Source organism: Hibiscus syriacus, unplaced genomic scaffold, assembly GCF_006381635.1.
Source record: "Hibiscus syriacus cultivar Baekdansim isolate YM2019G1 unplaced genomic scaffold, ASM638163v2 tig00110788_pilon, whole genome shotgun sequence".
Lineage (NCBI taxonomy): Eukaryota > Viridiplantae > Streptophyta > Magnoliopsida > Malvales > Malvaceae > Hibiscus > Hibiscus syriacus.
Genome location: NW_024062863.1, coordinates 2145171 through 2217016, shown reverse-complemented (window position 1 = coordinate 2217016; position 71846 = coordinate 2145171). Strand labels below are relative to the sequence as shown.

The 71846-nt window shown below is 35.9% G+C and overlaps 6 protein-coding genes, 1 non-coding gene and 2 pseudogenes across 9 annotated transcripts; 3 read left to right on the top strand and 6 right to left on the bottom strand.

Annotated features, from left to right (window-relative positions):
• The window catches only part of LOC120140620, a 2079-nt pseudogene extending 182 nt beyond the window's left edge, over positions 1-1897 (bottom strand).
• A 16940-nt stretch (positions 1898-18837) lies between these two features.
• Positions 18838-22538, bottom strand: LOC120140616 (uncharacterized protein At4g38062). 2 transcript variants are annotated; one of them, XM_039155581.1, is made up of 3 exons: positions 22420-22538; positions 19385-21902; positions 18838-19354 (listed from the first exon to the last, which is right to left on the bottom strand). In XM_039155581.1, exons 2-3 carry the CDS (start codon positions 21867-21869, stop codon positions 18903-18905), a joined length of 2937 nt encoding a protein of 978 aa, XP_039011512.1. In that variant the 5' UTR covers positions 21870-21902; positions 22420-22538; the 3' UTR covers positions 18838-18902. The 2 variants fall into 2 exon arrangements, with proteins under 2 accessions (XP_039011512.1, XP_039011511.1); XM_039155580.1 differs by having other exon boundaries at positions 18838-21902.
• Positions 22539-23983: 1445 nt separating this feature from the next.
• LOC120141012 lies at positions 23984-24092 on the bottom strand (annotated as a pseudogene).
• Positions 24093-32163: 8071 nt separating this feature from the next.
• Positions 32164-37432, top strand: LOC120140653 (nucleobase-ascorbate transporter 11-like). Its single transcript, XM_039155623.1, has 10 exons — positions 32164-33056; positions 33805-33902; positions 33993-34163; positions 34371-34471; positions 34662-34797; positions 34929-34979; positions 35466-35753; positions 35989-36223; positions 36507-36787; positions 36947-37432. The coding sequence occupies exons 1-10, from the start codon at positions 32396-32398 to the stop codon at positions 37160-37162; spliced, it is 2238 nt and encodes a 745-aa protein (XP_039011554.1). The 5' UTR covers positions 32164-32395; the 3' UTR covers positions 37163-37432.
• Positions 37433-38342: 910 nt separating this feature from the next.
• Positions 38343-39318, bottom strand: LOC120140719. The gene is made up of 2 exons (XM_039155706.1): positions 38638-39318; positions 38343-38528 (listed from the first exon to the last, which is right to left on the bottom strand). The coding sequence occupies exons 1-2, from the start codon at positions 39265-39267 to the stop codon at positions 38502-38504; spliced, it is 657 nt and encodes a 218-aa protein (XP_039011637.1). The 5' UTR covers positions 39268-39318; the 3' UTR covers positions 38343-38501.
• Positions 39319-39425: 107 nt separating this feature from the next.
• TRNAR-CCU lies at positions 39426-39498 on the top strand. Its single transcript has one exon. It is a non-coding gene; the product is annotated as a tRNA-Arg (tRNA).
• A 10478-nt stretch (positions 39499-49976) lies between these two features.
• On the bottom strand, positions 49977-51253 carry LOC120140951. Its single transcript, XM_039155931.1, has 2 exons — positions 50633-51253; positions 49977-50546 (listed from the first exon to the last, which is right to left on the bottom strand). The coding sequence occupies exons 1-2, from the start codon at positions 51251-51253 to the stop codon at positions 49977-49979; spliced, it is 1191 nt and encodes a 396-aa protein (XP_039011862.1).
• A 3172-nt stretch (positions 51254-54425) lies between these two features.
• On the top strand, positions 54426-58341 carry LOC120140610 (MADS-box transcription factor 23-like). Of its 2 annotated transcripts, none has more exons than XM_039155575.1 (7): positions 54426-54901; positions 57152-57230; positions 57557-57618; positions 57704-57803; positions 57897-57938; positions 58055-58096; positions 58219-58333. In XM_039155575.1, exons 1-7 carry the CDS (start codon positions 54720-54722, stop codon positions 58324-58326), a joined length of 615 nt encoding a protein of 204 aa, XP_039011506.1. In that variant the 5' UTR covers positions 54426-54719; the 3' UTR covers positions 58327-58333. The 2 variants fall into 2 exon arrangements, with proteins under 2 accessions (XP_039011506.1, XP_039011505.1); XM_039155574.1 differs by having other exon boundaries at positions 54433-54901; positions 58055-58138; positions 58219-58341.
• Positions 58342-61245: 2904 nt separating this feature from the next.
• On the bottom strand, positions 61246-63101 carry LOC120140950. Its single transcript, XM_039155930.1, has 2 exons — positions 62520-63101; positions 61246-62121 (listed from the first exon to the last, which is right to left on the bottom strand). Exons 1-2 carry the CDS (start codon positions 63099-63101, stop codon positions 61354-61356), a joined length of 1350 nt encoding a protein of 449 aa, XP_039011861.1. The 3' UTR covers positions 61246-61353.
• Positions 63102-71846: the final 8745 nt, after the last annotated feature.

The following is a 71846-nucleotide window of genomic DNA, read 5'->3' as shown; positions in this document are numbered from 1 at the left end:
TTTTTCACCTTGAAAATTTATTCCTACGTATATTCCAATTTTCACTCTCACTTTTCCAGCTACAGAACCAGACTAAAGTTGGACAAAACTACTAAAAAAAAAAGAGGTAATTTCAGGTGTCATGGAACTTGACATCCAGTTGAGATGATTTGTTGAGTAGCTTTCTCCTTTTAATGTCTGGTCTAGGATGACAACTACTTGTATATGACCCATGTTTTGTTTCATCACTTTTATAGCTCAAACATGTTGAGCCATCCAGTACCCCCAATGGGGCTTTGGGGTACAGATGAAGTTGCACTGCCGTTGATTAATGTCGAACCTTTCATCACCACGGTACACTTCAACACTCTTTCCTACAAAAGAAAATCGCCGAAGATCAACCAAATTTGTCATTACTGGAGTTTTATATCATTTTTTTACCTTTTGTATAAAGATGAATGATGAAATAGCTTTATCAATGGTGAATCCTAGCATTTCTCTTGAAACGTAAATGGCCACTGCAGCGGCAATTTCAGAAGGTCTGAACTCCAACAAATCAATACCTGCATTCATTCATTCCACCATCAAGCACCAATGATTCTCGATGGAAATGTAAACAAATATATACTGTGAGAAATAAACCTTTGATTATGTTCGATATTAGTTGTACTGATCTAGAGATCGAACTCGATAATGGATATTGATTGTTACAGAGTTTGCTCAAGAAGTAATCGATGAAGGAATAAGGTGTTAAAACTTGCATTCTCCACTTCAATGTGCTTAAAACCAAAAGCTCCATTCTTTGTATTGTTTTAGCTTCAAACACAAACTTCGGTTCCCCTACCTGCAAACAAAAACAATCATGGAACTCGAATCGGGAAAAGACCAAGCAATTAAAATGTATTGAAGAAGTCATTGAATCAATCTACATGTTATAATCACCTGCAATTTTACAGATGAGGGCATCACTGTCTCCTCCATTTTCGCTGCAATAGATAAACATGCAACAGCCAACAGTTGGATTGTCCATCTTTTATCTCTCTGTGAAAATTTTAAATCAGTGACTATATTATGATTGAAGAACTTAAAGAATCAAATTTTGAGGCTAATTTGAGGATACTTACAGGTAAGTTGTACATTGATAGGAACCTATCAAAGTAGTTAATGGATAGGCAAAGACTCAATGGTCCAAAGCAGAAATAAGCAGAAGCCTGTTGATCAATAATGAAAGAGTAAACAACCATTCATAACACATAAAAAGAGGGCTAATTCCAATTTCAGGATGCCATAAAAGAAATGCAGAATGTTAAGAATTTTACTGAGCAAAGGCTATGATGCTGTTGAAAAACAAAAACCCAATTAAATGGATCAAACAAGCAAAAATAAACAAACCTTACAAATCCACTCAATAGCCTCTCACCTGGCACTCAAGTCCAAATCCCCACTTCTCAGTCTCTTAAGATAATCATCTCCAGGCAAATGCATCGTCTCTTCTTCAACCATTTCCTTAATTACATCATCACTTTGCAATGCAAAACCAGGACAACCCATCAAAGAAGTTGATCTGTTGTTTATATGAAAAGGGTCATTTTGATTAAAGGTTTGTTTTTTGAAGCTTTGGTGATCAGCAGGGGGAACCCCGAACTCAAGATCGCCATCAAAGCAACAGCTTGTGTTCTCCGAACAGAGAAGATTTGAGGCTGAACAGTCGAGGTTTTCAGCCATTGTTTTTTTTAAAGAGAAAATCCCTAAAAGGTGAGGTATAACAGAACCCCAGAACAACAACAACAACAAAAAGAGATCAATTCATCATGAAGGTGAGAGCTTTGAGTCGAAAAGGGCTCATCAATGGCTTGTGGGGAAGCGCAAGTTTTTGATTATACAATAAAGTCAAAAAGTGAGAGTGAAAGGGAGTGGGTCTGAGGGGAGACTGTTGCAATAATAAGAGAAGCTTTATGTAGGGAAAGACAAGTTGAGAGTTTAGGGTAAAATGAGAAATGAAATTGAGGGATCCCCGTCGAAGGGGAGGACAGCCGCTCCATAGTGAAAAAAGAACCAAGAAAGGAAATATCATGGAAAAAAATGTTGTAATTAATGCAAAAATGGAAATGAAAAATATAATAAACTTGACCAAATTCATTTTCAAGATAAATATAAATATTTTAGTTTCACATTATCATATTGGCGTAAGCTTTCTTTGTTTCTTATATATATGATAAGCTTTCTACATTCATTTCATTTATCATTAGTTATTTAATTGATTTGAACGAAGAATGATGGTTTTTATCGTTATAAATAAATTTTACAAACTAACCTTATTGCTTATAATTGTAAATTAAAAAATGATCATTTATAATCTAATTAAATTAAAACATATTTATATGATATAATCTTTCAAAAAGTATACTTTAAGTTCATTCAAACACTAGATTAATGATCTGATTTATTGAATTTGACACGTTTAGCTCGAGATTTTGATAAAAAAAATTTTGTGTGGGTTCTATTTAATCAAAGTTAATATTTTCAAAACAAAAATAAAATTTTATTTAAATTTAACTATAATATATATATATATATATATATAATTTTATAGCAAAGCGTGTTTGATCTTAAAATAAATTTTGAACTCTAAACTAATCAACTTGATCTGAATATGAAATTTTATTGAGTTTGAAGCTAAAAAAAGGTGTAAAATTAAAAATATGTGATTATCACACATGTTATACGTGGCGTTAGATTATTAACTAGTTTAAAATTAATATTATATTAATTGATTACGACATATAAATGAAATCTATAAAATAAATAACAAATATTAATTTTATCTATTAATTAATCAATTAAACAAATAAAGAAATTTTCGTACCATATTTGGTCTTAAAATATATTCCAAAGTCTATACAAGTCAACTTGATTTAAATATGAATTTTTATCGAGTTTGAAGCTATAAAGAAAGTTTGAAGCTATAAAGAAAGTGTAGAATTGAAAATATTGTTGTGGAAGACAGCTATCGGATAGAGCAAAATCGTAACTGATAATTTGAGAAAATAAAAATGAAGATAAAATAGACATAAAATTTACGTGGAAACCCCTAAATAATATAGGGTAAAAACCACGAGAAACGGTAGAAGAATTTCACTATGAGAAAATAGAAATTACAACTTCTCTCAATCTACCAATGAGAAAACAATTATAATTCTCTCTTTATAAAAAAAGGAGAAAACAACTCTCAAGAAACTCTCTAAATTCTCTAGTATTGGGAGAAAGCTAGAATGCTTTGGGATGGTTTTGAAGCTAAATGAGCTAGGGTATTTATAGTTGAAGTTTAAGAACTAATTTGTAAATACCCTAAATTACAATGACTAAATGTAATTTCACCATTGCCCAAAAAATCAACAAAACTTTATGTGCATTTAATGCACCACCGAAAGTGATCTTGTCTTTTAACAATCTCCCACTTAAAGATTTGATTGGAAAAATCATGTTGCTTACGTTTCTGACAGACCACAAGAGGATCGACACCAAGTAAATTTATCAACATTGATCGCCTTCGTCATGAAATCTGCTATGTTGTCTTTGGTGTGGATTTTCTGCATATCTACCTTCCCTTCTTCCACCTTTTCACGAATGAAATGGTACTGAACTTGTATGTGTTTTTTCCTTGAATGAAATGTTGGATTCCTTGCTAGATGCAAGGCGCTTTGACTGTCACAAAACAGAGCGACATACTCTTGATTGTGCCCAAGCTCCTCCAATAGCATCTTCAACCAAATTGATTCTTTATTGGCTTGTATAGCTGCTACATATTATGCTTCTGTTGTTGACGTAGCCACAACTGACTGTAATTTTGAAACCCAGTTTACAACTCCATCAGCAACTTTGAACACATATCATGTAGTAGATTTGCTTTTATCTAAATCCCTTGCATAGTCAGAATCTACATACCCATTGATTAGTAAGTTTGATCCTCTATAACATAATGCAACATTTGAGGTCCCTCTGATGTATCTTAGGATCCTCTTTACTATATTTCAATGCTCTTTGCCTGGATTCGCCATGTAACGACTAATCACTCCTACTGCTTGTGCAATGTCTGGTCTTGTGCATATCATTGCGAACATTAAACTTTCCACTACTGATGCATACGGTACTCGAGACATCTCCATCCTCTACTCTTCACTGCTAGGACTTGTATTGAAGGATGATTTGAAGTTAATAGGAAGAGGGGTAGAAATTGGCTTACAATCTTGCATGTTGAATCTTGACAAGATCTTCTTCAAGTAATTCTTTTGTGAAAGCCAAATCTTCCTATTACTTCTGTCTCGGTGAATTTGCATCCCTAGAATCTTGTTTGCTGATCCCAAGTCCTTCATTTCAAATTCCCTAGCCAGTTGTGCTTTCAATTGTTCAATATGATCTTTGTTGGGTCATGCAACTAACATGTCATCCCTATACAACAACAATATAACAAAATCGTTATCACCAGACCTCTTGAAATAAGCACAAGGGTCTGCATTAAGTCTATTGTATCCAAGGCACATAATGAATGAATCAAATCTCTTATACCAACACCTCGGCGCCTGCTTTAGACCGTACAGAGATTAGTTCAACCTGCAAACCAAGTTCTTTTCTTTTTCTTTAAAACCTTCAGGCTAGAGCATGTAAATCTCTTCTTAAAGATTTCCATCCAGAAAAGCTATTTTAACATGTAGTTGCTCTAGATGTAAATTCAATGTAGCACACATTGCCAACACTACTCGAACTATTGTTAGTCGAACCACGAGATAAAATATTTCATTGAAATCAATACCTTCTTTTTGAGCATATCCTTTGACCACTAGTCTTGCACGATACCTCTCCACTTGATCGTCACCATTTCGCTTGATTTTAAAGATCCATTTGTTACCAATTAGCTTCCTTCTTTATGGTAGTGGCACAAGGTCCCATGTATTATTTTTATGAAGGGGTTCAATTTCTTCTTGCATCGCCATCATCCACAGTGAAGCATTTGAGCTATTTATTGCCTCCTGGTATGTTTATGGCTCACTTTTCTTTGTTAAAATGCATTATGCAATATTACCTTCTATAACATAATCTGAGTGTCAATTGGGACGTCTTCTCACACGATCTGATTGACGAGTTATTGGAGCTTCAGAACTCTTTGGTTCTTGTTCATCATGTGATGGTTCTGCTTCAGAAGAATCTCCTTGTTCAAACTCCTTTTCCACATGTATCTGTGTAGTCTCTGACTTTTCAACGCTATCATCGTCTTCTTTTCTTTGCAGTTTATCTTCTACAAAGATAACATCCCTGCTAATGATAACTTTACGGGCAGTGGGATCCCACAAGCGATACCCTTTTACACCATTAGCATACCCCAAGAATTTACATTTCCTGGATTTTGGATCCATCTTTGAAATTTCTTGGGAGTTGTACATCACGTACACAATACTTCCAAATACATGGAGGTTTGAATAATCAGCTGGTTTACCAGTCAACATCTCCATTGGTATCTTCAGCTCTATTGCAGTTGATGGAGCTTGATTCACCAAATAACAGGCAGTATTGACAGCTTCTGCCCAGAATGATTTTTCTAGGCCTGCATCCCTCAACATTGCTCTTGTTTTTTTCTAACAAGGTTCTGTTCATCCGCTCTGTCACTCCATTTTGTTGAGGAGTATTCGCCACTGTGAACTGTCTTTTGATGCCTTCTTTCCTTCAAAAGTCATCAAATTCTTCACTTGTGTATTCTCCTCTATTATCTATTCTGAAACATTTGATCTTATTTCCAGAATCAAGTTCCACCCACGCTTTGAAGTTTTTGAAAGTGGAAAACACATCTGACTTCTTTTTAATAGGGTACACCCAACATCTCCTGGAGTAGTCATCAATAAATGAGACAAAATATTTTGCTCCGTCTAGGGATGTAACTGGTGCTTGCCATACGTCAAAGTTAACCAATTCTAGAACACTTTTGCCTCTAGAATTTGATGTGTTAAATTTCAACTGGTACTGTTTACTTGTTATGCAATGCTCACACAAAGTAAGTGATACCTTTGTTAAGCTTGAAAGTAGCTTTTGCTCCACATGGACTTTCATTCATTATTCTGACATGTGTCCAAGTTTCTGATGCCATAGCATTACAGAATCTGAACTACATGAGGCAACAGAGGCTTCTGCTTCTAGCAAAGTTTCTCCCTTCAGCATGTACAAGTTTGCTGCTATCTTTTCACCTTTCAGCACCACAAGCGCTCCACGGAACACCTTCATGATTCATTTATGTGTTTCAATCTTGCTTGCATTATTATTCAACAATCCGTAGGATAATAAATTTTTCTTCAGGCCTTTTACGTACCGCACATCTCGAACAACTTTAATTGTTCCATCATACATCTTCAATTTGATGGTTCCAACGCCAACGATCTCTAAGGCATGATCATTGCAACTATACACAGATCCTCCTGAGACAGGTTCATAATGATGAAACCATTCTCTTCTTGAGGACATGTGATATGTTTCTCCCGAATCAATGAGCCATATATCTACAAATCGTTTTCTACCTTCCACGGTGGTTGACGCTTCACAGCATAGAGCATCTCCATCATCTGAAGTGTTTGCGGTATTGCCTTCTGGATTGGAGTTTTTATTTAGACTCCAACAATCCTTCTTCAAGTGACATTTCTTTCCACAATTGTAACACTTTAAATTCTTTTTTCTCCTTGACTTCGATCTACCATGTTTGAGACTGTTGCTTTGGTAATGTTCTGTTGATCTCCCTCTCATCGTTGTCAACGCTTCTGCTTGTTGTAGATTTACTTGTCTGTCTTCCTTGTTCTTGCGCTGATTTTCTTCTTGTAGAACAACAACTGCAATGTCATAAAAGACTAGTGTAACCCCCTATACCCGGTCTATGCGTTTCGACTAAGTCTAGTGGATCACATTCATGATTCTTAAAGACATTTTTCCGAAATAGTTATTCTATCAACGAAAAATCATATTTATAAATGACATTTATGAAATTATAATAAATTATACTATAAAAAAACCAACTCATAATTATGAGAAAAAAACAATTTAATTAAAACATGTCTTTAAAAATCCAAATTACAATAAACCAATATAAATTAGCAAAAGGAGTACTCATTATAAAATCCAATACTTTTAAAATAAGACCCATGTTATCATAATAGAGTCAACTTAAAAGATAAAACATTACAATACGATATACTTCAAGAGATATGTTGATCCTCCAAGTGTTTGATCTGAGTATCTAACCAACAGTATCTGAAAGGGGAAAATATTTTCGAAAAGTGAGCTAAGCTCAGTGTGTCCCAATAGTACAATAAAATCATAGTAGGTACAGTAATTGAGTAATAGTTCATAAATTCATCATCAAACCATAATGAAGTTTTATTTTTGAAACTCGTAATTTAAAACCCTTCTCCTGTACACCATCCACAATTCCCCAGAACTGCGTCCATAGGGCTTACCTTAAGCACACAACAGAAAGGAAGCCAACCTAAAGATAGGCTTTGAGGCCTGTATCCTTAAGTCCGTAAGTCCGTAGGGCTTACCCTAAGCACACAGCAAAGGGAGCCAACCTAATGAAGCATCTTGAGGCCCGTGGGCCTACCCAAGAGTCACATTAGGTCCATAAGGTTTACCAGCGTGATCAAAGCTGTACCTCCGTAATGCAATCCAACCCAAAATCAGTATTTCAAAAATACTATTTATGCAGTAAGCATAATTTCCATAATTTCATAATCAATATTATCATATACCAATGAAAACCAAACATATATCAGTCATATTCCATAAACCATCACCAGTAAATAGGTGGATTAATAAAACATTAAACCATAGCTTTCAATGTACCATATTTCAAAACATATAAAACAATCAAGTAGTACACAGGGAACACACCTCGACAATAGATTCAAATAGTAGATCTAGTGATTGTTGGCCTCTCTACGCTCTGCTACTGTTTTCGAACCTAATCCATAATAACACTATATTACTAATGGGTAACAAAATTAATTTTTGAAATCATAAAATTTACAGGTCTTACGGGTAAATACTGGCACACGCGGCTTAACTGATCTAAAGGAGCTGGGTCGAGCTGTCGAACGGTCAGGAGAGTCTCTTGTACCTTCAAACATTAATAATTTATCAGTCTCAAGTCTTACTCAATCATTCAAAGCTTAAACTCTTTAGTACATAAGCATTTTTCGGATTTGACTATCAATTTGAAGGCTTTCGAGTCTGAATTTGATCAAACGGAGTGCGGAATCAGAATCAGGGCGTCGAACAACATAAAGTATGATTTTTCGAAAATTCAAATTCTTGGTCAAAATCAAAGTCAACTGGTTTGACTGATGATTTGGAGGCCTTCGGGTTCGAATTTGGAAAAACGGACTTCGGAAACAGATTCGGCACGTCGAAAAATGTCAGAATAGATATACTCGAACAAAATCAAAGGTCATTTAAAGCCGATCAAAGGGGTTCAATAGTCCACATTCAAAAATTACAAAAATATCCCCTTTATTAAAAATAATTACCAAAATATCATCGTTTTACAAATAATTCCCAAAATGTCATCATTTTAAAAATAATTACCAGAATATTATTGTTTTTTTAAAAAATTCCCAAAATGTCACATTTTTCAAAATAATTCCCAAAATGTCACTGGGTCGGGTCGGGTCAACGGGTTGGGTCGGTCAACAGGTCGGGTCAGGTCAGACCGGTCAACCCGGTTCAGATCGGTTTGGACCGGTCAAGCCGGTCACAACATCACCCAACTGTTTGCATCCATCTCCACGCGCAGGGGCGGCGCGTGGGGGCGCGTGAGACCTCTTTCGGTCTCCAAAAATTCCTGCAAAAATTTCCAAAAATTATTTTAAGCGATTTTGAGTCACTTACCAACCTCAGTTCAAATTTTTGATCGGTGGAGAGTTTGATTTCAACTCGGTCGAATCTTTGACCGCTCCACATCCCTCACGCGCTGCCGTTACGGAGACAGAAAGGATACCGTCAGACTCCGAACGACACAAGGAACACGATGGTGCGGGAGGTGTCGAAAACCAATCAACGATCGGAGATAAATTTAAGATTTTCCCGGTGGTGGTGCTAAAAAAACATCGAGACTTTGACTCGAAATTCACGTCGTTTGGCAGCGTTTCGCTATAATTGGTTTACTGGGTTTTGATCACGGGTCGAAGATGAACACAATGGTGGTTTCAATTTAACGATCGGAGGTCGGACGGCGTCGGAATCGAGCTTTGAAGTAGAGTACGGGAGGAGGAATTTCACAATTGTTGTCTGTTTTGAAAACAGAAAACCATTCATACGTATATATCAAATTTCCTGCCGACACTAAAAGGAGTAATTCAGGGCTTAGTCCCTAAATTTCCTTCACTTCTAATATGGCCTTCAAAATTTTAAAACTTTTAATTTAGTCACCAAATTTCACCCAATTACTAATTAATTAATTTAATTTTTTTTCTTTAAATTTTATGGTTTGTTACAATTCTTCCCCTTTACAAGAAATTTCGTCCTCGAAATTTACCTTATGAGAATAGTTAAGGAAACTGAGCCTCCATTGACTCCAATGTCTCCCAAGTAGCTTCAGAGGGGCTTCGATTACTCCATTGAACTTTTACCATCGGAATATGTCTATTCCGATGAACTCGCTCATCACTTTCCAAGATCTGAATGGGCTCCTCCTCATATGATAAATCAGGTCTCAACTCTACCTCTTCAACATGAATGATGTGACCTGGATCTGGACGATATCGCCTCAACATTGATACATGAAAGACATCATGAATACGATTGAGCTCAAGAGGCAACTCAAACTGATATGCAATAGGTCTTATCCTCTTCAAAATACGAAATGGTCCAATAAATCTTGGGCTCAATTTACCCTTACGCTCGAATCTCAATACTTTCTTCTAGGGTGATACTTTTAAAAAGACCTGATCTCCAACTTCAAACTGAATATCTTTCCTCCTTTGATCTGCATAAGACTTCTGTCTATCAAATGCCTCTTTCAGACGGTCACGAATCAATTTGACTGTGTCTTCCGTCTCGCGTATTAACTCAGGTCCCAAAGTCTTTCGATCACGCAACTCAGTCCAACATATCGGAGTGCGACATTTACGCCCATAGAGTGCTTCGTAGGGTGCCATACGAATGCTAGTCTGATAACTGTTATTGTAAGCAAATTCAGCCAATGGCAAAAAGTTCTCCAGCTATCATGAAAATCAATTACGCAACCCCGCAACATATCCTCCAGAATATGAATCACTCTCTCAGATTGACCATCAGTTTATGGATGAAAGGATGTATTATAATCCAATTTTGTTCCCAAAGTTGTATGTAGCGCCTTCCAAAATATCGAAGTAAATCTCGGATCTCGATCAGAAATAATAGACAATGGAACACCATGCAATCTGACAATCTCCGAAATATACAATCTCGCCAGCTTGTCCAAAGTATAATTTACCCGCACAGGAATGAAGTGAGCTGACTTTGTAAGTCTATCAACAATCACCCAAATTGAATCCTTTTTCGAATGAGTCATAGGTAATCCGGTAACAAAATCCATAGTAATACGCTCCCATTTCCATTCAGGAATCTTGATAGGCTGTAACAAACCTGATGGATGTTGATGTTCTGCTTTAACTTGCTGACAAGTCAAATACCTAGCTACAAAATCTGAGATGTCCTTCTTCATGTCGACCCAATGATACCTCTCCCTCAAATTACTGTACATCTTATCTCCACCAGGGTGCATAGCATATGGATTACTGTGAGCCTCATTAAGAATAATCTGCCTCAATTCAGCATCATCAGGTACACAATATCGACTCTTAAAGCATAAAACTTCATCCTGATCAAGGCCGTAATCTGAGCTTGTCCCCTGCTCTACTTGCTCAAAGATGGAAAATAATGAGCTATCTAGAGATTGTTTAGCCTTAATCTCATCAACCAAAGTCAGTTTAACTTGCAATTCCGCTAACAGAGTGCCTTCGTCATATAAATTCATCTTGGCCATTAAAGATCTCAACTCCGACACCGCCTTTCGACTCAAAGTATCTGCCACAATGTTAGCTTTACTAGGGTGATAATCAATCACGCAATCATACTCCTTTAGAAGTTCTAATCAACGTCGTTGTCTCAAATTAAGCTCCTTCTGGGTCAGAAGATACTTTACGCTCTTATGATAAGTGAAAATGTAACACTTCTCTCCGTAAAGATAGTGTCTCCAAATCTTCAAGGCAAAAATCACAGCTGCTAACTCCAAATCATGAGTTGGATAATTACACTCATGCAGTCGCAGTTGACGGGACGCATAAGCCACCACCTTACCTTCCTGCATTAGAACACAACCAAGTCCTGAGTGTGAAGCATCACTATACACTGTAAAATCCTTCCCAGACTCTGGTTGAATCAACGTTGGTGATTGAGTCAACACTGCCTTTAATTTCTCAAAGCTCTCCTGTTGTGCCTCGTCCCAGTCAAATGACACGTTCTTCCTTAACAACTTTGTCAAAAGAGCAGCAATGATCGAGAAGCCCTCGACAAAACGTCGATAATATCCAGTCAATCCCAAGAAACTGCGGATCTCAGAGACGTTCTTGGGTTGTTTCCAATTCACAATAGCCTTGATCTTGCTTGGATCGACCTGAATACCTCGCGCAGAAATAATGTGCCCCAAAAATGACACTTCTTGAAGCCAAAACTCACACTTGCTTAGTTTGGCATATAGACGATGCTCTCTCAAGGTTCGCAGAACGATCTTCAAATGCTCGTCATGATCTGTTTCCGTCCGAGAATAAACCAGAATATCATCAATAAAGACAATGACAAATTGATCCAAATATGACCGAAACACACAATTCATCAGATTCATGAAAGCTGCGGGAGCGTCCGTCAAACCAAAAGGCATTACTAAGAATTCATAATGACCATATCTAGTGCGAATGGTTGTTTTTGCAATATTGGACCCCTTAACTTTCAATTGATAATACCCCGAACGAATATCAATCTTAGAGAATACAGTAGCTCCTCGCAACTGATCAAATAAGTCGTCAATCCTGGGTAATGGGTACTTATTCTTGACCGTCATCTTGTTCAACTTCCGATAATCAATACATAGCCTTAGCGACCCATCCTTCTTTTTTACAAATAGAACTGGAGCTCCCCAGGGTGATGTACTATGCCGAATAAATCCTCAATCGAATAATTCTTGCAATTAGACCTTCAATTCCTTAAGTTCCTTTAGAGCCATGCGATAAGGTGCCATAGAAATAGGTGAAGATCCCGGATAAGTCTCAATCTCGAACTCTACATCTCTATCAGGAGGTAACCCAGGCAACTCCTCCGGAAAAACATCAGGAAACTCTCTAACTATACGAATCTCATCGATCGTGGACAAGGAACCTTTAGTGTTCAAAATACAGGCAATGAAAGTCTCATATCCCTTCCTGATCATACGATCAATTTCCATAGCTGAAACAATATTGGAGAGATAGCCACGCCGTTCCCCAATTAACACAACAGTCCGACCATCTGAAGTCTTCAGAGTAGCTCACTTGTATTCGCAATCCAGATTTACCTTGTGTTTATTCAACCAATTCATCCCAAGAATTAGATCGAACTCCTCTAAAGGAAGTTCCATAAGATCAGCGAGAAAAAGCTCCCTGAACCTCCAGAGGATAACGCCGAAATACTTTATTCACTAATATTGCATGTCCTACTGGACTCGTAATCGTAATAGTATTATCAGTGTTCTCGATCGGAATCTGAAGATTTCGAGATACTGAACTCGATACATATGAGTGGGTGGAGCCATTGTCCACTAATGCAAAGTATGGAATAGAATATATAGTAAATGTACCTTCAATAACCTCAGGCTCATCTCTGTCATCCCGGTGTCTAGTGGCATAAACCAACACTAACTGTCTAGCCTCAGAAACTATTGGCTCTCTATTCTGCTGAGGTCGGGCTCTACTATCTGTTCTGGATGCTGATCCGGAAGGTCTTCCCTAACTACGACCTCTGGCTGGAGTCTGAACTGATGCCTGGGAACACGCAGGAGTTTGGTTAGTTGTCCTCTCAGATGAAACTAACTGTGGGCAATCCCTCCGGAAATGACCACTGGATCCACACTGGTAACAAAGTCCCATCTTCTTACGACATTCTCCTCTGTGTCGAATACCACAATACTCACATAGGGGCCCATAATAAAACGATGAGGAACCACCTCGACTGACAACTGAATGTGAAGATACTGCAGGCCTAGAACTGGTATTGCTTCTCAAAGGACTTGAAGTACGAGGCTTCTTTCCAGGACGTGCAGAGAACTCATTCGGGCCATAAAATTTCCCAGGCCGCTCTCGATCAACACGATATCTTAATGGAGCTAAGGTCTCTACCTCCTCAGCATCATTCGCTCTGCCCACCAGCACATCAAAATTTTCATCTTGATGGGTAACAACCTGCCTACGTAGCTCATATCTGATTCCGAGAGTAAATTTACGACATCGATCTCTCTCAATAGGTATCATACTGAATCCATACTTTAGCAGCTTCAAGAACTCGATCTCATACTCAGAAACGGTCATGTCTCCCTGTAACAGGTCCTGGAACTACTGTCGTCTCTGAGCTAAGTAACGCTCTCCCAAAAAACGGCTCCTAAAGCGTTCCTTAAAGAAATCCCAAGTCAGACGATCAGCCGAAACACTACTGACTACTGACTCCCGCCAGGTGTGGGCATTGCCATCTAACATCGCCACTGCACCCAGATATCTCTTAGTTGGATCCAATCCTAATTGATCCATGCGTCTTTCTGTATCCTGGAGCCAATCTTCCGCTTCAGTAGGAAGTCCACCAATCTGTCCTCCAAAAGTTCTGACTCCATTGGCAATCAGAGTCTGAGAAATAGGCACCTCGGATCCAACACCAGCAGCTCTGACCGCTCCCTGAATCAACTGTAGAAATTGTCTACCAAAATTTTCATCATGTGCAACTCTGGTAGAATCAGGCTCAATATCAGTCGCTCCTATGATCGGTGTAGTCATGCCAATACCAGCGGCAGGAGGCAAATTCGTCGGGGTCGCAGGTGCAGGATCACCTGTCGGAGGTGGGGGATCTACTCGAATCTCATCGATTGGGTCTGCAAATCTAGCCATTCGACCTCGTCCACGGCTAGTTTGACGTCCACGTCTAGCACTCATTTTGGTAGATCTCTATTTTACTACAGAAGATAAAACTTAGGTTTAGATAAGCACTTGGAGTATCTACCACGATTAAAACCGTAAAAACTTTGAGACATGGCCTTAGCAACTTATTTTGTAAAATATTTCAAAATCGTATTTTCAATTTGGACTCATACACAGTCCGAGGTTTAAAAACCAAAACTCTGATACCAATTAAATGTAACCCCCTAGACCCGACCTATGCGTTTCGACTAAGTCTAGTGGATCACATTCATGATTCTTAAAGACATTTTTCCGAAACCGTTATTCTATCAACGAAAAATCATATTTATAAATTACATTTATGAAATTATAATAAATTATACTATAAAATAACCAACTCATAATTATGAGAAAAAACAATTTAATTAAAACATGTCTTTAAAAATCCAAATTACAATAAACCAATATAAATTAGCAAAAGGAGTACTCATTATAAAATCCAATACTTTTAAAATAAGGCCCATGTTACCATAATAGAGTCAACTTAAAAGATAAAACATTACAATACGATATACTTCAAGAGATATGTTGATCCTCCAAGTGCTTGATCTGAGTATCTAACCAACAATATCTAAACGGGAAAATATTTTCGAAAAGTGAGCTAGGCTCAGTGTGTCCGAATAGTACAATAAAATCATAGTAGGTACAGTAATTGAGTAATAGTTCAGAAATTCATCATCAAACCATAATGAAGTTTTACTTTTGAAACTCGTAATTTAAAACTTTTCTCCGGTACACCATCCGCAATTCCCCAGAACTGCGTTCATAGGGCTTACCTTAAGAACACAGCAGAAAGGAAGCCAACCTAAAGATAGGCTTTGAGGCATGTATCCTTAAGTCCGTAAGTCCGTAGGGCTTACCCTAAGCACACAACAAAGGGAGCCAACCTAATGAAGCATCTTGAGGCCCGTGGGCCTACCCAAGAGTCACATTAGGTCCATAAGGTTTACCAGCGTGATCAAAGCTGTACCTCCGTAGTGCAATCCAACCCAAAATCAGTATTTTAAAAATACTATTTATGCAGTAAGCATAATTTACATAATTTCATAATCAATATTATCATATACCAATGAAAACCAATCATATATCAGTCATATTCCATAAACCATCACCAGTAAATAGGTGGATTAATAAAACATTAAACCATAGCTTTCAATGTACCATATTTCAAAACATATAAAACAATCAAGTAGTATACAGGGAACACACCTCGACAATAGATTCAAATAGTAGATCTAGTGATTGCTGGCCTCGTCACGCTCTACTACTGTTTTCGAACTTAATCCATAATAACACTATATTACTAATGGGTAACAAAATTAATTTCTGAAATCATAAAATTTACAAGTCATACGGGTGAATACTAGCACACGCGGCTTAACTGATCTAGAGGAGCTGGGTCGAGTTGTCGAACGGTCAGGAGAGTCTCTTGTACCTTCAAACATTAATAATTTATAAGTCCTAAGTCTTACTCAACCATTCAAAGCTTAAACTCTTTAGTACATAAGCATTTTCCGGATTTGACTATCAATTTGAAGGCTTTCGAGTCTGAATTTGATCAAACGGAGTGCGGAATTGGAATCAGGGCGTCGAACAACATAAAGTATAACTTTTCAAAAATTCAAATTCTTGGTCAAAATCAAAGTCAACGGGTTTGACTGATGATTTGGAGGCCTTCGGGTTCAAATTTGGAAAAACGGAATTCGGAAACGGATTCGGCACGTCGAATAATGTCAGAATAGGTATAATCGAACAAAATCAAAGGTCGTTTAATGGCCGTTTAAATCTGGTCAAAGGGGTTCAATAGTCCACATTCAAAAATTATAGAAATATTACCTTTATTAAAAATAATTACCAAAATATCGTCGTTTTACAAATAATTCCCAAAATGTCATCATTTTAAAAATAATTACTAGAATTTCAATGTTTTTAAAAAATTTCCAAAATGTCACATTTTTCAAAATAATTTCCAAAATGTCACCTTTTTCAAAATAATTCCTAAAATGTCATTGGGTCGGGTCGGGTCAGGTCAGACCGGTCAACCCGGTCAAACCGGTTCAGACCGATTTGGATCGGTCAAGCCGGTCACAACATCACCCAACTGTTCGCATCATTCCCCACGCGCAGGGGGGCGCGTGAGACCTCCTCCGGTCTCCAAAAATTCATGCAAAAATTATTTTAAGCGATTTTGAGTCACTTACCAACCTCGGTTCAAATTTTTGAACGATGGAGAGCTCAATTTCAACTCGGCCGAATCTTTGACCGCTCCACCTCCCTCACGCACCGCCGCCTACGGAGACAGGAAGGACACCGTTGGACTCGGAACGACACAAGGAACACGATGGTGTGGGAGGTGTCAAAAACTGATCAACGATCGGAGATGAATTTAAGATTTTCCCGGCGGTGGTGCTAAAAAAACATCGAGACTTTGACTCGAAATTCACGTCGTTTGGCAGCATTTCGCTATAATTGGTTTACTGGGTTTTGATCATGGGTTGAAGATGAACACGATGGTGGTTTCAATTTGACGATCGGAGGTCGGACGGTGTCGGAATCGGGCTTTGAAGTAGAGTACGGGAGGAGGAATTTCACAATTGTTTTCTATTTTGAAAACAGAAAACCATTCATACGTATATATCAAATTTCCTGCCGATACTAAAAGGAGTAATTCAGGGCTTGGTCCCTGAATTTCCTTCATTTCTAATATGGCCTTCAAAATTTTAAAACTTTTAATTTAGTCGCCAAATTTCGCCCAATTACTAATTAATTAATTAAATTTTTTTCTTTAAATTTTCTGGGTTGTTACAACTAGACTGATAACATTATTATTTGTCAAGTTGATGATGAGTTGATCATACGAATCTAGTAGACTTTGAAGTAGAAGTTCAGCACGTTCTTGTTCTCCTATTTTACAGCTTAAGGATGTAAGCTGAGAAAATAGCGTGTTCAGTGTGTTTAAGTACTCTGTCACTGAAGTAGATTCTGGCATACGGAGAGTGTACAATTTCCCCTTAAGGAAAATTTTATTGTGCAACGATGTGGCCTCGTATAATTTGGTGAGATGATCTCATATCTTCTTAGTTGTCTTCTTCTCCTCGATCTTGACAATATTTCATCTGCTAATGCTAGATGAAAGTTTGTCATAGTATTCCCGTCCATCTCGATCCATTTGTTGTCATCTGTAAAATCTACCGGCCTTTCACTGATAGCTGCTAGACAACCGTCTTTCCTCATGATAGCCTTCATCTTCAATTTCCACAATGAGAAGTTTCTCTCATTGAACTTTTCAATATCAAATTTCGTTGTCATAGCTTCTATTACGGATAGCTCCCACTATTTCACTATCGTGAATAGTTCTCTCGAACCTTCAAAGAATGGGTAATACCTTCTTACTTTCTTATGTTGGATGATCCACCTTTTGGTGGTAACCACAAAGACAATAAACAGATATTACACTCTCAAATCTGGCTCTGATACCAATTGTTGCGGAAGACGGCTATCGGATAGAGCAAAATCGCAACTGATAATTTGAGAAAATAAAAATGAAGATAAAAGAGATACAAAATTTACGAGGAAAACCCCTAAATAATATAGGGTAAAAGCTATGGGCAATGATAGAAGAATTTCACTATGAGAAAATAAGAATTACAACTTCTCTCAATCTATAAATGAGAAAACAATGATAATTCTCTCTTGATAAAAAAAGAGAAAACAACTCTCAAGAAACTCTCTAAATTCTCTAGTATTGGGAGAAAGCTAGAATGATTTGGGATGGTTTTGAAGCTAAATGAGCTATGGTATTTATAGTTGAAGTTTAAGGACTAATTTATAAATACCCTAAATTACAATGACTAAATGTAATTTCACCATTGCCCAAAAAATCAACAAAACTTTCGATGCATTTAATGCACCACCGAAAGTGGTCTTGTCTTTTAACAAATATATCGTTATCACACGTGTTATGTGTGACATTAGATTATTAATTAAATTAAATATGAAATCAACTAATTATAACATAAAATTAACACCAATAAAATAAATAACATAAATAATAACTTCATCTATTAATTAAACAACTAAACAAATAAAAGATTTTTTTATATAAACTAACAAATATAATCATTTGAGGCGTGTACTAAGACAAAAATCAAAGACAAACTTTTGATGTGTTTAAATTGTTATTTATTGTCTTAAACATTATAGGTATTTTTGTTAAAAAAACATTATAGGCATTTCGAATGTAATAAAAAAACTAGAATATCAAGGAGTTTTAAGAATCCTAACACAAGAAGGATTTTATCTATACAAGTGAATCCTAATTATATGTAAACGTACAAAAGAATATGGGTAAGATATACTAATTAAAAGTATATAATTAAATAGGGGATGTTTCATAAATATATTGAATAAAGATAATTAGGCTGGACTTTGGACAAAGATGATACATTTTAAGAGGAAAAAAAAAAGATATATTCAACATAAAGTAAGCAACAATAGAAGAAAACCTTATTAAGGGAAATTACAAGAGAAAAATGTTATCTTGTTCTTGAAAATGACACAACAAATCATAAGTGGTAAATTGTTACTAGCAGATAATACATGCTTGAATTTGTCATATACAGAAGCTGAAGCTGGAAATGAAAATGAAATCCATGGTTTCTAGTTGAGCTCTCTAAATGGTGATCTTTCTTCAATAAGAGAATCAGGTTTTCTAGTTGCCGGAGAAGAAATAAGACTCTTGTTTTCCTTAAGAGTGTAATAGAGTTCATCATTACCTTTCATGTCTGAAGTGTCGTTGTCAAAAGACTGCATTATCCTCCCCAAGATTCCCATCAGCTTACCGTCTTCGCCGGAGAGCTCACCAATCCGATCACCTAGGCTCTTGATGAATCCGAGCAGATTTTCCCGGTCTGTTAACAGCATTGTGTTGTTTTTGAGCAAATTTCTGTTTTCGGTCTTAAGCTCATCGACCAAAGCCTCTGATGTTCTCAGCCTTGCTTCTGAATTAGACACCAGTTGTAGTTTCTCCTCTATGATCTTATCATGTTCTCTTGCTTTGAGCTCTTGCACCAGTGATGCTACCTGCTGCCGGAGATTAACAATTATCCCATCTTTCTCTTCAGTTACACGGACAAGTTCATCTTTCTCTTTATTGATAGTTTCCTCGATCTCCACTTGCGCAAGAAGAGAAGCTTCTAATTCTTTACGCAATGTCTGACTTTCTTGAAGGTCGATTTTTAACCGGTCGGCTATAGATTCCCATATCCACAATTCAAATTCAAGTTCAAGTTCATGTCCTGCACAAGTTTTCTCAACCAATTCAGAATTTGCTTTCTCCGAGACATTGTGGATTTCTTTCAGTTCCCTTTCCTTGTATTGCTCCGGTTCTTTCTGCCTCAGGGCTAACTGTTCTTCCAAGTGATCCAATGATTCGATCCGCTGAATTAAGGTAGCTGTTCTCTCACGGTCTTCAGCCAATTCAATGTTTGCATTTTCTAAAGCATCACAAGCTTCTTGAAGTTTCTCTCCAAATTCATTTTTCATACGCACAGATTGCTCTTCTGACTGACATTGACGCCTACATGCATCCTCGAGCATTTCTTTGTGCCGCTGAAGCTCCTCCTGTGTCTGGAGCCACCGTCCTTCAATTGGATCTAAAGACTCGACCCTTTTCATCAACAAAGCTGTTCTCTCTCGTTCTTCATCCAGTTCAGATTTTGTTGTTTCTAAAGCATCGCAAACTTCTCTATATTTCTCTTTGGATTCGTTGTCGATCTGCAAAGCTTGCTTTTCGAATTGTGCTCGAAACCTAGATGCTTCCTCGAGCATTTTCTTATACCTCTCAAGCTCTTTCTGCAGCAGGAGCCACTGCCCTTCTATAAGATCCAAGGACTCACCCCTCCTTGACAAAGATTCTACTTTCTCCTGTTCTTCTGCCAGTTCAGATTCTGTTGTTTCTAAAGCATCACAAACTTCTCTAAGTTTCTCTTTGGATTCTTTTTCCATCTGAAAAGCTTGCTCTTTCAAACGAAGTTGACACCTCGATGATTCCTTGAGCATTTCTTTACATCTATCGAGCTCTTTCTCCATTAGCTGATGCTTAACCTCAAGATGATCTATGGTTTCAATCCTCTTAGATAAAATAGCAGTCCGCTGATGTTCTTCTGCAATGTCTCGCCGAGCATTAGCCAGAGCAGTATCTTTCATCTCCAGTTGCTGCCTTAGAATAGAAAACTTCTCTACCCTCTCTTTCTCATGGAGGTCCAACTCAGCCTCAAAAATGGCAAGTTTCAGTTGAGCCTCGGACATTCCCGATTTCATTACTAGTAACATCACAGAAATCTCATCATTCTGCAATTTCAACTGAAAAGCTGAAGACAGGCAACCTTCAAGTTCCATCTCCAGAACTTTGAGAGCAGCATCTTTATGCTGTAACTGAGAGCAGTAATCATCTAACTGTCTAGTCATTTCCTCCCGCTGAGAGTTCCATTCTGCTTCTTTAGCTCTAAGATTTGTTGAACACTCCTTGTGTTTCTGGTCCAGACTTCTGAGCCTGTTCTTCAATTTCGAAAGAGAAGAGGCACTCCCGGCTTCCTGAATTCGAGCTTCCTGGAGTTCTTTAATGGAAGTCAACAACTCTCGATTTTCTTGCTCCAGTTTCCCGGCTCGATATTCCATTTCCTTATAAAACGACTCCTTAATGCCTAATTTATGTCTCAGAGATGCAACTTCATTGTCCCTCTGGGAATTCAAGCAGTCCAGTTGTGACTTTGCATCCTGGCATTCGGAAAAAATGGTTTCATAGCGTGTTTTGAACTCCGAAAGTTCGACTTCTAGGTACTTTCTTCGGGTTTCTTCATGAGCCAAGACTTGATTGCATATCTGTAACCGGTTTTGGAGGTCTCCTGCAACTCGGAACTGCGAATCTAACCTCGTCTGCAGTGAAGAAATCTCATCGAGCAATGTAGATTTTTCTTGCTCCCACTCTTTATTACTTGCCTTGAACTTGTCCCGGAGTTTCTCATGGGCTTCTTCTAAATGTTTGAACTGCTCCTTCTTCCATTTTAGCTGATCTTCAATCTTCCTCTTCTCTTCCTCTACCTGAACCAACAAATCATCTCTTTCCCTCAGCTCCCTCGGATTTTTGGCCTTCTTTTCGGCTTCTAAACACTTCTTCGAAACAGATAGGTTCCCTTTGAGACCTTCAATCTCAGCCTTGAGCACATTAATCTTTTGTTCTTGATCTATACTCAGCTCATTTGCCTCATCTAAAGCCAAGACCAACCTTCGGATTTCCTGCTCTGAATTCCTGTTCTTCTCATCACGCTCAGCTCTCAGCTTATCATTTGCAGCATTCAAATGCTTGACAATAGATTCTTTTTCATTCAGGCTGCATTTAAGATCTTCATTCGATCGCTTCACCAACACGATTTCTTCTTCTTTTTCGAGAAGCTGTTGTGCCAGCTTCTCGATTTTTGCACTCGCTTCTCGGATCTTCGTTACCTGTTCATTCTCCACCTTCTTCAAGTGCTCACATAATTCAACTTTGCTAATGAAATCTGCCCTTAACTTTTCATTCTCAACTTTGACTTCATCTAGTTCTTCATAAACCTTATCCTTGGCCATCGTTTCCAAGAAAATATAGTTAACAAATCACACCTGTTCGTATGTAAAGTGTAAATCCTTTAGAAGTGAAAATGTCATACAATATTTTAAAACCATACGAATAGTACATAGTCCATCAGAATTCCTTAGTAATTTAAACTGAATTACAATATCTTCTACAAAAGTAAAATCCAGGCCTAAATTGATTTTTCTTTTCTGTGAATTTCTGGTAAAACAAACGGAAGGCAGGAACTAATACAAAATCTAACTAAACAAACAAATGGAAATTGAAAAAGAAAAACAAACAACAAAAACCCCAAAGCCGCATAAACACCATTTTTTTCTGAAAAAATAATTGAATTGAAACTAAACAATGCAACAAATTAGTAATTACCCACAAACAGAAATTGAATGCTTTCTTAAAATTCAGAAAGACTATGTTAATAAGGAGTAATTATCAGTTTTCTTCTAGATTTTAAACTTCTTAGCTCTTTGTTTTTTCTTTTAATAGGAATTTCTCACTAAACAAACGGGAAAATAACTAGAAGGGAAGAAAAACCCAGAAATGTACCTGGTTTGCAGATTATAGATTCGGTCATCAGAGGGGATTTCCACAATAGATTAATTTTCTTGGGTAATTTTCTGGTTCTCGAAATTGAAAGATTAGGAAGAGAAACTAAGCAAGAAAAAAGTAAAGAGAGAAAAGGGAATGATTCAAAAAGAGCCGTTAGTAGAGGGTTATTGTGAATTTAATTTTTTTCGGGGGGGACGGAGAATTTGAAAGGGACTAGCCGTTAGGCAAAGATAGGTGAGTCGGGCTGGGTTGAATGGGCTCATTTATTCAACTTTCTCAGCCTTCTTAAAAATACTTCATTTTTATATTTCGAATTTGTTTTGAAATTATTATAAAAAAATCATTTTGAACTTTTAATAAAACATTTAGGGTAAAATTTACGAATAGTCCCCTAAGTTTTTGTTCTGAATGAATTTGATCATCAATTTAAAAATTAAGGGGAAGTGATCTCTAACATTATCGATTTATTCGATTTTAGTCCCTAAGCCATTATCGATTTGTTCGATTTTAGTCCCTAACGTTATTGATCTGTTCGATTTTAGTCCCTAACATTTTTTATCTATTCGAGTTTAGTCCCTCACAAATGTTAGGGACTTAAACAAAAGGGGGTTAACAAAAATTAATAGTAGAAGGAGTTAAACCGAACTGACTGATAATGTGACCAGTCATTTACCTTTAATTTTCAAATTGGTGACCAAAGTTGGTCAAACCCTAAACAAAAGGGACTATTTGCATAGTTTACCCAATTTTTAAATTGTAATTATATATACTATATTTTAAAGCATTCTTGTATTTATATTTAATTAATTTTGTTTTATGTAATTTTTAATTATATTTTCATATCTAAATCATATTGAGTAAAATATAATAGTTCGCAGAAGTACATCTTCATCAAGACTATAAGTTAAATATCTTTGTTTTCTGAACGTAGTTTAAAAAAAATAATATTATAATAAAATACAAAATTTTAATTAAAATTATATAAAACTAAAATAAATTGATATAATTTTAAATTCTAAAATAAATACATGCATGTGAAAATTAGTTTTATTTCAAAATAATCTAATATCTAAATTTGTCACTTTATAAATATGATTTGTTTTTAATTAATTTGATATTTAAATTTGTATTTTTACAATTGTGATATTCATGTTTTTTTTATCTATGTAGTACTTTTATCTCTGTTAAATATTATACACCAAATGTAAAAAACTAAATTAACAAAAAGTGAACTATGTACTTATAAAAGCAATAAATATAAACAAAAATAATTTAAATCTGAAACAATCCAAATAAAAATATTTACATTTGTCCAATTCTAAGCTTTAGATATAAATAGACATTAAAAAACATTTAATCAAACAATCATTTTAATCTATATTATTTTTTTAAAATATTTTAATTTATGTAACATTAATGATCAAAATAAAAATTTGATTAAATACTAGAGATTATCTTAAAATTAAACTTTAAAACCAAAATAACAATTTTAATAAATATTAAAATTAATTTTAACATTGTACCCTCTATATAACACAAACATGTAAACTAAAATTATTGGGGCTCTTCAGAATCGAAAAACCCTCTAAAAATTAGCGTATTGATTGCAGCGAGCACACGATATTCTTTAGTAAAAGGCGAAAGAATAATTCATTTTGTGCTCACTACACGGCTCCATGACTTTTGCGAAGACTAGGCATCAGTTTATATTATTGCATTTGGAGTGTAGGCCTCAGTTTCCTATCTGTGTAGGATTTGAAACAGATTTCTTGGCTGCTTCTAATTCTCGTACAGTTCAAGGGCCCAACGGGACCGCAACTCTTTGACGAGGCCTTCTGGCCATTGAAACTAGGTAACATCCACTTATCCAAAACATTTACTTTGAATTCCATGTTTTCTAATGATTTATTCGTTGTTAGACTTGTCTTCAGGTCAGATTGGATCTTTCTTCTACCGTCTAACTTAGAACTGACAGACATACTCGGCAGTAAAACCATGAAAATCAGAAAACAGTAAGCCAACATAGTTGTTCTCAGGAGGGATTTAAATTACAGTTGCATGTGTATTTTCGGTTGTGTTTTGTTTATTGCAATTATGGTAATAGTGGGTACTATTACGAGTATTACGGTCATACGCTATATAACAGCCACTATTCCGATAGCGGTATGCTATTTAAATCCTTGGTTCTAACAGCTCCCAACAGTGCACTTTCGATGAATTTAACAGATGTCACCAGAGCAACCAGATGCAATTCAATATTCTCAATTAACTGCTTAATCCCGCTTATATTTGTTGAGGTTGTAGAGAATGTGTGTACAGTAACAGTTTTGCAGCTTAATTTACATTGAAGCTTCTTCCTATAAAAACAAGACTATAGATTAATCACTAGAGGACCAATTTAAAACACAATTATCAACTCAATATATGAAGCGACATTTAAGCTTATTTGTGATCTCAATTCTATCATTTGAAAAACAATTTATAATCTTTTGAAAAGAAATCTTTGAAGCAACTCCAGATTTTGAAACAAAAGGGAATCCTTCTATCAATTTTTCATTCTATATAAACTCAATGAGCTATCACCTAATTTATTTATTAAACTGCAAATTTGACTCTCTTTCTTAAAAAAATACAGATTTATGAAGTAGTCTTAAGGTTACTGACGCCAGACAGAATAGTGATTATCCTGCAAGCGCTCCAACAGATGATTCACAAGAGAAAATTCGCCCAAAAAATCCAGAGAAAAAAAGTCTCTAGGGTTTAATAAAATATTATCAAATCAAACAATGCAAAATCAGTCCACAAGCCGGACTGTTATAGCCAAAAATCGTCTTTATTCGAATTTTGCCAAAAATAGCAAAATCCCGAAAATCACTCTAAATTGAAATTCGAAATAAAATAAGCAATCTCCAAAAAATCCGGCCTAAATCGGATTTAAATTGACTTCCTAATTGACAATCGAAATATTGCCATAAATAGTAAAAAATATTTAATTATAGTGATTTGGAGGGGAAAACGGCAGAATTTGAGGTTGAAAAAAAGGCCACATGGAGCATAGCTTATGTGGAGAGCGTGCGCGTCGAAAAGAGCTTTCCGGATTGGGGTCTTATGCGCGATTCTGACACCTGTAGCCAAAGTTATGGCCAAAAGACTGAAACATACTCAAAACGACCCCAATGAGGAACATGTCACAATCAATTCCCGCCTTTGCGCTGATCTGCCAATTCATGGTATCTCAGCGCCATCAAGGTGCAATCTGACAGCTCAGCATCATCTGTCTCGGATCCCCCTGCATCACTCACCCCGGGTTGGAAAGAACTCGTCCTTGAGTTCAGAGTAGTGTCATCAGAATCCACAAAACAATAACTCAGGTGCTTCACATTAAAGACATCAGAAGTCTTCAAGTGGCTGGGAAGACGCAACCTGTAAGCATTATCATTGATCTTCTGCACGACCTCACAAGGTCCAATCTTCCAATCCTTAAGCTTATTATACTCACCAACAGGAAAACGATCACGAGTTAATACAACCCAAACAAAATCACCAACATCAAAAAGTACCTGACGACGATGATTGTCAACCCGAGTCTTGTACTTGGTATTGCTCTCATGAATGGTTTGTTTCACTTGCTCATGGATACCCCGAAGATACTTTGTCATCTCATCTGCTTTAGGACTGAAACGACCTATATGTGGAATAGGGGCTAAGTCCAGCACCCCGGATGGGTTCTGACCATAGACAATCTCAAATGGTCTTAAACCTGTAGTTCTGTTTTTTGATCTGTTGTAGGCAAATTCTGCCAGAGGCAATGCCAAATCCCACTGCTTCGGCTTCGTTCCTGCCAAACAACTCAAGAGGTTTCCCAAACTTCGGTTCACCACCTCGGTCTGGCCATCCGTCTGGGGGTGGTAGGCGCTATTGAAATTCAACTGCGTTCCCAGTTTCCCCACAGGCTCTTCCAGAAATGACTGATGAACTTAGTATCACGGTCTGAAGTGATGGATCGAGGAACACCATGTAAACGCACAATCTCCTTGAAATAGAGATGGGCAATCCGGTCAGCATCCATAGTCTTTCTGCAAGCTACAAAATGAGCCATCTTGGAAAACCTGTCAACCACAACAAAGATAGAATCTGAGGCACTTTGGGTGCGGGGTAAGCCTAGTAAAAAATCCATGCTGACATCGAACCAAGGAGCTTCAGGAACAGGTAAGGGAGTGTACAAGCCCGCATTGGTGAGAACTCCCTTAGACCGCTGGCACACATAACAACGATCCACATAATGGGTCACATCACTAGTCAACTTGGGCCAATAAAAGTCAGAAGAGATAAGGGCCAAGGTCTTATCTCGGCCAAAGTGTCCCTCATTATGGAGTTCACCTATAATTTGCTGCCTCAATGAACAATCTGGAATGCACAACTATAATCCACGAAACAGATACCCATTATGCCAAAAAAATCATGACGGTGACCCTCAGTTACCTCCTGAAATATCCTTCCAATGAAAGGATCAGCTGCATACATATATGTGAACGTCTCAAAGCCTGCAACTTTAGTACTCATGGTGGTGAGAAGTAAGGTACGACGGCTCAGGGCATCTGCGACGCGATTCAAACTCCCTGCTTGGTGCCTCAGCGTAAAAGTGAATTCTTGCAAGTATGCCACCCACTTGGCATGACGTCTACTCAGCTTGTGTTGTCCATTGATGTACTTCAAGGCCTCATGATCGGTAAACAGAATAAACTGCTTCTGTACTAGGTAGTGACGCCAATGCTTCAGGGACTGAACTATGGCATAGAACTCCAGATCATAAGTGGAATAATTTTTCTTTGATCCCGATAGTTTTTCACTGAAAAAAGCAACCGGACGATCTGCCTGACTCAGAACACCACCAATGCCAACGCCAGATGCATCACAATTTACCTCGAACACTTTGTCAAAATCTGGAAGTGCCAAAACTGGAGCCTCGGTCATCTTCTGCTTGACTAGTTGAAAACTGGCCTCTGCCTCCTCAGACCACTGGAAATCACGCCCCTTGAGGCACTCTGTGATAGAGGCGATCAGAGTACTGAAATTTTTAATGAATCGGTGGTAAAAAGACGCCAAGCCATGGAAACTTCGGATGTCATGTAAGGTCTTTGGTCTGGGCCACTCCAAGACTGCATCTACCTTTGACTGATCTGCATGAACACCATCAGTAGACACAACAAAACCAAGAAAAGTCACAGAAGTAGTGAAGAAAGAACACTTCTTTTGATTGACAAACAAGCACTCCCTTTTCAGCATCTCAAAAACAGCACGGAGGTGATCGAAGTGTGAAGTCCATGTCGGACTATAAACGAGGATATCATCGAAGTAAACTACAACAAATTTCCCCATAAAAGGCCGCAAGACCTGATGCATAAATCTCATGAACGTACTGGGCGCATTGGATAGCCCGAAAGGCATGACCATCCACTCATACAACCCTTGTGGCGTTTTAAACGCCGTCTTCCACTCATCTCCAGGTCTTATTCTGATTTGGTGGTAACCGCTCTTAAGGTTAATTTTTGAGAAGACCTTAGAACCAGATAGTTGATCCAACATATCATCTAGACGGGGAATTGGAAACTGGTACTTAACTGTAATTCTGTTGATCTCTCGGCTGTCAACACACATACGCCAAGAACCATCTTTCTTTGGCACTAGCAGAGCAGGGACTGCACATGGGCTCATACTCTCTCGAATATGTTGGTCGATTTGGCAAACTTGACCCCAGGAACAAGGTCAATTTGATGCTAAATATCCCTCATAGGTGGTAGCCCAGGAGGAAGATCCTCTGGCATCAAGTTAGAGAATTCTGCTAGCAGCCGCTGTACTTCTACTGGTAAATCTGCATCCACGTCTACTGCATTGTTCTCGCAAGGTAGTAAGGCATAGACCACGTCGCCATGCTCAATCTCATCTAAAAACCTGGACATAGAAAGCAGAGTAGTATTATGGGTTACTGGGGTAGGAGTGAGTCCTTCCCGCCGGGGTGCCAACACAATCTTTTTTCCCTTGATGCTAAGGGAATATGTATTCTTCCGTCCATCATGAATGACACTGCGATCATACTGCCATGGTCGACCCAACAATATATGACACGCATCCATAGACACAACATCACATCAGTCATTATCAAAATATTTTCTACCAATTGAAAAAAACACGAGGCATCGCCTATCAACTGTTACCTCACTGCCTTTATTTAGCCATGACAGCTTGTATGGCTTAGGATGACGGTCCGTCTTCAACTGCAATTTCTGGACAACCTCATCGGACACTACATTCTCACAACTGCCGTTGTCAATGATCATTTTGCAGACTTTATCTGCAACTGTGCAGGTAGTGTGGAAAATATTGGTTCTCAACCAATCGTCCCCTGAAACGCCCTTGGGAGTAAGTAGACTCTTGCGAACGACCAGAGTCTCATGACCATCTCCATACAGCACATCATCAGTCTCATCATCGTCATACACGGGTTCGCCAATCTCCTCAGTCTCGTCTTCTGCGTTTTCCTCAATCAACAAATTTTTGCCCTTTTGACTAGCAGGCTTCCTGCAATTAGTCGCCCTATGCCATTGTTCACCACAACGAAAACATCTAATAGTAGGGTTAGAATTACCCTGCGGTGGCTGTTGAGCAGGACGGGAATCCTCCGTCTCAGATAAATCGTTCCGGGCGACCAATTGGTAAAACTCCTCCGTGTAATCATTGACTGATCGTGCGCCCTGTCTCAACGTATGAAGTCGCTGAAACAAGGTTTACGTGTAGCCGAAGGGAATGAAGTGACCCTTCATCTTCTTCTTCATCTTCTCCCAATCAATGATCTTGGCCTTGCCCTGTCTTTCTCGTGAACGTCGCAACTGTTCCCACCACGCAGATGCTCTGCCCTTGAGTTTGATGGCGATCAGTTTCACTTTCACACGATCGGGGACTTCCTTATATTCAAAAATACGCTTTACTTCATTAATCCAATCCACAAATCCCTCGGCCTGTAACGTACCAGAAAACTCAAGGAGATCGACCCGAAAACCGAGGTCTCCATGACGCTCTTCCCGACCACGGTGTTCCCGAAATAGAGCACGATTGTGATATGGGTTTTCGAAAGCGGAATTGGTATCTTGATCAGAGGCATCACGATCCTCGAAATCCTGCGCCGCCAGGCGCTGGGTTAATTCTGCGACTTGCCTCTGTAAATCCGCAATCATCACATCCTGAACGTTGCGATAACGGCGTTGGGCTTCCTCATTCGGAACCTGCTCACGACGACCACGACCTCCAGCCATTGAAACTGGTGAAATTTCCCAGGAAGATGTTGAAGCTCTGACGCCAGACAGAATAGTGATTATCCTGCAAGCGCTCCAACAGATGATTCACAAGAGAAAATTCGCCCAAAAAAATCCAGAGAAAAAAAGTCTCTAGGGTTTAATAAAATATTATCAAATCAAACAATGCAAAATCAGTCCACAAGCTGGACTGTTATAGCCAAAAATCGTCTTTATTCGAATTTTGCCAAAATAGCAAAATCCTGAAAATCACTCTAAATTAAAATTCGAAATAAAATAAGCAATCTCCAAAAAAATCCGGCCTAAATCGGATTTAAATTGACTTCCTAATTGACAATCGAAATATTACCATAAATAGTAAAAAATATCTAATTCTAGTGATTCAGAGGGAAAAATGGCAGAATTTGAGGTTGAAAAAAAGGCCACACGGAGCGTAGCTCATGTGGAGAGCGTGTGCGTCGAAAAGAGCTTTCCAGATTGGGGTCTTATGCGCGATTCTGACACCTGTAGCCAAAGTTATGGCCAAAAGGCTGAAACATACTCAAAACGACCCCAATAAGGAACATGACACAATCAATTCCCGCCTTTGCGCTGATCTGCCAATTCATGGTATCTCAGCGCCATCAAGGTGCAATCTGACAGCTCAGCATCATCTGTCTCGGATCCCCCTGCATCAGTTACTAAAACAAAAATGGCAGTTTCTTTTCCTTGTTTGCCCCGGAGGTTTTAGGGTGGTGAAAACAAGGAGAAACAGTCTATTACCAATGGGTTCTCTCTCAAGTCTCAGAGGATGGTCGTTGATAACGAATTTGATATAGTGGTGGTTCTATCGGATGGTGTACATTTGTCTGGTATGAATCGGATGATCCATAATAGGGGTGTAAATGAATTGTATGTTCATTTTTTTAAAAAGTGTTTATGTTTGATATGTTTTAATATCATATTTGTATTTGTATTTGTCTATTTATTTTTTATTATGTTTATGTTTGTTCGTTTAGCGTTCATAAATATGTTCGTTTAGTGTTTACGAACATGTTTATTTGTGAGCTAAAAATGATATAATTACCCCACTAGTGCTTAAATCTCTTCAAACTTTATAGTTTAAACTCCAAATTTTATCACGTGTTCAATTTAATCCCTATATTCACTAATATTTAAAATGTAAAAGAGATAAAAAGTAAACAAGCTTGTTCGTGAACATAAACGAATTGAACATACATTTGTTCATTTATTAAATAAATATAAAAAATATTCATACTTGTTATTTAGCTTAACACACGAATGAATGTTATACGAACGATTCATGAGCAGCTCATCGAACACTTTATTCATTTATACCCCTGGTCTAAAATAGTCTATTTGTCTAAGAAGAAAATTTTAAATAATAAAATAATATTAATTTGTTTGTTCCACTGAATCAAATATTCACTTCTATAATAGAGAGAGTATTTGTTCAACATGAATTATAGAAGGATTGATTTGCATATTTTCAATAAAGGACTAAAATGTAACCCATCCTCTAGTATAGGGACTGGTGCGATACTTTAACGGTAGTTACCACAATAATTTCATTATTATTAAGAGTCAAAAAGTTGAAGCTCAGTTTATCATTGATGCTTCTGATTCAAGGCAGTAGTGGGGTTGTAATTATCATCGTCTCTCTTTTCAAAATTATTTATGCAACACTGATAATAAAATCATTATTTCTCGGCTAAATGGCCTTTACAAAGAAAGTAAAAAAGGGGATCATAGTTGCTTAATAATAAACTTTCTCAACCACAATAATCTTAACTTAAAAAATAAATAAGTCAGGATTAAGCTAATTTGTCCAAGTAAAGTGTCAAATCTAATAATAATAATATAGAGATTGAGAGAATTTGGACCCATTATCTTTTCTTTTCTATTTTTGTATTCTTGGAGGCTGTTGATCTACAATTCTATTTGCTAATAAAAAAAGCTTAACTTTTCACAAATCCTGAAATCTAAGGTATCTTGCACTTCAAGCTTTACACCATCTTTATCTTTCCAGTTACTATAATAACATAATTTTTATACTGTTTATGATAAAAAAAACTTTACTTGCTGATAATCACTACTTTAGACGAATTCAATAATTAGTTCATAGAAATTTTAATTAATTACTAAGGATAAATTTTAATTTAACACGGGAAATTATATTAATAAAGTTAAAATTCTACCTCTGGATGTCAATGCTCGGCCATCGGCTGTTATTTTATTCCGGATATTTATTGAGCGAAAAGAAATATAAATAAAATGACAGAGACAGGACTGGATTCCTTGAACACTTGATTTTTCATTTTGCCGTTACAGTGGCAGATTCGTAATTTCCCACGTAGTTCAACTGATAGCAACTGGCCAGCGGCCATGAAGAAGAAAGAAGAACCAAGAAGGAAAGGATAACAGTAAAGTTTCTTTCTTCAAACCAGCATATCCTACTTTCCAATTCACTCAATAAAAACAAATCAAACCGTTTTGTTTCTTCTGAAATTTCACACCTTTCCCTTCACACATCTACCTTTACTTAGTTCCTACATTTCATTTGGGTTGTTGGGTTTTTCTTTTTTACTAGTTTCTTTAGGTTTTTTTTGTTAGTCATTCGTTTTCTGGGAGAACAATCGTTACCCATTTGAGAATAAGCTGAAATGGAAAAAGGGTCGAACTCGGATTCACTGGGAAAGTCAGAGACTTCAAATGGAAGAGGAGGCAAGCTCGCTTCAATGTTGCCGACGATTGAACCTTTCGTGCCTAAAAGAGATCAAAACCATAACCCAAGGGAGCTAAGATCTTGGGCTAAAAGAACCGGTTTTGTCTCTCACTTATCTGGAGAAACTGGCACTGCTAGTTCTACTGAAAGATTCGACAGTTCCACTGGGTTTAATGTTGAAAGAAGTGGCCGTGATCATAGAGCTGGTGGGTCATCTCCAAAAATCGAGATTGACCCGGTTTTGGGCCGGACTAGACCCAATATGGGGACCGAAATTCAAATGAATTCTGGGTCCGGGTCCGGGTCGGGATCCAAGCACGGAAGGAAGACAGTTGCAGATGAGAATGGGAATAATGGTTTGGGAGAGAAAATTGAGGAAAGGAAAGCTGAGGTAAATGGGGATGGTAATGTAAATGCGGTGGAAAATGGGAATGGAGTTGCAAGCGTTACACCAGTAGGTGAAGAGAAGAATAAGGGAAGAAAGGGTGAAAGGGATGTGGAAATTGGGATGTATCCAAGAGGTGAAGAGCAGGGTCATGAAGGGTGGAATGGTAATCATCCCGGGTTGAAGGTCGGGTTGAGAGATAATCCGGGTTTTGGTTAGTTTCCTTTATTGTACCTTTTGTTAGTTTTTTTCCCTCTTCTTTTTTGTTTATGTTCATTGTTGATGGTGTTTTGCTTGCTGTCTTCTTAGTAATGCTTGAATTAACTAATGGTGGCTAGTGTTGAAGTAGACTGCTATTTACTTTTAGAGTTCTGAGCTGTGTAGAGTTTTGTGTTACTGAATGGAATCACAGTATTTGAGTTTTTCAATAGCTACAATCTGGAGTTGATATGGTGATAATGTTTCTTGTAGCTTGGCTATGTGTGTATTTTTCAAGAGCATAGAAAAGGGTACTTCAGTGTGAAACAACTAGTAAAAATGGCAGCACAAGTGAGAAGTTCATAGAAACAAATTTGCAGAAGTTTTTCTACTTTTTGTAGGAAACTTCCCAATACAGATGGAGAGTTAGGATTTTTCTAGGCTTCATGTTCTAACTTGGATAGTTCTGCTTTAGTTTATGCTTATCATTTGTGAAAAGCATGAAAGGTGACTTATCATTTATTCATTTATCAATGCATGGTCAACTTTGGATATTGTCAAACATTTATATGAAATTTCCAATTTGAACATGGTTCTTATTTATATTATCGATATATTTGAGGCTTTAACCAAAGATTGATTTTTCAATAATTACCAAATACTTAAAAACCGATATCGTGAATTGCTTTCCACAGTTTGTGTTATTGATTCTTGTAGTTGCCACTGAATCCTGCTGGTTCTCATTTGATTATCTTTATTTACAGGAGCATTAATATATTATGGCCTGCAGCACTTTTTATCATTGGCGGGCTCACTTATATTCATTCCATCAGTTATGGTACCAGCCATGGGCGGAACGGATGTAAGCTTCTTTTCCTATGGAAGTATTGATTTCTTGACATCTAACAGAATTGGAAAATGAAATCAGTGATATTTCTGATATGTGATGCAGAAAGATACAGCCACTATGATTTCCACAATGCTGCTACTTTCTGGCATTAGTACAATTCTGCACTCCTACTTTGGGACCCGGCTTCCATTAGTTCAAGGAAGTTCATTCATCTATCTGGCACCAGCTCTGGTTATCATCAATGCTAGGGATCATAGAAATCTCTCTGAACATGTAAGTTAAGTACATGAAAATGAGTGGTGTATCTCCTGTTAGGTTCTTTTTCCTTTTTATTTTTATAGTTTTAATGTTGCTGATTGTAAAGAAGAATTAAGCACAGCTTTATTTCATTTCTTACGAACTTAAACTAGTGTTTCATGCAATATATTATATCATCTTATTCTATTTTTCAATAACACTTTCCTTTTTAAAATACTGTAGAAATTCAGGCACATAATGAGAGAGTTGCAAGGAGCTATAATTGTCGGTTCACTATTCCAAAGTATCTTGGGATTCAGTGGTTTGATGTGTCTTATACTGAGGTAATTCTAACAGAATTACTGTTCATAGATATTATTTCTCAGACTACTTTTTATATGGAAATTTTCATTTACTCTCAATGTGCAACTTTGGCTAAACTAAAAGGAATTTAACAGTTCATAAGCTTCTTATCTCCAAATGTTTCTAAAATCTTGGAATCACCTATGGAGTTAAATGTTTCTTCTTTTGTAGATTGATTAACCCAGTTGTGGTTGCACCAACTGTTGCCGCTGTGGGTTTAGCATTCTTTAGTTATGGTTTTCCACAAGCTGGTAGTTGCATAGAAGTCAGTGTTCCCTTGATATTGTTGGTTCTTATATGTACCCTGGTGAGTAATTGCTGGTGCAAAGTTGAATACGGTATAGCTACCGAGCACATAAATACATTGGATACTTTGATTTTTATTATTCCTTTTATGGATGTCTTCCAAATAGTTAACTCGTTTTTACTTTTTTCTAGTATCTTCAAGGAGTATCCATTTTCGGACACCGGTTTTTCAGAATATATGCAGTATGTACTTTTACTCTTTTTTTTTTGGATAATTTATGTACTTTCACTTTTCATCTTGTTTATTCTTTCTTAAACTTTATTTCGATTTTGGTTTTAATATGTGCTGTTATTGTTAGTGTGTTATTCACAAGCTAACAAGTAGTTTGCTGCAAAAATTTCTTACTACATTATGATGAAAGCGTAATAACGGTTGCTAAGAATATAATAGTTGATTTTTGGTTACTGGTTGTTTTGTTATATAATTGTATACCAATTATTTATCACCTCTTGAAAAGCTGAATATTCCACCCTTGAAAAGCTGACTCGCAGTGCTTCTTGTCTTACTCTACCACATTAGAAGCAGAATAATAATATTAAATATTTAAAAATTTTACCTCTCTTCTTTTTTGAATTATAGATTTAGGTATGTCCAGGTAAATGGTAGGTTCTTTGCTTTTGGTAGAAATATTGTTAATTGATCATCATGTCATTTTTCGATCACTGCAGGTTCCCCTGAGTGTTATGCTCACATGGATATATGCGTTCTTTCTGACAGCGGGAGGAGCTTATGATTACAAAGATTGCAGCCCTGACATTCCAAGTTCAAACATTCTACTCGACGAGTGTAAAAAACATGCATATACCATGAAGCATTGCAGAACTGATGTTTCGAATGCATGGAGAGGTGCTGCTTGGGTCAGAATTCCGTACCCTTTACAGTGGGGTGTCCCTATCTTCCATTTCCGAACATCTTTGATTATGATCTTCGTGTCACTTGTTGCATCAGTGGATTCGGTTGGTAGTCTATAATGTTCCAAAATATTGGCATCGAATGTACAGTGTGATGGAAATATTTGATTTTGGGGGAAAAAATACCCTTCATAATTTACTTGCTTGGTTCTATTCAATATTGTTATTCTGCTTCTACATTAGTAGGGTAATAAGATCAACCAAACGAAGCAGCTAGCTAAACTGATTTTTTGAAGTTGAATGTGTTTTAATACCTGCTTGTGATACAATGACTACTCAGGTCGGAACATATCATTCTGCGTCTTTGCTAGTCAGTTCGAAGCCTCCAACTCCTGGAGTAGTGAGCAGAGGCATTGCATTGGAAGGTTTCTGTAGCCTGCTGGCTGGTTTTTGGGGTTCGGGTACTGGCTCAACAACTTTGATGGAAAATACGCATACAATAAACATAACCAAGATGGCGAGCAGAAGAGCTGTGGTATTTGGAGCACTTTTCTTGATCCTCTTCTCGCTTGTAGGTAAAGTCCCAATTCTGTGTTGGCTGAAGAAAAAAGCTTCTTAATGCATGGTGGATGTACTAGAATGTTCTTCAAGGAATATAAAAATGATTTCAGGGTTTATACTTGAAATCATATTTCCTCCAATCTGATCTTACAGGTTTATTATACCTGTTTGAAGCTTTTGATACAGTATCTATGGTGTTGCATATGTACTCCATATGCCTTGCTCGATAATTTATCCTTGTTTATGATACAAGCATGAGGTCTATAGTATGTTGATTGCTTGACTTGTGTGTGACAGGAAAAGTTGGTGCAATTCTCGCTTCAATACCACTGTCCTTGGCTGCTGCAATTTTGTGTTTCATGTGGGCCCTTGTTGTGGCCATAGGCCTCTCGACCTTGCAATACACTCAAACAGCAAGTTTTAGGAACATAACCATAGTTGGGGTGTCTTTGTTTCTTGGTTTATCGATTCCTGCTTATTTCCAACAGTACCAACCCATGTCGAGTTTGATGCTGCCAAGTTATTTTGTTCCGTATGCAGCTGCATCTGATGGACCGGTCCACACCGGTAGCGAACAAGTAAGTCCAAGATGTGCATATGTTTTCGAATCTTGATCTAGAATGCCAACATCCTGGTGGCTAAGCTGATGATACAAAGATGTGCATATGTGTTCTCGATTTATCTAGTTTTATGGGGGGAAAGTATATTAACAATCTTGTTTTATGAATCTGTGTCAGCTTGATTTTGCTGTAAATGCACTCATGTCTATGAGCATGGTGGTTACACTCTTGGTAGCATTTGTACTAGACAACACTGTCCCAGGCAGCCTGCAAGAACGAGGGGTGTACATTTGGTCGCGTCCTGAAGATGTCGCAACTGATCCATCCTTGCTATTGGATTACTCTCTGCCTGGAAAATTTGCCTCACTTTGTCGTTGTTCAAGATGTTTGTAGCAATAATATTTGGCAGAAGGCAACTCGAAGTTCCATTCCGGTCGGTAAGAAATGGTAAATTTCTTCATGGAAAAGGGTACTTTATCAATATCGTTGATGACCGATGTTGAAGATGGTTTGGGGAAGTGAGTTAGAAATGCATGATAATTCTTTTGCAACATGAAATTTGTACCATAGAATTAGTAATAACGTGTTTGTAAGAAGGTTTCAAGTTGAAAATAAGTTAATATTGTTCAAATGAAATGTTATCCATTTGAAAGTTTGGTGAAGTTAAATCGGATGATCAGCTCATCTGTATTACGGAGGCCAAATTTTGGGACAGGTGAAAGGGTCCGAGTGTTGAGACTCGAATTTGAGATTCGCTGGATATCGTTAAGAGTGATTGGATGAACTCCAAAACTTTAGCTGCTATATGTTGATTGCATCTTCCACCGGTCCGGAGATCAATAAAATCCCAAATCTCTCTTTTCATAGTCCCACTGATCTCTTACAACATGATTACGGACATTGGACGTGGTGACTTCACTGACCATAAACTATTCGAAATCAGAACTTGAATTTCACAGTGATCATGGTGTAACTTCCGTCTATTAATTATTTTTTATAGGTTGATTTCAACCGTTAGGTGCTCTAAAAAAAGGGCTTGGCCCAACATTTTTTTCTAAAATCCAAATTTTCCTCCCATTTCTTTTTTATATTATTATTCTTTAGAGCTGAATGGTATTTTTTTTAATAATCTAAGGTCTTGCATGTTCTAAAAACTCTAAATCATTTCACAATGAACGCTCAAATACCATGTGTATGTAATCTTTAGTATTCGAACCTAAAACATCTAAAAAGAACAATTATTCTTTTGAACACTAAAATAATTTGATTCTTGTAACATCGTATAGTGGAGTTACGTCTAAACCTCAGATTATAAAAAACTTGAGCTCTATTACAATAGAGATACAACTACTCTATACTCAAATTTTAGTCGAGATTAAATTCGATTTTCTATTTTTAAAGTTGAAAGTTTAAAGTCAATTTGAAATGAAGATGGAAACAATTGAACTCATTTAATCATTGAGCTTAATTATCATACTTGACTTTAGACTCAATTAATTTTATTCGAACTTGTTTTCAAGTTGTAAATTAAACAACTAAAAAAAACTGACCGAACATACATACAAACAATAAATATCAAATCCGATTGAGCAACATGCTGATCCCCAACAATACCTTGTGAAATTCTCAAATAGATACGAAAGCGTAAAATTAACTTTGGAAATGGTGTAATGTGTACATCTTGGGTAGTGAAAGCTCCAACTCTAGGGATGTTCGAAGACAAGACTTCCATTTACCGGCAACTATGGGGCACTTGAAACTGCAGCACAAGTCGATGACAGAAGGGAAATCCTTTTGAGAATTGATGAACTACACCGACATTTCATTATATGCAACCTGGTTCTCATTGTGAGTCATGAAACACTCACCCGTTCCAAACCCTGACGAGCAACGGTTGAGTCAGGCTCCACCTTAATCGCCTCTTCGAATGCCTTCCTAGATTCTTCCTTCATCCCTTTTAATTCGTAACAAACACCCAGAAAACAAAACGCCTTTGTTTTCAACTCACTCTCACTCACCTTAACAGCCTCCTCCAAATCCGTGACGGCCGAGTCAACTCGCCTTTTCTTATTAACAGCCAACTTCAACTCAGCCCTCCTCACCAGCGCCTCCACGCGTTCCTTCTCCGAGAGTGACTTCACGCGGTGCGAAGCCAACGCCAAATCCAGCGATCTGAGAGCGGGTCCCTTGTGTCCCAATAAGTCGAGAGCTAGGGATTTGAGAATGTAAGGATTTGGGTCCTTCGGCGAAAGAGAGTGGGCTTTTTCGATTTCGGCTATGGCGGTTTTAGCTAGGGTTTGAGTTTGGTCTCTCTGGGGATTGGATTTGGCTCGAGAAAGAAGCTGGGTAGCTCGGATGAGATGGCGTTGGGTTTGGGTCGTGGCTCGATGATCGGTTCGGTGCTTGGTTACGGTTTGTTTGGGAACGTATCGAATCGCGAAGACAATAGCCAGTGTTAGTAACAAAATTGCCGCATGTATAATAACGTCCGTCGCCATTTCCACTTCTCGAGCTTTTGCAAAGGATTGGGGTTCTTTTTCTACGGTTTATCGATTCTGAACCAGATGTAGATTTTTTAGAGGTCTAATGACATTTGGCCGAGTATATCTATACAAGAATTTACAAATAACAAATAATAATTTTATTAGCAATCAAAGCGCTTGTAGCTCAGTGGATAGAGCGTCTGTTTCCTAAGCAGAAGGTCGTAGGTTCGACCCCTACCTGGCGCGGTTTTTGCGCCCATGACAGTTGGCAGCCTAATATTATATCACCAACAGAGGTTGCAACAATACCCGACCCGACCGAACTTGGATAGAAACCCAAGTCCGACCAATAAAAATTCAACAAAATACCTAGAAAAGGTTAACTGATGGTGCAAAAAATACCATATTTATTTTCTTCACCAATGGTTGAGTCAATGCTCAGTAGGTCTGAGTAGATTTGATCCATTTTTTAGGAGAATAAATTGGCATATTTTGTTTAAGGTTGTGTACTAATTTTCAAAAGGTTCACTTTTGATTGAACTACATTCCTGAAGATAAAAAACACTGTTGCAAAGACTTGAAGCTCGTAGGTTGCATCATGAAAATCTTCTTACCCCAACTAGGAGATTTATTCGGGATAAGGTCTTCAGTACAACTTGAAGTCTATTTCTCAAATAATTCTAGATTTAATCAGTAAAATTTCATATCCTTCCAGGACTATTCAATAACAATCACACATGTTGTCTTATAAGTTCTCTGTAATTATCAACTAGTTTGTTAAGAAAATATATATTTATTGTTTTGCATAAACTAATTTACTTGAAGAATATTATTATAAGTGTGTTCTGTCACAACAAAACAAAGGTTTAACGGTATTTTTTTTAATACCTATAACGGTATTTTTAAGCGCTGTTAAAAATATTTGCGACGATACGAAAAACGTTACAAGAAACGCCATTATAATATTTGAAAGTTCAAATCGAGACTGATAGGGAGCCACCAAATCTAATGACATGGCATAAAAAAGAAAGAAAAAAGATATAGATGAAGGAGAAAATGCTTTAAGAAATGACAAAGGGAGAAAATAAAAAGTTAGATAAAGAGACTTAAGAAGGGGATTGATGGCAGGTACTAATGTCAACAACGACGACTTTGGTTGATATAAACTTCGGATTTTATTTTTATTTTTTTATAATAAGAAAGATTTACTTTTAATATGTCACTGATGATTACATAATTTGTTAATGTATTAAATTTAATATACAAAAATGTTACATGATAAAAAAATACATAAATGTCATACTTGATGCATGGATGATGAAAGCATAAAAAAAGGCAACAGATCTCTCTATTCCTTTGAAAGAGAAGAAAAAGTAGGGCAAAATCATCCTTTTTTCATGGGTGGAGAAAAGATTTGAGAGTTATGATAAAGTTCATGTGACATAGCCTCTTCGTTTATTTTATTCATTTATCCCTCTCTCTTCCCAACTTCAAAAATCTCAAAGTGTTAATGTCTGCAATGGTGGAATTAGTCAGAAAAGTGATTGTTGGGATGATAAATTAATGGGAACTTGTTCATCTTCACAGACACTCCTTCCCCCCCCCCCTTGGTTTATGTTCATCTATCATTTGTTGATCATTGACACCTGGCTAAGCTCGTTTATCTATTTCCTTGTATTTTGTGATCTTCTTGACCTATGAACCCTAGCCCTAGTTTTCTAGTTTGAGGGCTTTGCTTCTCTGGCAAAGGTTTGTGGAATCTTATTGGTCAGGTAAATCCCATTCACATGGCCATTAACCAATGGCAAGTTGTGTTTAGTGACACCTAATTATAATGATTATCTGTAACTTTAAACGACCCCTCCACCTAAACCTCAATTATGTACTTTAATTAATCATAATTTAAGTTTTTTTTTATAAATTGCTTTTATTATCCAAGGAATCATAGTCAATTACAGACTCAAAAACCAATCAACCGATTTCAACACAACATATGAACAACAAACAAAACAAAAGAATGATCAGTTAATCTATACCCCAAGCATTACAAAGATTAATATTTACATTCTCTAATCGGTTAACATTTCTACCTCTAAGTTGAATCCCTATTATCTCCTTGATAGCTTTGAGGATTTCTTCGGGAGATCTTGAGCATCCTTATAAAATTCTCTTGTTACGTTCCTCCCACAAGGTATAGATAAAAGCACACCACGAGAGCTTTAAAATGGTGGTGAGAAGGGATTTACCTCTCCATGAATGGCTAGCTTGAGTAATCATATCGTCCCAAGACAAAGAGGACTTAATCAGTCCAGTAATAAGTAGAATATGATTCCAAACACAAGAAGCTAAAGAGTAGTCAAAAAATAAATGTTCTCTAGTTTCATGAGCTTCATTACATATAAGGCAATTAACATCATTGACTATTCCCATTTTATGCAATCGAAATCGAGTAGGGAGTCTATCCAATAGAGCCATCCATGCAATCACACTATGTTTAGGGATATGTAATGTAACACCCCAACCCGTACCCGACTTGAATACGAGTCCGAGATGTCACATTGATATTTTCAAAACCTTTACTCTTGTAAAAGTACTGAGCATTTGAATTTATATTAAGAAAATACAATCAAATATTATTCAATTGTGTTTGGTATAAAATTCTGATGATAAAAACGTGTTTATGAACTGTGAAATACGATATGAACAGTAATACAGTAACCTACTACAGTGATTTTCGTAAATTGTACATAACACTCGTGAAAAATTTAACAGTTCATTTCTTTGCATTTGTACTTATATAAATATGCTTAAAATATTACAAAACTCGATCAGAGCATAAATACCTAATTTACCTACTTTATTTACATGCCAACCTATTTATCACATAATAATACATACTGTGTAATTTACTTCTGATCTGGTCTTTGAGCAGAGATATGTTGTTACTTTGAACTTAGCTTTGATCCTTCTGCTTCTCAGTACCTACGTGTAAATCACTTACACGCTAAGTCATAGACTTAGTGAAGCAAAACATAATAATAATAATGCATTTCTCATAAATATAAACATTCAATCTATGAATTCAATCGAATCGCATATAATTCAGTATACATGATAACCTGAGATAATACAAGTACTTTTAATACCTTTTTATCGTATAAATACATATATCGAACATTTCTCTACATACCATAGAACACATATACTACTTCACAACAAAACATACATAGTAGCAAATCAATTTATTTATTTACTCTCTGTAAAGACCATGTATTAGCCCATGTATACTTTTGAGAACTTAAGGTATGTGAGTACATTGAGGTTGTGCACCACTATGCTGTCACAACAGCTCGATCAATGTCCCGAAGGACCAGTCCATAGATTCCGAAGAACCTAGGTAATCAGTCCATATGTCCCGAAGAACATAGGTAAACAGTCCATATGTCCCGAAGAACATAGGTAAACAGTCCATATGTCCCGAAGAACATAGGTAAACAGTCCATATGTCCCGAAGAACATAGGTAAACAGTCCATATGTCCCGAAGAACATAGGTAACCCTCGACCCTTGGCATGCCAACTATACCCCTAGCTCTCATATCACATAACATGGGCATTATCATTTATGACCGTTCACATTACTTATTCATATTCTTACTCTTATAAACACATATCTTTTCATTTCAGTCACGTATCACATGTACGTGTAATCCTTGATCTCATAATCACATGTTCATTCTTTTCTATCACATACCAAATGTATGTGTAAGCACATATCTAATATCATATGTTGCATTTTCATGTAAGCATGTAAATCATGTAACATATAAACATACATCCATTTCTATGTACTAATGCATACAGAGTAATCACATAACATTATATAAGTTACTTCTTACCATAGTAACTCTATCATTGACTCATCGCAAGCCAATGTTTGATCAATCACACAAATACAATTTAAATTGCACTCACCTTAGCCTTGCTTTGATTCGATTATTCCGGAACTTGTTTAGGCTCAATATCTACATAAATATATCATTTCAAAACAACTATCAGAAGCCTAAACTTTAAACTTGATGTTAATAACTTAAATCGGTTTAATGAATCGAATTCTATATTTTCATTTAGGGGGAATCGATACCCCCCCAGGGGAATCGATACCCCCTGAACATACTGGAATTTTTCGTTCAAGAGGGGGAATCAATTCCCATTCATAGGGTATCGATTCCCTCTACCCAGAAATTATATTCTAAGCTCGAAAATCATCAATTTTCAACTCAAACCTTCCTATTTCACTTCCTTTAATACTCCTAACTTTAATACACATACTTAAACTTATTTCTATTCCATAATCACTTCTTTAACTTCCAATCTAGTCACTCCTATGTAATTGCAAAAATTATACTAGTTTTGCAACATGTTCAAATTCCTATTCTAACACTTCCTATCCCTTAATTAACTTGATGACAAGTCAAATTCAACTTTCAATTCTCAATATAAACTTTATTTCGATATTTCATTCAAAAACTCCAAATCATTAAATCCTCATAAACTCTTCATTTTGTTGTTTTAAAGCAAATTAATCCTTCCTTAATCTTACTTAGCATCTAATAATCAAAACTAAACTTAAATTTCAGCACATAATCAGCTCAAGAGAAACTCACCTTTGCTTGGCTTCACACGTGGAGAAGAGAAAATGAAGAAGAAAAGAGAGAAGAGATTTTTCTGGAAATCTCCCATCCTTATCCATATATATATATCATTTAATTATAATTTTCAAGTCTAATGACCATTTTGCCCTTTAATTCTTTGGATAATTACTATAAACTTTTAGGAAATATTTATGAACAAATCATTAAACTATTAAACTATTACACTTTAATCACCATATTCTGAAATTTTACAATTTTGGTCACTAACCCGTATTTTGGGATGTTACAAATCTCCCCCCCTTAAGAAAATTCGTCCTCGAATTTTCATTGCACCAGGAGATAAGATATTGTCTACACATCTCCAATGCATTTTACTTTAACCTTTCTAAAATCCATATACTGTAACTCATTATAATACTGGTTTATTTTCAATCTTACTTCAACTTCATTGAATAACAATTCATAAATTTAGTAAGAAATTAAATTCTCCGAATTATAATGGAACACTTTCAATATATCTACTGATCCACACACTGTACCCTAATAAATTTGTCACTGTCATATTACTATGAATAATTTCTAATTGAATTCTCAATTCTTTCACCCATTTCCTACTAATATATGAACAAACAAGCCTAAATCAATCATTATCATAATATATATATTTCACACTTGAAAGATACCTGCTATTATCTCCGGATCATCAAAATCTTCATTGGTATTAATATTATACATTCGAGCAGTGGAGCGTATTTCTTGTTGAGTAGAAGATTCAGGTTGGCTCCTACCTCTTCCTCTCCCTCTCCCTCTCCCAGGTATCGTAGCAGATCGTTCCGACTGTACTGGTTCTCCTTTCCCCAATGGGCAATCTCTCACAAAATGTCCCATTTCACCACATCGGAAACAAGCTCCGGATTCTACCCTACATATTCCACCATGATATTTTCCACAAGTCTGACAATGTCTCTGTTGGGTTTTGTCCTCACCAAACCCTACTGATTGGGTCTGTCTAGCTTTCCTCTGATTTGATTCTCTAACGGAGGATTCTATCAATCCAGACCTTGCCTGAGACTGAGTACCAGAATCTCTACCCCTCTTGGGTGGTGCAGAACTCGATAAAGCCCCGGTTCTTTTAGATGATTGGGTTCTTTGATCCCCAAACCTTTCATCCTGAGCTCTCTCTAGAGCTTTAGCACGATTTACTACTTCTTGAAATGAGGACAAGTTCAATACTATTAACATTTCTTTCAACCTTGGGCGCAAGCCCTCTACAAACCACTCACACACATCCTTCTCTGTTGGGATCAACTCAGCCGCAAAACGACTTAACTTATTAAACTCGCATTCGTACTCATACACTGTGCGATTCATCTGTTTCAGATTCAAAAATTCTTGCTTCATTTGACGGATAAATTGGTCTCCTATATACTTATGCTTAAACTCTTCTAAGAACAAAGACCATGTCACTTGATCATTGGTCATTCTCAAAGTGACATTTGTCCACCAAATTCTCGCTTGCCCACGAAGCAAGGAGACCACTCCATCTAACTTCTCTACATTAGAACAGTGGAGTCCATCTAACATAATTTTTACATCATTAAGCCAAAGGTCCGCAGCAACAGGACATTCTTCGGCTTCACCTTTAAACTCTGTAGCTCCTAAACCCTTCAACTCCTTTGCAACATTCATTCTTGGAGTAGAAGTAACAGGAGGTTGATAACGCGTCAATACCGCATCTAATGTTCTAAAGAACACATCTTGATCAGTTACAGGCACTCCAGAAGGTGTCTGTTCTTCACCTTGCCTGGCCAGGGCAGGTGAATTACTGCTCTCAGCGGGCCGATCATCTCCCGCTTGACTTCTATAACTATCATGTCCGGACATCTATTAAGAATAAACATATCGTTCTATTAGCAAAACAACATACTCATTACTATACCAGATCAGAAGTTTTCACTATTTTGTTGGCATGTACACATTATAAGACACCCTAGACTCTTGTTTATGCCGAGAATCGGCTAAACCGTAGCTCTGATACCATTAAATGTAACATCCCAACCCATACCCGACTTGAATACGAGTCCGAGATGTCACATTGACATTTTCAAAACCTTTACTCTTGTAAAAGTACTGAGCATTTGAATTTATATTAAGAAAATACAATCAAATATTATTCAATTGTGTTTGGTATAAAATTCTGATGATAAAAACGTGTTTATGAACTGTGAAATACGATATGAACAGTAATACAGTAACCTACTACAGTGATTTTCGTAAATTGTACATAACACTCGTGAAAAATTTAACAGTTCATTTCTTTGCATTTGTACTTATATAAATATGTTTAAAATATTACAAAACTCGATCAGAGCATAAATACCTAATTTACCTACTTTATTTACATGCCAACCTATTTATCACATAATAATACATACTGTGTAATTTACTTCTGATCTGGTCTTTGAGCAGAGATATGTTGTTACTTTGAACTTAGCTTTGATCCTTCTGCTTCTCAGTACCTACGTGTAAATCACTTACACGCTAAGTCATAGACTTAGTGAAGCAAAACATAATAATAATAATGCATTTCTCATAAATATAAACATTCAATCTATGAATTCAATCGAATCGCATATAATTCAGTATACATGATAACCTGAGATAATACAAGTACTTTTAGTACCTTTTTATCGTATAAATACATATATCGAACATTTCTCTACATACCATAGAACACATATACTACTTCACAACAAAACATACATAGTAGCAAATCAATTTATTTATTTACTCTCTGTAAAGACCATGTATTAGCCCATGTATACTTTTGAGAACTTAAGGTATGTGAGTACATTGAGGTTGTGCACCACTATGCTGTCACAACAGCTCGATCAATGTCCCGAAGGACCAGTCCATAGATTCCGAAGAACCTAGGTAATCAGTCCATATGTCCCGAAGAACATAGGTAAACAGTCCATATGTCCCGAAGAACATAGGTAAACAGTCCATATGTCCCGAAGAACATAGGTAAACAGTCCATATGTCCCGAAGAACATAGGTAAACAGTCCATATGTCCCGAAGAACATAGGTAACCCTCGACCCTTGGCATGCCAACTATACCCCTAGCTCTCATATCACATAACATGGGCATTATCATTTATGACCGTTCACATTACTTATTCATATTCTTACTCTTATAAACACATATCTTTTCATTTCAGTCACGTATCACATGTACGTGTAATCCTTGATCTCATAATCACATGTTCATTCTTTTCTATCACATACCAAATGTATGTGTAAGCACATATCTAATATCATATGTTGCATTTTCATGTAAGCATGTAAATCATGTAACATATAAACATACATCCATTTCTATGTACTAATGCATACAGAGTAATCACATAACATTATATAAGTTACTTCTTACCATAGTAACTCTATCATTGACTCATCGCAAGCCAATATTTGATCAATCACATAAGTACAATTTAAATTGCACTCACCTTAGCCTTGCTTTGATTCGATTATTCCGGAACTTGTTTAGGCTCAATATCTACATAAATATATCATTTCAAAACAACTATCAGAAGCCTAAACTTTAAACTTGATGTTAATAACTTAAATCGGTTTAATGAATCGAATTCTATATTTTCATTTAGGGGGGAATCGATACCCCCCCAGGGGAATCGATACCCCCTGAACATACTGGAATTTTTCGTTCAAGAGGGGGAATCGATTCCCATTCATAGGGTATCGATTCCCTCTACCCAGAAATTATATTCTAAGCTCGAAAATCATCAATTTTCAACTCAAACCTTCCTATTTCACTTCCTTTAATACTCCTAACTTTAATACACATACTTAAACTTATTTCTATTCCATAATCACTTCTTTAACTTCCAATCTAGTCACTCCTATGTAATTGCAAAAATTATACTAGTTTTGCAACATGTTCAAATTCTTATTCTAACACTTCCTATCCCTTAATTAACTTGATGACAAGTCAAATTCAACTTTCAATTCTCAATATAAACTTTATTTCGATATTTCATTCAAAAACTCCAAATCATTAAATCCTCATAAACTCTTCATTTTGTTGTTTTAAAGCAAATTAATCCTTCCTTAATCTTACTTAGCATCTAATAATCAAAACTAAACTTAAATTTCAGCACATAATCAGCTCAAGAGAAACTCACCTTTGCTTGGCTTCACACGTGGAGAAGAGAAAATGAAGAAGAAAAGAGAGAAGAGATTTTTCTGGAAATCTCCCATCATTATCCATATATATATATCATTTAATTATAATTTTCAAGTCTAATGACCATTTTACCCTTTAATTCTTTGGATAATTACTATAAACTTTTAGGAAATATTTATGAACAAATCATTAAACTATTAAACTATTACACTTTAATCACCATATTCTGAAATTTTACAATTTTGGTCACTAACCCGTATTTTGGGATGTTACATGTAAAGGGAACCATACTAGTCTTTGCCAAGGGGTTTTGTCACATTTCTCTCTAATTTCCTCCCAAATTGCTCGAATTTCCTTTGTTCCAGATAAGAAAACTACAGCAGCTTCTGTTCTTAATTTGAGCATTCGGTTTAAGGTCCAGCTGTGGCTAGAGTTTATATCGATTTGCCAGATGTCTCTATCTTTTAGAACATATTCTTTGATCCACGCAACCCAAATTGAACCTTCACCAGTAAGAACTTTTCTGATAAGGTTGATAATGCAGGCCCAGTTCCAGAATTTCAAATTTTTCAGTCCAAGACCGCATTCTGACTTCGATAGGCATATCTTGCACCAATAGCCGACTTATCGGATCCTTTGCAGAAAAATCTGGAACAAAGTTGTTCAATCTTGGCTAAGATAGCTTGTGGTAAAACCACTTGCCTACACCAATAATTCGCAACGTTGAAAAGAACAGCTTTGATGAGTTCTAACCGGCCAGCATAGCTCAAATGTTTACCAGACCAGAACAGAAGCTTAGTTTTGATTTTTTGGATCAGCTCTTCACAATCCTTGTCAGAAAGCTTTCTGGAGACTAAGGGAATTCCCAAGTATTTGACAGGAAAAGAACCGTGTTGAAACCAGTGGATTGATGGATAAAATCAATGATATTCCTTGGGATACCTGCTGAAAAGAAGTCACATTTCGATGCATTGAGTTTAAGTCCAGAAAGATCATAAAAAAATCCAGAACAGTACAGACTCCAAGGACAGATTCCAGATTTCCTTTGCAGAAAATTAACAAGTCATCTGCAAAAGATAAATGAGTGAGCTCTACTCTTTTGCATTTAGGGTGATAGCCAAATAACCCTCTAGTAGCAGCCAAATTGAGTAATTTTGAAAGCACTTTCATGGCAAGGACAAACAGAATGGGAGAAAGAGGATCTCCCTGTCTTATACCCCTGGTTCCCTTAAAGAAACCAATCAGGCTTCCATTAAAAGAAATGGAGAATCTGGCCTCCCTAAAACAAGCCTCAATCCAACCTACGAACAGCAAGGGAAAATCCAAAGCTTTAATAACAACATATATAAAGTCCCAGTGGAGAGTGTCAAAAGCCTTTTGAATGTCAATCTTCATGGTGCATCTAGGAGACATATTTTTCCTACTATAACCCTTAACAATTTCCTGGGCTAGAATTGTGTTGTCAACAATGTTCCTAGATTTAATGAAGGTTGTTTGGTTAAGTGTAATAATTCTTGGGATAAAACTATTGAGTCTTTTGACAATAATTTTAGTAATGACTTTGTAGATGACTGAACAACAAGAAATTGGTTTGAAGTCTTTGATCTTGCAAGGATTGGGAACTTTTGGTACCAAGACAATTGTGGTTGCATTGAAAGCATAGAGGAGGTCAAAATGCTTGAAAAAGGATTTAACAGTTGTAATCACATCAGTTCTAACAATAGACCAAGCAGTTTTAAAGAAGCATGGAGTGTAGCCGTCGAGCCCCGGAGCTTTATCATTAGCTTGACAAAAGACAACTTCTTTTATTTCCTCATCAGAAATGTCCTTAACTAGACTTGGGGATTATTCCATAGGCAGAACAGTTTAAAGGATGTCTTTCAAGAAGCCAGGGTCACTACTTTTGACATTAGGGTCAGGACTCCCAATTAGATTTGTGAAGTAACTGATAATTTCAACAGACATTGCATCAAAAAAATCTATTCTATTTCCTTGTTCATCAATAAGCACTCGTATTGTGTCCTTCTTAATTTTGGAAGCTACTGTAGGATGAAAGAATTTAGAACTCTTATCTCCTTCTCTGATCCATTGAACTTTTGCCTTTTGTTTAAGGAATAAAAGCTCCGTTTCTTGTAAGGTGATAAGTTCTTTTTGAAGAGTTAGATTCTTTTCGATAGCTTGTATTCCATTCAAAGAATTAAGCTGCTGGTTTTCGAGCTGAATTTGCTTATATTTGACCCTAGAAGAGATATAACTGAAGTAGGAATTGTTTAAGTTCTTTAGGGCAGACTTTAGCCTCTTCAATTTGAGAAATAAAATTTGCATAGGATTACCACTAGTAGGGATTTGCCAAGATTGAGCAACATTATCCATGAAACTTGGGTGGAGGGTCCAGAAGTTAAAGAACTTGAAAAGTTTAGGGTGATTAGTAGGAGCCTCTTTGGAAAGCCATACAAGAGACAGACAATGATTAAAATACCAGGGGGAAGAAATTCAACAAAATATTTAAGATATGTATTGACCCAAGAAGGATTTACAAGAACTCTGTCAAGCTTTCTTGCAAAATATGAGAGAATTTGCTTGTTGCTCCAGGTAAAAAGAGGGCCAAAATAGGGGTGATCATGGAGGAACAGATCTTGGGTAACATTTTGAAAGTCTTTCATATCAGAGGAGGAATGAGGACAATATTCAAAATTAGAGCTTTCGTTTGGCTGCAAAATTATGTTGAAATCACCACCAAGGATCCAAGGATGTTGACCAAAAATTCTATCCAACTCATAGAGATGTTGCCAGAGGTGTCTACGAGTGATAGCATCATTGCTGCCATAAACAACAGTGACAAAAAAAAGACTACCAAGGAAAAACCCCTTAGTTGAAATGGTCTGGTCAGAAGCATGAATGATGCTTAGGTCCAAGCATTTCTTCCATAAAATCCAGATTCTCCCATTAGTAGCATGCTCATAATTAGAACTAACATTCCAATTAGCAAGGGTGGAATCAAAAATATCCTTGGCTTTATCAGCTCTGACTCTAGTCTCAAGTAAGCATAAAATATCTACATTATTAAGGCTAGCTCTTTTAAGGACTCTAGCTTGTTTATGAGGATTGTTGATTCCTCTAACATTCCATAAGCTTAAAATCATTGGGAAGGTGAAACCAGAGAGCTCCCCTCACCACCAACTGAAGAACTTTTGACAATTCCTATTTTGTCTTTATTTTTCTTCTTAAGCTCCTTCATCAGTCCCGCAACTCCCAAGGAGGCAGACCTTACTTTCCTAGGAAGACTCTCAAGATTTAAAGTAGATTCATCAACTGAATTTAAAACATCAAACCCATTCTTAGAACCAGCTAAAATTGATTTTACTTTAGTAGGTCTTCCATGACCACGTTTAGGGATTAGAGGCTTAGGAGATTGATTCCCATCTTCAGAATTGTGACAAGAAGAATTGTGATGTGTATCAGAAGTTAAGTCAATGTTCACTTCGAGTGGCAGAGATGGAATAGCAGTAGACTCAAGACAATTAGCTTCAGGGGCAGGTTCAATCTCAGGAGCAGAAGATGATGACCCTAAGGAATTAGCATTCTGCTGTTGAGAATCAATTGGATGGTTTCCAGGATTTGCAGCTAATTGAAGATTACCATCTTTAGGATTATCAGTTTTTGATTCACCCTTTTTCTTTCATATTTAGGTAATCGCAAGAGAAGAAGATTTCGCCAAGCATGCCTTATCAGAATACCCAAAAACACTACATTTCTTACATCTTGGTGGCAACCATGGAATCTCCACATAAATAACATAGGTCTGGCCATTTTGAAGAACAACCTCAATTTGTCTAGGGATATCATCATTAATACCAATTTCCACACACAATTTAGCAAATTCTAGTCTAGTCTTTGTAGCAGTAACAGAGTACATAGATAAAGGGACTCCGTTTGCGCTAGCAATATAGCTAAGACCAATTTGGGAAAAAAGCTCAAGTGGAATGTTATACAAATGCACCCAAACAGAGATTTTTGATAAATCAAAGCTAAGTCGTTTAAGGTTCGTTTAGAATGTGCCATAGGCCATTCTCAAGCACCCAGTTTCTAGCTTCTTAAGAATTGAAAGAGAAAATATATAGGTTATTGTCAGCAATACTCACCTTTGTACAAGAGCCATTAAGGGCCTTCTTTCATAGGTTGTTAATGATGCGCTGCAGTGAGTTGAAATTTGGGGATGGACCGAGAAATTGACCCATTAGGGATAGATTCCATTCAGCAGAGCCAGCTTCCAGGATCTCTGAGGGCGGATGAACCGTGGGAACTCCATCGCATATTTTTGGAGGGAAGTAACTTAGGGATTGGCCGTTAGAGCTTCCAAAAAGCTTCCTCCAGTCCATCTTCAACACAAAACCGTCTATTAGATGAAGACAGAGAAAAACCGTGAGAAGGAACAGTAGAACCACCAGAGAACCGACGGAGGGCACGACGGAAAGGCCCAGATACGTTAGACCTGCTAACGTGCGCCCAGAGATAATTACAATGTATAACTTTTGTTGTATAATTACAGTATAACACATTTATTCTTAAACATCATAAAGTTTTTTGGATTTCATTAATAAAAATAAATGAATGAATTAGAATATAACACACCCAAGCATAGAGAAAAAAATAATGACAATAGTCACTAAAAACTCATACAAAAACAAAAATATTAAAACGAAAGATACGAAGAAAAGTAAATTTTTCCCTTGAGAATGACTTCCAACATCAAAATAATTTAGTAACTTTCATAAAACTTCATTGTCTGTGTCAAACGAGACATTTTACGAAGTGATAAAGGAGTGGTGAGTGAATCAAATTATATGACATGATGATTAACTATACAATTCTTATTATATAGACAAATAACATTTTACCAAAAAGAAAATCTGACTACACATGACTATTGATAAAGTAACCAGAAAATAAATGTCGCGAGAGTCTTTGTGCGAGTACCAAAACGACCGAAAAGGTATTAAAAAACGTACCAAAAATCATAAAGGTCGTGTCATAAAAACAAAGAAAATACATACCACAAAAACAAAAGAAAAAGACATGTCACAAAGAGTGATTTTTATTCAAAATTGAATAAAACACAAGGAATTTTTTTTACTTATAATTATCTTTTTAAAAAAATAAAATTGAACCAACTAAGTTTTTACTAGAAAAAAACTATATAAAAAAGAGAAAAAAGAGAATTATATAAAGGTTTTGGTCCGTCTAAATACCAACTAAGAAAGCTTGCTAGAACCAAGAGAATGTATAATAAGCCTTCTACAATTTTCCATATTTGGAAGCTTCGATATTAACCTCTCCGACTCCAACATTTTGTCAGGAAATTAACTCCAATTTTATAGTTATAATTAGAAACGACATTCACATAGGTTAATTTTACCCGTATATATATTTTTTCAAAAATTATATTTAAAAATAATATCTTCTTACAATTATTTATTAAAATAATATTTATTTATTAAAATTTTAGAAAATATGAATAATTGGACGCGATATTATGTATATAACACAAACTATAGAAGTACATAACTGGTTTAAACTTAATTTTATTGATGTTGAAGGATATATATATATATATATATATATATATATATATATATATATATATATATATATTGTTAAAGATCGAAATGAAGAAAAGAGAAAGTGAGAGAAAAATGATTTTCTTGAAAAAACACTTACTTAGATTTTAAATAATATAGATATATATCGTTAAAGATCGAAATGAAAAAAAAATAAAGTGAGGAAAAATGATTTTAAAAAAAAAATACATATACAAACATGTGGTACATGTCAAAAATAAATGTTAACATATGTATAAATCGAAGTGACGACTATATACGTCTGAGTTTTTATCTTCAATCATTCAATAATATATTTTAAAGATTTACATCTAAATATTTAAAAAATTAATATTTAAGAAAATTATAAAGAAAACCTTGTTAAGTTAACGATTATATTGATTTGTCCATTTAATAATTTAAATAAAAATTAATTTTATCAAATTAAACAGAACCATAAGAAAAAAAATAAAATTTACCAATTAAGTATTTAAAATACTACATTCCCAAAATATCGAGCTCGAAATCTAACTAAGCTGGAAGAACTTTATATATATATAACCGCAATCTGAGATAATTAATATATCTATTTGTTTACACATAGTTCCAACTGTCACTGACCTATTCGAGCAACGGCGCCATGAAAATACTAAAAGAAAATTGGGGGAAAAAAAGGAAAGAAGAAGACACGAAAATCTACCTTCTTGCCCTAAAGTATTTCGAGGGACACCAAATACTCCAAGTCCAAAGCGTTCAACAGATGGAAGTTTTAAACCTGAAAAACCAACCCCATTAACCCACAAAGTGAAACCCACTTTTCACTACATAAACCTCTCTCAGCCCTGTCATTGATGATTATTTCCTAAAGCTTTTCATTGGCTTAACCCTGTAACCTCTTATTCCCATCCTCAGAATCAATCTCTACTTTTCCTTTCATTCACTAAGATTGCCTTTTAAATCTTTCTTCTTTGTTGAACTGTAGAAGAAACCCTAGAAGAAGAAGAAGAAGGATATGGGGAGAGGGAAGATTGTGATTCGAAGGATCGATAATTCAACGAGCAGGCAAGTAACCTTTTCAAAGAGAAGGAAGGGTTTACTTAAGAAGGCCAAAGAGCTTTCCATACTGTGTGATGCAGAAGTTGGCCTTGTCATCTTCTCCAGCACCGGAAAGCTCTATGAATTTGCTAGCACCAGGTTTCGTTTCTTATCCTCCGTCAATGTGTTTCCTTCGACTTTCTAGCTTTCACGATACAGATAACCATCAAACCAAACCTGAGTTATACGTTTTACCATAGTTTCAATGTCCTTTCCTTAATCTTTTTTTTTTCTATTTATGGCCTAATTTCCTGGTCTTCTTTTTTAACCAATGAAAAACCGGAAATAGGGATATATTCATACTGAATCTGATGTTTATCTATTGGATCATAAGCTGTACCTGCGATGAAATTGTAAGAATAAAAAGGGTTAATTACTAGATGGGATAAGTTGGTGAGATATGAAGGATAAAATGGATGATTTGATTTGGACTAGTTTCTGCAATAATGGAGAGATATGAAGGATTAGTTGGTGCTTCTTCTTTGTATGATCATCAACAAGGGAAAATAAAAAGAACTTGACTGCACTATTGGGAAGATTTGGTTTCAATTTCTAGTATATAGTCCATATTTTAATCACCTCTTTTAATAGAAAATCCCACACTCAAGTTCTTTTATGATGCTTGGTGCCGATGATTCTTCTATTTCAACTTGTTAAAACTGTTAACTTTACATGATTGTTCATGTTTAAATCAATTATCATTGCATGCTTGGCATTGAAGTCAAAATTATACAGCTATACCTTTAGTCGAAATCTCATGGTTATGCCTTTATGCCTTTTACCTTAGGATAGTCATAAACATGTTTAATTCTAGTTTTGCACATATTGTATGTGTTTTTAATATATTAAAAAAATTATCAACAAATATTATCATCTCATACTATTAAAAAAAATTCAATCTCTTACATATAGTATAACTATACCTTTTAATCTTATATATATAAAGATTATAACCACAATATGAATCTAAATGAATAGTTGAAATTAAAATTTTATTATTCTGGCAACAACAAAAAAATTCTAAATTCGAAAACCAATTTGTAAAAGTACATATATGCATCCACTACTAAAGTTTAAGACTCCAGCTAGGGAAAAAAATCCAAGTTGGATCATTTGACAAAATATACAATATTGTAGTTCAGTTTAGCATTTCTTAGCGTACATTTCCACTCTATTTTGAAAATCGGACCGGACCGGCCGGTTCAACCGGGAACCGTTGCTTAGTCCGGTTCAATCTAAACCGGTTGAACTGCTATTAGTGAACCGGTCAGAATCGTTGAACCGTTCGAACCGGACCGGTTGAAAACCAGAAAAAACCGGGATTTTTGTTTTTTTTAAAAAAAATAAATTAAACCAAACAACGTCGTTTGTTAAACGAGCCAAGTCGAATTCGAGTATTGCTGAGCTCGACTCGAACTTGAAAACTTTAAAAGTAAGCTCAACTCAACTCAAACTCACAAGCTAAAAATTATCAAGTTCAACTCAAACTCGAAATATAATATTGAAACTTGAACTCAAAAAGGCTTGAACTCAAAAAAAATTAGAAGCTCGATTGAAGCCTAAAATTCGAGCTTGATTTTGAATATCAAATTACCTCTATTATTTATAGAAGTTAGTTGTGATGCGCTTCTATGTTTCTTAGCAATGTGAGATTGTTTTGTTCTCATATTTTTTCTCTTTAGACTTTTGGGATGCTCTTCTATGTTTTTTAGCCATGTGGGATTGTTTTTAAAAAAAATTAAACCAAACAATATTATTTTGTTATGATTTTTTTAACTCCAAATTTATTTTTTAATTATATTTATTATTTAATATGTTTTACCTTAAATATTATGTTGTAGTTCATTTAAATCATTTTGTTTCACTTGATTTTATGGTTTTTAACTTATATATGTTATAACTTGCTTTGAATATGACTTGTGATATAAAAAATTATTTTTTATTAAATATTTTTGGTATTTTTATTTAATTTTTTAAATAATTATGACGTCGTCCTGTTCTTCCGACCGGTCGGACCGATTCGACCGGTTGAACCAGTGAACCGTTAGCATGACCGGTTCGTTAACCGGTCCGGTTCTGAAAACCATGCATTTCCATAATAAGCAATGTTTTAGATATCGACCATTCATTTAGAGAACCTCAAATCTTCTCGATATGGAAAGTTCATTGTGAACTTAAAAAATAATTTTAATATATTCAAGTATATTAATGGTATATAATTGCATGTATTATTAATATAAATTAAAGGATGATATATCAGGAAAAATGTTGCCATCATTTAGACATTTATTTTTTTGTTCATTGAGATATTTTCTGACACAAAGATGGTGTATACTTTGTAAATAGCAGCATGAAATCAGTTATTGAAAGATTCAACGGCTTGAAAGAGGAACACCAACAGTTGTTGAATCCGTCGTCAGAAGTGAAGGTCAACTTCTCTACCACTTTTTACTACATACATAACAGGTTCTTCTATACGATAGAGATGAAGATTCTGAAAGAAGATATATATTACATGGAATCTTGTTCTAATGGCAGTCTAACCTTAATCATGGCAAAACTGCAGCAATATATATATATATATATATATATGCATATAACCAATTTGTTCATATATATTTGGAGGATTGTACCACTGTACTCATACTGAATACGAAAACTTTCGGGAAAATAAAGAATCACAGAAACTATAATACCCAGGAGATGTTTTCATGTTCTAAATAAGCGTAAGATTTGCTGTTTATTTCTCGACAGTTCTGGCAAAGAGAGGCTGCAATCTTGAGACAACAAGTGCAGAATTTGCAAGAAAACCATCGGTATACCAGTTCTCTCATAGCATAAAATTCCATAATATTACTTCCGGGGATTGTTTAAACAATCTTATAATCTGATACAAACCAGGCAACTCATGGGTGAACAGCTTTACGGTTTGAGAGTTGAAGAGCTGCAGAATCTGGAGAACCAGCTGGAGATGAGTTTGAAGGGTGTTCGCATGAAAAAGGTAACAAAAAACCCAGTTTTTAAAGAAAATTTCAGGCATAATATTATGGCAATAATGAACTTGACACATGCTGCATGTAAAAAAAAATTGCAGGAACGTATCTTAAGTGATGAAATACAAGAACTAAGTCGAAGGGTATTTCCAAAACAACACTATCTGAGTTTTCATTTACATTGTTATTCAAAATAAAATCATTTCCACTGTTATACTTACATTGTGCCTTCATTTTTTCTTTTTCTTTTTTTTCTCAGGGGAACCTCATTCATCAGGAGAATGTGGAACTCTTCAAAAAGGTAAATCTTATTCGCAAAGAAAACACGGAACTATACAAGAAGGTATATCCATTATATTGATGGATTCAATCTTCTTAATTAATCATGTTTAATGAGTTAATCAATTAGGGTTTATGCTTCAGGTTTATGAAAATGGAAATGGCCTGAATTCATATGGTTTTGGATGCGGAGAGGGTTCAAATGTCCCGGTTCATCTTCAACTAAGTCCACCCGAAAGAGACAATGATTAAAGAGTAGTTCATCTTGCGTGAAGAATTTCCTTTCGAGAGAGCTGAATTGAAATGGTCTGTGGATTGTAATAGAACCACTAAATTTTCACAAATTCTATTTTACTATGGGTGAACAACTTAATTATTTTAATGTTAAAAAATGAATTGAATGAAATAAATTAAACTTAAATGGGCGGAATAAATTTATTTAAGTTAAATTTCTAAAAATAAATTTATCAATAAATTTGTTGACACTTTACGATTTTACTAATATAATAAAATAGAGATAAATATATTTTAAAAGAGATAATCTATGTTAAGACAACATTAATATTGAGATAATCATAAATATAAAAATAAAATAGAGATAAAAAAATAATTAAATGATAAAAACATTTTTCACCATTTCATTAAATAAAATAAAAAAAAATGAAACCTAGAACATAATCTGAACAGTATCTGGCAAAACCATATGGATCACAAACAGTTTCAAGCTTTCATTCAAAACCTTCAACAATGGCAGCCAACTTGCAGGGCTCATTCGACCCCACCATCTGCTCTTCAATTATTCTGCGACCATTATTAACAGATGAAGCTATTTTCCAGAAAAAAGAAAAAGAAATTAACACCGTTCAATCATTTCCAGAGTTTAAAAAACAGATCTTAAATAAATATATGAGTATGTTACAGGTAACAAAGATGACACCAACTTACAAGAAACCCAGAAAAAAAAAGAACCAAATAAAAATAAGCAAAAATTTTAATCATCTTGAAACAGTGGAGGGCAAATGCCCAGATTCTTGATGATGACAGCTTTCATCGAAATTCTGGGAATAGCTAACGGCGTCGTACTGAAACGACAATGGCTTCGATGATCGATAAATGCTTCTTTTCCCATCCTTTACCAGTCTTCTCAGCAGGTTTCTCCATCTCCGCCGTATCTTATCACTGTCACTAGCTTTTCTGCAATAATGGATGCGTGAGTATTCCAGTTCTTCGTGCACCGGGAAACACGACGGAGACATCGCATAACAGCCGGAAAAATAAGATGATTGCCGCCGGCAACTGAGATCTCTCCCCATTTCCGACATCCTTGCCTTGGTTGCTAGGCTTAGATTTATTGAATTTGGTGAATTCTAGTGTCTAGTGTATCTCATGCATTGAGAAGGATGTCCTCCTTTTATAAGTTTGAGCTATTATATATTTAAACACATTTGAATAAAATATATTAGAGTTCATCTAACTATATTCAAACGATATTTCGGTCATTAAATTTTTTAAATTATTAAATAATCAAATTGTAATAAAATAATTATTGTTATATTAGATTATATTTAATAATTATTTTATAGTTATTCAATAAATTTAATAATTATTTTATAGTGTTTTAAAATTTAATGATCAAAACAACTATTTAAATATTATTCAATGATTCTTGAAGTATTTTAACCAATAAATTTGAAGATATTAACTGATTGATAACATATAAATTTGTTTATTTATATCATGTTAAAATTATAATTCTTTTATGAAGAAATAATTTTATAGAAAGTGATCAGAATTAATTATAAGATATATCCTTTTCTTTTTCAGAAATTCAATGGACCGTTTAACGTATAGCAGACTGTAATATTTTAAGCTGACAAGAGCTTGTAAGCCTGACAAATCAGAATTAGAAAAAAAAAAATTAGCAGGACAACAATCATGTGATCCCTAACAATTGAAATTACTATTTCCCCCAGATTCCTGATGGATTTCCCTTATTTAACCCATTAATCTGTTCTGATTTGATTAGAGCGAGCTTTGGATTCTAATATTCGCAATTTATTTGAACTAAAGTATTAAAGGGCAAGTGGTTCTAACATAGGAGTATTTATTTAGCGATTCGATCAAGAGTTGAATAGTATTTTACTCGTATTCATTAAAAAATTGTTATTCAAATCGAGAGTTGAATAGTGTTTGACTCTTATTCATTAAAAATATTGTTATTCAATTTGATTCATTGCTCGTTAAGTTTGTTAAAATTTTATTCGACTTGTTGCTTGTTTAAAAACGTTGTTGTTCATTGAGCTCACCAAAACTTTTGAATAGGATAATTGGGGTTTTATTATTGGATGTAGCGAATTAATAATTACTAATTAATCCATTAAAAATAATTACAAAATAATAATTTAATATTTTTCTTATTATTTATTAGAAAATTAATATATTAGTAAATTAGTAGTAATTATTAACTAATAATTCAACATTTTTCTTATTATAGGTTAGCAAATTAGTAATTATTATTTAAACTTTTTAATGCAATAATTTTTAAGGTAATTACTTAAAAATATTAAAAAAATAATGAACTACTCGCAAACTTGTTGAGTCAAGTTGAACGTTGTTCAACTTAACTTGTTTAGATTTTGAGTTGAGTTCGAGTCAAATAACTCAAATCGAATTTTAATTAAGTCAAATTCGAGCTGCTCAACTCATTTAGCACCCATATTCTAGCATATATAATAGATGTATAAGTGAATTTGATATGACTATATTTATTATATATCAAAGGATTATACTTTATATCAATCTCATCTTTCTTAAATAATTTATATTATGGAAGAGCATAAAATTTCGTTTGAATTGGTTTGAATTAGGGATGAATGAGATTCTATGACAAAGAGTGAACTTATAAAAGTTTTAAATAAAGACAAATTTATAAAATTTTAAGAGAATAAAAATAAATAAATATATATATATAATAAATTTAATGGGGTGACTATCTCCACCCACCACTCAGTCTATCCCTAGTTTGAATAAGGACTTAAATGGTTATAAGACATAATTCTTTCATGATAGTAACTTGAATGCTTATAATATAAGATTTCTGAGATCTATTTTAAAAAAAAAAGAAAGTGATAGTTCTAAGAATCTATTTATTGAGTTTAACCAAAAATTAAACATTTTAAAGTCTACACTCTACATGATCAAGAGTCAGCAGCTACATATGACAGTCACAATTAGCATGCTGGTTATAACACATTTTCATACAAACTAGAATTGAGAGTGTTAAAGATTAATATCATCTTCTTCTTCTTCATCATGATCTCCGTCGGTATTGTCGGCTTCCAAGTCCAAAGAGTTGTCAACACTAGTGGTTTGCAGATGTTGCAGCAGGTTAATAACATCTCTTGCATCAGAAACTAATGCTTTCTTTGCTGCTTTAATCTTATCTACTTGAATTTGAGTAGATCCCCTGTTCTCCTTTCTAACAACTGTTTCAGCTTGTGAAGATTCGGCTTTTCTCTTAGCTTCCCGGTTATGTAGTTGGTCGATGTACTTCTCGTGTAACTCCCTATTCTTAATCTGCTTCAACACCGGGGGACTTACGAGGGCTTCGGTACAAGAGTTAACAAGTTTCGAACGGTGCTTCTTACAACCCGAAAAAGATCTTTCATGACACTTACGGAGAACTCCTTGTTTTTCCAATGAAACTTTCGGGGTAGAAAACATAACATTTGGACAAACATGCATGGAAGGACTAGTGTTGGGTTCGAGAATGGAGAACAGATCCGCCTCATCACCTTCATCCACAAGATGATGCTTTCGCAACAAATGTCTCACCGTTTTCTTCTGCGTGAGATAGCTTTTATGTTTACCTCGACCGGAGCTTTTACTCAGTGCAGGGGATTGAAGCAATTTGCTTGCGGAGAATGACAAATGTTCTATTGGAGACAAGTTTACTCGTTTTGCCTTTGAACGAGGCGCCGTTGGAGTCGGAGTTAAATGGTTAGTGTGGATTCTATCAAAGCAATCCTGTGCAGATTTTCCTGGCACCTGAGATAGAGTTGGAGTTAAATGATCGGAGCAAATGCAAGGCCGGAATTCAACAACGAATCAGGTACAGTACAGTCACAAATGTAGGAGCTACTTAGTAAATTGCGAATAGTCATCTTCATCTAAACACAACTGATACTAAATTTACAGAATTCACATCTAAAACAAAACTGAATGCAATCTAGCATGCTAGTCCAACACAATGCCATAATCCTTAATTTCTTCAACTTAAGCATTACTGAAACTGCAGAGTCACAAAGCCAAGACTCTTAATTTCAAATAACCTTTAGATTTGAATAACCACAAAATATGCACATCAAATCTACAACATTATGTAATATAAGAAAAATCCATAATTTAAGTTTGGATATCAATATCAAAAGGAAAGGCAAAAATACCAGCTTTGAAACTTTCTTCCAAAAATTAGGCGTTGGTTTGGCTGAAAAATAGGCTCTTTGCAAAGTCAATTCCTGTTCCCTTGTCCACCCTTGAAGAACTGCATCCCCTCCATCTTTAGGCTTCCTCTCTCCCTCTCTCTTCCTCTTTCTATTTCTCTTAACCCCAACATCTTTGGTATTTTCAGAAACCTCTCTTCTTTCACTTTCGACTGAAATTCCCCTTTCCTTCTTCTCCATTTCCCTTCTATTTCCATCCAATGATCCCACCTTTATACTCTCGTTCTTCCTAGGTTCAACATTCTTTGTCTCATCAGATTTGCTTCCCTCGGGCTTGTTAGACGAAGACCCACAGTTCAACCTTGGAGATTTTCGCGACCCAGACGTTGAACTCACACAATTTGTTGAAACATTACTCGATTGTACCGGTTTCTTGGAAATTTTAGCCGTAGAACTAGCAGTGTTTTCCTCGGACTTGACATTTTGGGCATTCGAACCTTTCGACTTTCTGGGAGTTTTTTGATCAAGAAGCCCTCCAGATCGGCGGAAGGGAGTGGGTTGGGAAACGGAGTTTCTTGTTAGCATTTTCACTAACAATTGCTCGGCTTTCGTTTTTCCCCCTTTTTTGTCGGTTCGTATTTGAGAGGGAAAATGCTTTTCAAATTTTAGATTGCCTATAAAATGAGCTTCGCACTCGCCAGTATACACAAACAATGACTTAGCAGGCTCAAAGAGAATGGTGCGTATTGGGTTTGTCCGGTTAGTAAAGACATGTTAAATACACCGGCAGACTCCAAGAAACATTTTGGGTAAACTTTGCATTTAGTACCTAAACTATTATTTTTAATTCGTTTTAGTACCTACACTTTCATTTTTTTCCCCCAAAACTATTCCTAACATTTAATTTTTATTTCATTTTAGTACCTATCCGTTAAAAATTTAACGGATGGGTTGACATGGTATATCTCTGGTGGATCACGAGAGAATGACGAGTTAACTAACACAGTTCAGTTTTAGACCCATCAGCGGTGGACCATGGAGATTAGAGAATGAAGAAATTGAAGAGTTCATCGTTGATTTGGGGAGATTGAGGTGTTTCCTGGTGGAACGGAGGCCATAATCGTGTTTAGGGATCGGAAAGGTGCGAGCTGGAATGTTTGAGCTTTATCGGCCGATGATTGTAGATGTGGCGATCGGCGAGACCATCTGTTAAGTTTTTAACAATGAGGTATTAGAATGAAACAAAAATGAAACATTAGGTATGGTGCTTTCTTTTAAAAAATGAAAGTTATGTATTAAAATGGACAAAAACTAATAGTTTAGGTACTAAACGCGTAGTTTACCCAAATATTTTTTTATTAATTTGCAGTGAATCTAATGTAGTATATGTTCATATTTTCAATTGTTTGATATTGAATACTTATATCTTTGCATATATATAATGCTCGAACTCAAAACTTTAAAAAATAATAATAATTCCTTAACTATTAAGATTACTTGGTTCCTAACTTTCTGCTCCAAGAAAACCTAATAATAGGAGAGGATGAAAATATGATAGAGCTTCGTGTCTTTAATTTGGTGATTAATTGAAGACTATATAAGCTTTGTTCACTTTCTCTTCATTAAAACTACATTTGAATAATCATTAAATATTAAAATGACGTGAATTCATTAGTGGTTTTAGTGAAGAAAAGGAATATTGTTTTCCTTAAAAATATTGAATTTAAATTGTTGTATTTATAAATTGTTATTTTTTTTATTAAATTAAGGTGATTATAAAGTAATATATGTTCTAAATACTTTCAACAATTTGACAATGAGCATTCAATTACTCTTGCAGTCACTGATACTCAAACACATAATCTCTAGAAATATCAACTATTCTTCTAACCACTAATGTAAATTGATTCGTGAGTATTTATAGATTGTATATATATTATCAATTGATTAATGAAATTATGAACATATATTAATGAATAAACCCACACTTTACCGTGTCATGGTTGGAGAAGGAGATGAGGAAGGAGGAGAAGACGATCGGGGAGGTGAAGAGAGAATTGGGGAAAATGATAAACGAGGGTTAGAGATTGCTGAAGGAATTGGGATTGTTACCTGATGAAGTGAAGGTCACGTGAGGAGCACGGGTTCATTAAACCCAATTAATGTTTGAAGACCCAGCAGCCTTGAGCCCAACAGAGAAGTCCACCAGAGAAGCCTAAGATAATATGCAGTAACAGAATTAGTTAGAATCTAAGCCAGTTGGCTTGTTAGATTTTGTAGTACACGGTATAAAAATAATTGTACCTGGAAAAGGAAGGATTATGCATCATTTCATTGAAATGAATTCTGAATTTCTTAAACCTTTTCTGCTTCTCCTCTGAAATCTCTTTCTTTTCTCTTCTTCATTATCTCGTTCATCACAAATTGGTATCGAGAGCCTCGGTTTTGGCAAGCAAAGGGCATGACAAAGAAGAATCAAAACATGAATGAAGCTGATCTATCAGGCCTGCAGAAACAGATGGAGGATTTAACAGCATTAGTGAAGCAAGGAAGGGACGAGACTAATCCACCTAAGTGGTGGGAAGTGCAGGAAAACAGAATCACAGCAATGGAATCAAGAATGACTACTAATCAAAGCTATGTTGAAGAGTTGTTGAAGATTCTAACAGGCAGGACGGGTGAGCAGGAAAATGTTGCTGGTGAACAGGTACAAACTTCTAATGCTTCTAAAAATGGAGAACAAAGTCCTGTTTTGGTGACTGTGGTAAAAGATAAATCAAGATTCACTTATAAACCGGATGAGCCTGGGATATTAAAAGCAAAACCTGATGATTGTGTGGTCTTAAAAAATGGGAATCAGTTAGGTGAAAATAGTGAATCTAGACCTAAATTGTTGGGGTCTGAAACTGAAAGAAGAGGTCCAGGAAGTTCTTTTATAAGTTCAAGGTCTATGTGGCATAGGCCTAAAATTGAGTTGCCATTTTTTGAAGGGGTTAATCCTAGGGGGTGGCTTCAAAAATGTCTTAAATATTTCTCTCTGTGTAATGTTCCTAATGAGCAGAGGATAGAAGTAGCCACTATGTACCTAACTGGGAAAGCAGAGGTTTGGTTTGATGGGTATATTATGCAAAAACATCATGTGACATGGCATGAATTTGAGGCAGATCTTTGCTATAGATTTTGTGATAGGTACTTTGCTGACATAGTTGAGGAATTATCAAAGTTAGTGCAGAAGGAATCAATAGAGGAATACCAGGACAGGTTTGAAGAATTGCAGCCTCATATGCTGTTACAGAATCCTACTCTGGGTGAAGAGTTTTTTGTCTCTCTTTTTATTAGTGGATTAAGAGAAGATATCAAGCATAGAGTTAAGGTTTTGGAGCCAAAGACACTCTCTGAAGCTTGCAGACAAGCTAAACTATATGAGCTTTCTATGGAATATGAGAATAAAAGAGGGAGAGCTTTTTTTAGAAACCCACCCTACCCAAGCCCATTACCCAGTACTAAACCTAATTTCTCAAATCCACAACAGAAAAGTTCAGCTAATCTGCCTCCAAAACAGAATTTGTTGGAGTACAGGAGACAAAACAACATATGTTATAAGTGTGGTGAAAAGTTCTCTCCAGGGCATCAATGTAAGATAAAGCAATTGAATATGATGATTGAGGACGAACCTGTTTTATCTTCAGAAACTTTACCAAATGAGTTAGAACAACAAGTGTTACAAGATGAGGAGAGCCTAGAAATTTCTATGAATGCTATCACTGGGTGTATTGGTCATAATACACTAAGGATTCAAGGCACTATTCTAGGCAGGCCATTGAACATATTAATTGACAGTGGTAGCACCCACAGTTTTTTAACACCTCAGTGGGTTGATGCAGGGATTCAGGTAACTACACCATATCCTTTAGCTATTACAGTGGCTAATGGACAGCAGCTTTTCAGTACAGCTAGGTGTAACAGGGTGGAATGGCAAATGCAGGGACATTCTTTTATTCATGATTTTAGACTTCTGCAGTTAGGGGGAAGTGATATGGTCCTAGGTGTGGATTGGATGAAGTTAGTCAGTCCTATCTTAATGGACTTTAATAAACTGACACTCAGTTTTGTACATCAGGATGAACAGATTGTTATCAATGGCCAACAGCCCTCGAATTTTTTGCAACAGATTTCAGGAGCTACACTATTAAAGATGACATTTTCAAATTCTGCTTTATTGGGGTATGCTGTTTTGATGAATATGACATAAGGTTCAAGACCTACTCCTACAACTATTCAACCATTATTGGAAAAATACAATTCTATTTTTGCTGAGCCTACAGGTCTTCCACCTACAAGAACTCATGATCATACTATCACTTTAAAGCCGATTCTATGCCTGTTAATTTAAGGCCATACAGATTTCATCATAATCAAAAAGCTGAAGTGGAAAAACAAATTGCTGCTATGTTATCTTCTTCTATTATTCAACCTAGCAAAAGTCCTTTTGCTTCTCCATGCCTTCTCATTAAAAAGAAGGATGGTACTTGGAGGTTTTGTGTTGATTATAGGCAGTTGAACAGCATGACAATTAAGGATAAATTTCCTATTCCTGTTGTTGAGGATTTATTGGATGAGCTACATGGGGCTGTCTACTTTTCAAAAATTGATCTAAGGTCAGGTTACTGGCAGATCAGAATTAAAGAGGAGGACATTTATAAAACAGCATTCCGAACTCATCAGGGTCATTATGAATTTAAGGTAATGCCCTTTGGGTTAACTAATGCTCCTGCAACATTTCAGGCTTTGATGAATGAATTATTTAGTTCATTCCTTAAGAAGTTTGTTTTGGTGTTTTTTGATGATATATTGGTTTACAGCAGTTCTATGACAGACCATATTCTGCATTTACAATTAGTTTTGGATGTTTTGCAAAGTAATCAACTATTTGCAAAACTATCTAAGTGTTTCTTTGGTCAGACCCAAGTAGAGTACTTGGGCCATATTATTTCAGCTGCTGGTGTTGCTACTGATCCTAGCAAGATAGAAGCAATGAGAAATTGGCCTTTACCTAAATCCTTAAAATCATTGAGGGGATTTTTGGGGTTGACAGGATATTATAGAAGATTTATAAAAGATTAAGGGGCAATTAGTAAACCTTTGACTCAGATGCTGAAAAAGGACTGTTTTAAGTGGAACAGTGCAGCTTTGACTGCTTTTGAAGAACTGAAGAGAACTATGTGTCTGGCACCTGTGTTAGCTCTACCAGACTTTACTAAGATTTTTTATTTAGAGACTGATGCTAGTTCTGGAGGCATAGGGGCTGTTTTATCACAGGAGGGCAGACCTATAGCATTTTTAAGTAAAGCTCTCAGTCAATGCCATGCTGCTATGTCTATTTATGAGAGGGAATACCTTGCTATTTTATTAGCAGTCTCCAAGTGGAGACACTATTTAGAGAGCAAACCTTTTATCATCAAAACTGATCATGAGCCTTTAAAATACTTATTGGAGCAGAAACTCACTACTGCTATTCAAAAAAGGGGCTGACAAAATTATTGGGATTGGATTACACTATCCAATACAGGAAAGGTATATCCAATATTGTGGCAGATGCTTTATCCAGGCAATGGGAAGACCAATCTCAGTGTCTTGTCATGGGAACTACTCTAGTTATTCCTACTTGGGTACAAGAAGTGGAGGAGAGTTACAAGGATGATTTATTGGCTACTGAGTGGATTTCTATTCTGACTGTGTCTCCTAATGCTGATTCTAAGTGGAAATATTCCAAAGGAATTCTCAGATTTCAAGACAGGGTCTATATTGGTACTAAAGGCTCTCTTAGGCTACAGATTCTTCAAACTTTACATGACTCACCTCATGGAGGTCATTCAGGAACTCAGGCCACTTATCAAAGAATTAGAAGTTACTTTTATTGGCCTAAACTTAAGGCAATGGTGGCTACTTATGTGAGGGTTTGTCCAGTATGTCAGCAAACTAAAGTGGAGCATGTTGCTAAACCTGGTTTACTTCAGCCACTGCCTATTCCTCAACAGGCCTGGGAAATTATCACTATGGATTTTATAGAAGGTTTACCTACTTCTTTGAAGAAGAACTGTATCTTAGTGGTGGTGGATAAGTTCACAAAATACAGTCATTTTGTGGCAATATCACATCCTTATACTGCTGCTGAAGTAGCTAAACTCTACTTAGACAACATTTATAAGTTGCATGGCCAGCCTAAAGTGGCCATTTCAGGCAGAGATAAAACCTTCACTAGTCTTTTTTGGAAAAAACTAATGAAGAAGTTAGGTACTAAGACTCTATTTAGTACTGCCTACCACCCAGAGACGGATGGACAAAGTGAAAGGGTGAATCAGTGTCTTGAACAGTATCTAAGAGGGTTGTGTTTCTCCCAACCAAAGCAGTGGGCTAAATGGTTATCTCATGCAGAGTGGTGGTATAATACCACCTATCATACAGCCCTAAAGTTGACACCATTTCAAGCTCTATATGGATATGCACCTCCTACAATGGTATGGCAATCAGACTCACCAGTGCATTCTGTCAGTGAATTAATGAAGACTAGAGATGACATTCGCAGACTAGTCAAATTTCATTTAGAACATGCAACCAATCGCATGAAACAAAAAGTTGATAAAAACGATCGGAAAGAAATTTTGCAGTGGGAGAGGAAGTGTACCTGAAATTACAGCCTTATCGCCAAACATCATTGGCTCTGCGTAAAAACTTAAAGCTAGCAGCCCGATACTATGGCCCTTACAAAATTACAGAAAAGATTGGTGAGGTTGCTTACCGTTTGGCTTTACCTGAGACATCACGGTTACATCCCGTTTTCCATGTGAGTCTTTTGAAGAAACACATGGGACAGTTAGCCCCTTCTTCTACGGATCCTCCTGACATGACAGAGGAAGGTGAAATTAAAATTGAGCCTTTGCAAGTCATGGGAAGAAGAATTGTTAACAGGAAACACAAACCTGTTACTCAGTTGTTGGTGCGATGGAAAAATCTAGATGATTCGTGCGATACTTGGGAGGACTATACTGTTCTTAAGGGACAGTTTCCTAACTTTGATCCTTGGGGACAAGGATCTGCTCCAGCAGCGGGTATTGTCATGGTTGGAGAAGGAGATGAGGAAGGAGGAGAAGACGATCGGGGAGGTGAAGAGAGAATTGGGGAAAATGATAAACGAGGGTTAGGGATTGCTGAAGGAATTGGGATTGTTACCTGATGAAGTGAAGGTCACGTGAGGAGCACGGGTTCATTAAACCCAATTAATGTTTGAAGACCCAGCAGCCTTGAGCCCAACAGAGAAGTCCACCAGAGAAGCCTAAGATAATATGCAGTAACAGAATTAGTTAGAATCTAAGCCAGCTGGCTTGTTAGATTTTGTAGTACACGGTATAAAAATAATTGTACCTGAAAAAGGAAGGATTATGCATCATTTCATTGAAATGAATTCTGAATTTCTTAAACCTTTTCTGCTTCTCCTCTGAAATCTCTTTCTTTTCTCTTCTTCATTATCTCGTTCATCACATACCGATAGATTGATTCATGTTAACATATGTCGCTAGCCTATAAATATACATATTTTATTAGTTAAATAAATTATTTTAATTTAAATTATTTTTTGATTTATTGAATTTAATCTTGTTTTGTACTGAAAGTATCCGGTATAAGACTGATAGACAACAACTATCGACTGACGACTAAGTTTTTTTAAAAATCCAAACAAATGAGTATTTTAACAAAATCGTATTCACTTAAAATAATTTTGATCTATTGACTATTTTTTTGTACATTCTTAATTTTTTATATTTTACAATATCTTCGTAAATTAGGTATTACCAACCAAAGTTAAAATATTTTGATGCACTTAAAAACATGCCAACTTTGCTTTTCTCGACATGCAAACTCTCTTACGAATATAAATTTTGTTCAAAGAAAACACCCACTGATTTACTTAAATTTTTTGACGACGACAGGCACCTGTTCTTCACCCACAAGTGTTCTTTCTCCAATAAATTTAAACACTAATTTCAATTTCGATACGTACGATGCTAAGAACGCATTCATTTTCCATGGAGTTGGCTCTCTGTTAGTCAATAAAAAGAAATGGAATTTTAACTTTTACCTTTTTTTTCTCTCCAGATTTTGGTTAAGAACTTCATCAACACATTTCAGTTTTCAAGTGACAGTTGGAATTTGGAGTCATCTTCCTTGGGTGAGAAATAATGGCGTAATAAATTTGCTACTCCAATATTTACAAATTTACCTATGTTTTACACCGGAGAATCCAACATTTGCAACAAATTTGCTAAATCTGCTAATACAAAGGAACTGGAAAATGAGGAGACTTGGCTGTCTTCTGCACTTCTATTACAACCTTGACCTCTCGTGGAGGTTCACAAGGACATGGCAAAGCCATGAATTTCGGAATCTCATCACCCGGCATTAGAACGGGCAAGCTTTGGCTCTGGTTTTTCTGTACATCCTGAATTACAACAAAACCCAAATCCATGTTTGTTTGATCAAGGATATAAGTATTTATATAAAATGGAAAGGATAAGATATTAGATATATTTTAATTATTAATTAAATTATAATGTAAGTGTCGATATTTTCTTTAACATTAAAATCATGCTTTTGGTCAGGAAAACAGCTTCATCAGTTGTCAAATTCTACGAACGGCACCAAGGTATAGTCTGTCCGGAAATGATTCAAGCATGTTGCAAAGGTGGTAAAATCGATTAAATGGGACATTGAAAAAAAATATGGACTCTTATAAGGTGGAAGAGGAAATATTTTTTAAAATGAGGTGATCATGATAGTGCCATTAAAATGATTTTGAGAGTATAATACGTCTTTAGGAAGACACGGTAACTACAATGCATCTTTTATTTTGTTATTTTATTAGTCTTGACGTTCCATTTATATTTTTTCTACCACTTTATACAAGTCAATCATTTTTTTCAACGCCTCATTTGATCGATTTTTCCAATTGCAGAGTCGATTCGCCCGTCCTATGATGTATGATTGTTAGCATCATCTTTGGGGAAAAGAGTCGTGTAGGATTCAAATTACAAACACTTCTGAAAAACAAATACTTTGCTGAAAACTAACTTGTTTGAGTCATATATTTTTTGGATAAGTTTGTATATTACCCAAGAGAAAAGCAGTCAAGACTGTTACAGGGTCAATTACAACTAATATAAACATTAAGCAGCTAACAAACTGCAACAAGACAAAAAAAACCCCATCAAATAGTCAACTATCTACAAAATACCCCAACTAGAACATAATCTCACAGTAACAAGATCAGTCCTA

Excerpts from the sequence above, each read along its gene's own strand:
- LOC120140616 (XM_039155580.1), bottom strand. The coding sequence starts at position 21,869 with ATGGCCAAGGATAAGGTTTATGAAGAACTAGATGAAGTCAAAGTTGAG.
- LOC120140653 (XM_039155623.1), top strand. The coding sequence starts at position 32,396 with ATGGAAAAAGGGTCGAACTCGGATTCACTGGGAAAGTCAGAGACTTCA. Across the intron at positions 33,057-33,804 it reads GAGAGATAATCCGGGTTTTG|GAGCATTAATATATTATGGC; the intron begins GTTAGTTTCCTT and ends CTTTATTTACAG. Across the intron at positions 36,788-36,946 it reads TCCACACCGGTAGCGAACAA|CTTGATTTTGCTGTAAATGC; the intron begins GTAAGTCCAAGA and ends AATCTGTGTCAG.
- LOC120140719 (XM_039155706.1), bottom strand. The coding sequence starts at position 39,267 with ATGGCGACGGACGTTATTATACATGCGGCAATTTTGTTACTAACACTG. Across the intron at positions 38,529-38,637 it reads CTCGTCAGGGTTTGGAACGG|TTTCAAGTGCCCCATAGTTG; the intron begins GTGAGTGTTTCA and ends CTTGTGCTGCAG.
- LOC120140951 (XM_039155931.1), bottom strand. The coding sequence starts at position 51,253 with ATGATTTTAAGCTTATGGAATGTTAGAGGAATCAACAATCCTCATAAA. Across the intron at positions 50,547-50,632 it reads TTCTTGTAAATCCTTCTTGG|GCTCCTACTAATCACCCTAA; the intron begins GTCAATACATAT and ends CTTTCCAAAGAG.
- LOC120140610 (XM_039155574.1), top strand. The coding sequence starts at position 54,720 with ATGGGGAGAGGGAAGATTGTGATTCGAAGGATCGATAATTCAACGAGC. Across the intron at positions 57,231-57,556 it reads ATCCGTCGTCAGAAGTGAAG|TTCTGGCAAAGAGAGGCTGC; the intron begins GTCAACTTCTCT and ends ATTTCTCGACAG. Across the intron at positions 57,939-58,054 it reads TACAAGAACTAAGTCGAAGG|GGGAACCTCATTCATCAGGA; the intron begins GTATTTCCAAAA and ends TTTTTTTCTCAG.
- LOC120140950 (XM_039155930.1), bottom strand. The coding sequence starts at position 63,101 with ATGCTAACAAGAAACTCCGTTTCCCAACCCACTCCCTTCCGCCGATCT. Across the intron at positions 62,122-62,519 it reads GGAAGAAAGTTTCAAAGCTG|GTGCCAGGAAAATCTGCACA; the intron begins GTATTTTTGCCT and ends ACTCTATCTCAG.